Raw genomic sequence first — 70,478 nt, 5'->3', positions numbered from 1 at the left:
GCTCTCTGTCCCCTAGGGACAGTACTTCTGTCTTGTCCTCGATTTGTTAGCCATTTGTCCTCGATTTGTTAGCCACCACCCATCCTCCAACCACCTCCAGACAGTCACACAGGGCATTCATTTCCTTCACTGGTTCCATTTTACAAGAGAGGTATAGCTGGGTATCATCCACATACTGGTGAACACCCAGCCCAAACACCCTGATGATCCCTCCCAGTGGCTTCATATAGATGTTGAAAAGCATTGGGGGGGGGGGATAGTGGTGGCAGGAGCTTTACTGGTTCTGCACCCCCAAAAGCTCCAGGCATAATACTTGCATTAGCTTTGAAGGGGGCACAGGATACTTGGTGGTCTTGTCTTCAAAGGACAAATATTGTGTATACTTTTTCATTGACCAATGATATAAACAGGACTTCTGTTTTATTTACTCCACATCGGAGAGACTTTGATACACAGGTCTGAGTTCATCGCTCTGCCTGAAACTGCTGTGTTAGCAGTACTGCAAGCCTAGACAGTGTGTTTGGGGGTCCTGGGCTGCCTCGACAACAAGACCCCCTCCTCAGCCTAGCTGATATGGTCCCAAGGAGAGCAGAGCAGTAGGTTTGTGACCAGCGTGGCTGCAGGAGTTGCTGGAATGAGATGTGCAGGGCACATTGCAACCGTCTTAGACACTCCACTCTGGATTTCTAGGGAGGTGGAAATGGGGATGAATGGAGGATTATGATGCAGAGGATGGGGAATGTCCAAAGGAAAGATGAACCGGAGAAAGAGAGGGTCTGTCCATGGACAGAGAGCAGCTGCCTTTCCTGTGAGGAAACAATTCATTTGAAAAGGCTGTATTCCCAGATCATGCTGCTTTACTAACGATGATTGAGGATTATGAAAGGTGGCTGGTGTGTTATTTTCATTTGATGACATTGTATCTTCATTTCCTAAAATCTGGGAACATGGGTGGAGAATGTAGGAGACATTGACATAAGAGGAGGTGCTAATGGCGCTTGATGTGTTTTCTTTCTCTTTGTTCTCTTCCTTGAAACCCAAACAGGACTTCTTCTGCGCCCACTCTGAAGAAAGTGACGAAGAAGACAAGCCAGAGTTCCGGGGGAAGAGGCACCTTTCGTTTCATTAGGAATAGACATTAAAATGTGTGAAATGTGGAATATGCTTCACTGAATGAGCACACATAGCTCACAGCAACAAACCCCCAAAAGGGACAAACCATTGAAAAGTATGGAGAGTGGGAAAAGTTTCACTGATAGTGGAGAACATCAGTGGACTGACATGGGCAAAAAAGGATTCCAATGCATGGAGTGTGGGAAGAACTTCAGTCACAGTGGACAGCTCAATATACATCAACGGACTCACACAGGGGAGAAACCATATAAATGTATTGAGTGCGGAAAGACTTTTAGTGAGAATGGAAACCTTAGAAGCCATGAACGGACTCACACAGGGGAGAAACCATTTAAATGTATTGAGTGCGGAAAGAGCTTCAGTCGGAGTGGACACCTTAGAAGACATCAACGGACTCACACCGGTGAAAAACCATATAAATGTCAGGAGTGTGGAAAGAGCTTCAGTCGGAGTGGACACCTTAGAAACCATCAACGGACTCACACCGGTGAAAAACCATATAAATGTATGGAGTGTGGAAAGACTTTCAAGCAGAGCGGACACCTCAGTATACATCAATGGACTCACACAGGGGAGAAACCATTTAAATGTAATGAGTGCGGAAAGAGTTTTAGTGAGAATGCAACCCTTAGAAACCATGAACGGACTCACACAGGAGAGAAACCATTTAAATGTATGGAATGCGGAAAAAGCTTTAGTGATAAAGCAACTCTTAGAAGACACAAATGGGTTCACACAGGGGAGAAACCTTTAAAATGCATGGAGTGTGGAAAGAGTTTTAGTGATTATGCAGCCCTTAGAAGCCATCAACGGACTCACACAGGGGAGAAACCATTTAAATGTATGGAATGCGGAAAGAGTTTTAGTGAGAATGCAAACCTTAGAACGCATCAACGGACTCACACAGGTGAAAAACCATATAAATGTATGGAGTGTGGAAAGAGCTTCAGTGGGAGTGGACACCTCAATATTCATCTACAGACGCACACAGGAAAGAAACATTTTAATTGTATGGAGTACAGAAAGACCTTCAGTTGCAATGCAACCCTTAGAAGCCATCAACGGACTCACACAGGGGAGAAACCCTTCAAATGTCTCGAGTGCGGAAAGAGCTTCAGTCACAATGGTGACCTTAAAGTACACAAGCGGACTCACACGGGTGAAAAACCATTTAAATGTATGGAGTGTGGAAAGAGCTTCAGTCAGAGTGGACACCTCCATCTACATCAACGGACTCACACAGGGGAGAAACCATTTAAGTGTATCGAGTGTGGAATGAGTTTTAGTGATAATGAAATCCTTAGAAAACACCAACAGACTCACACAGGAGAAAAACCATTTAAATGCATGGAGTGTGGAAAGAGCTTCAGTCAGAGTGGACACCTTAGAAGACATCAACAGACTCACACGGGAGAAAAACCATATGAATGTATGGAGTGTGGAAAGAGCTTCAATATGAGTGGACACCTTAGAAGACATCAACAGACTCACACGGGAGAAAAACCATATAAATGTATTGAGTGTGGAAAGAGTTTTAGTGATAATGGAAGCCTTAAAAGACATCAATGGACTCACACAGGAGAGAAACCTTTTAAATGCAAGGAGTGTGGAAAGAGCTTCACTTTCAATGCCTGCCTTAGAAGCCATCAACAAACTCACACAGGGGAGAAACCATATAAATGTCTGGAGTGTGGAAAGAGCTTTAGTCAGAGTGGACACCTTAGAAGACATCAACAGACTCACACAGGGGAGAAACCATTTACATGTCTGGAGTGTGGAAAGAGCTTTAGTCAGAGTGGAAATCTTAGAAGACATCTGCAAACACACTTGGGAGAAACAATTTAAATGTATGGCATGTGGAAGAAACTTCAGTCAGAGTGGAACCTTTGATTTATGTCAACAAACTTACACAAAAGACAAACCATATAACTATCAGGAAAGGCGATAGAGGGTCAGTCCTAGTGGGAGTCCTATATAAACAGACTCATGGACAGGAAGAGCTCTTAAGAGTTTAAACCGTACAAACCCACCAACAATCTCAAAGTGGAGAAGCAGTTTAAGTGGAAAGATCGCAGAAAGTGCTTTAGTTTCAATGGAGTGTTTAAGGAACATCTAGGGAGTCTCACAAGTTGTATGGAGTGTGGAACGTCTTCCTCTCAGAGTCCACTCTTTTCTTCCCAGCAATGACCTCTGCAGGAAATCAGTCTTAAACGTATGATGTGTATTTGAAGTTCTTGTGTTTATATGTAAAACTGAACAGCCATGAAATATTGAAGGCAATGTGAAACTATGAGTATATTCTAAGAGTTAAAGTACCTTTTGATAGAGGAGAGGAATCTGGATTGCTGGTGGTGAGGATTAGGGCTGGGCCATATATTGATATATCGTCCAGTACTGGATTCTAGACGACATCGTGATACCCTTTGAAAAACCATGGATATGGCAACACACCAAGAATCGCAGTGTATTTTTCTGGGATATGTGTTTGCCTGGAAGCAGCCGGTAGAAAGCTTTGCGTTGTCAACAAGCCCCTGCAGATGCCGAGTTGCTGACTTCCCTCCCAGACGACAGGCAGTGAAACACACATCTCCATTGCCCTGTGTCGTTCCAGACTCATTCCTCCCTTGCTCCCTTCTGCTGGTGTGTGTGCCTGACTTTGATATCCTATGTGGTTTATTTTTCTACTGCTGAAACTGGATTTGCTCTCAGGAGCTCAGTTTGGTGCCTCACTGGGGACCCAGTGAGAACTGTATGCTTTGAAAGCTCAATAAACTATTTCTGAAGAATTCCTGCTGCCTCTGTGTGTGTTTTTGACCTCAGTGTGGGAATTGCTCTACACGCGGCCCCTACCCCACTGATACTTAGCTAATGCCCTGGAGTTGTGTTTTACTGGTTTTGCTGTTGTCGTTGCTGCTGCTGCTGCTTTCATGGACTGGCTATGTGAAAGGGGGGAGGCACCAGCTGGAGGACCACCAAGGGAAGAAGAGTCGGAGCACTGGTGTTGTATGCCCCCAAAGGCTATCAAAACTCCAAGGGGGCCATATTGGTTGGGGGCCAGATTGGTTCTTTCTTTTTCACCTCTCCTCTGGAAAAGTTCTCTTTCTTTGGGGCTTTGATCATTTCTGCCTCCTTCAGTGCCCACTGCACCATCAGCCACGTACCATACTGTCCTTTGAATTTCTATAGCCACGTAGGGCTCTCTCAGGACCGCTACCCAGGGGTCTACGTATGCAAACTGCTCCGAACATCCAAGCTGTTTTGTCACGCTTCAAAAGACCTGGTTGGTTAGGTCCAGGTGTTTGCAGGGAGTTCTCAGTCATTTGGGGTTGTAAACAGAGAAATTGGAGGGCTCCCTTGGACGAAAACCAAGGACACCAGCCAGGAATACCTGAGCAAAACAGCAGCCAATAGGCTTGGTCTTTATTGAAGACTGTCACAACAGGTCTCTCTCCTGCTCCAAGGTGAAACAAGATGGAAGCCCCTGGATCCCCCCCCCCACTTCCAGAGGAGGCATTAGCCATGGCAACCAGGGAAATCGTTCATATATATTAGACCAGGGGTAGGCAATCTAAGGCCTGGGGGCCAGATGCGACCCAGTCACCTTCTACCGTAAATCCGGCCCACGGATAGTCTGGGAATCAGCATGTTTTTACATGAGTAGAATGTGTGCTTGTATTTAAAATGCATCTCTGGGTTATTTGTGGGGCATAGGAATTTGGTCATTTGTTTTTCAAAATATACTCCGGCCCACCACATGGTCTGAGGGACGGTGGACCAGCCGACGGCTGAAAAAGGTTGCTGACCCCTGTATTAGACCTTAACATTCTTACAACAATTGCATATGTCTTTTAAGACCTCTCCCCATTTCCCACAATACATTTTTTACAGCATCATCGATATGTCACAAATACGTCACAAAGTAGGAGTGTTTGGAATTTAGAAACAAGAGCCCATCACCTACACCTGTCAATAACCCCAGTTTCCCACACCTTTTAACTACCGTCTTCCCCAAAGAACCATAATAGTATTCACACATTCTCCAGCTGCAAGGCTTTCCTGCGCTTCATCTTGGAAAGTATCAGGATTCAACCCACCATCCCGATGGATTTCTGTCTGGGGCATGTGCTGCCCTTGATCTCCTCCAGCCTCCTAAGGGATCATGGAGTCAGCGGGAGCCCTGGATTCCCCCCCCCCCCACTTCCAGAGGAGGCATTAGCCACGAGAACCAGGGAAATCCGTCAAACCGTTGAATTTTGGTGACTATTTGACATTTCTTCAGTTTTCTATGTTGGATAGTCGGAGGAAACCGTCCAATTCATCGTATCTGCTTATTGCTACAATTTTATAGGTTGCTTTTCTGAGCCTCTATGCTGTTGTGCGTGTGTGGTGCCTGTGTCAACTGTCATTGTCCTGGCCATAGTTAGAGGCTGTGGTGGGGATTTTGGATTTTTCGGGAGTCCTATTACGGCCCCCCATTCCTTGTTTGAAAAGCAGCAATAGCAAAAACACAGAGGGATCTAAGCTCATGGCGTGGGGTGGGGTGGGGTGGGGAGGGTTTTGCAACATAAACATTGTGGGTTGGGGGACCCCACTTTGCAATACGTCTTGCCGAATATACACAATTTTGCAAACCGCTTTTCCGTAATAAAAAGCCTTTGTTGTTTTTGTTACGGAAATTATGGGGGGGGGGGTCACCTAAGCAAAGTCTCCTCCTGAGTAAACTCATTTGGGGTATGGAGTGATGCCCTTAAGGGGACCCATCTCTCTGCCATGATCCAGTAGGCGAGAGACCACATGCACAGGGAAATGCCTCAGCAGGTAATCTCTGGGTGCTTCAGGAAGCCACTGGGCTAATATCCCTCAGCTGGAATCCCATTGTTCTCTCCCAGATAAGAGCTCAAGGTATCTTTGCCAATACTTAACACCCATTCACATTGGCTCAGGGCTATCTCCCTGATCTTGCTCTGTTTCCCCCATATGCTAATCTTGTTTTTCCTGTTTTTCCTATATGCCAATCATGTATGACCCTTCCCTTTCGTGATGTAGTGATGATGTAGTAATGATGTTTTCAAACTGTATTCTGGGATATGATAGGGGTTTTTAAAAGTTCTTGTAACACTGTTCTGGGTGTGCAGTTTGACTGTAACCTATTGCGCAATAAACCCTGTCTTGTCCATCAAATGAATGAATTTTTATGCACATTTTAGCACGTGCACTTTTTGCACAGTTCCCTTGGCTTGAGAATAGCCCTGAAAAAGATCCAGTGAGGTGCAATTTTCAAAGGGTGGGTGTATTTGGGTTTGTGCTCTGTCTGGAGAATGGCAGATTAGGCAGGCTCATATTGAAACAAGAACTGAGTCAAATCATAGAATCATAGAGAGCCCCTTTCCCGGCTCTCCTGATCCACAGAAGGAATAGGGGAAGGAAAAAACCTGCCTCTTGTTACGGAAATTACCGGGTCGAGAAGGCTCAGCTCCCGGTCCTACGGAGGAAGCCCGTGGTTCGCTGCGGAGGCAATGGAGACCAGCCGGAGATTGGAGCAAAAGCAAAGGAGTTTATTGCGCAACAAGGTTCAGGAGGATCCGAACCCCGAACAAAGGGTGTCCTGGACTTTTAAAAGTTCCCGCGATAGCCCAGAATACATAGCGAAATACATCACAGAAACGTCAGAGATGGGAGGGGAGAGAGGAGGTTACAGTAAAATTTACATAGGGGAAAAACAAGTTTTGCATATCAGGAAGGATGGCAGGAACCGGTGAATGGATCCAGGGTGGGTGCAATACACATTGAAGGTTTCTTCTGCGTCGGGACAATAGAAAGCTCCTAGGAGGATGTCTGCTGCCATGGTAGCTGATGGATGGGTGCTTGACTGGATTATCGGGAGGGGGCATCTCCTCCTGCGGACGTGACTCTCTGCTTAGGGGATTATGAAAGCCACTGAGTGGAGAGTCCAAAAATTATGCAGTCTCGAAATAATATACTTCTGATGATCGGAGGATGGCGGGGACCGAGGGGTTGGAAAGGTTATTTTACAAGGAGCAAATAGACACCCGAACCAGGCAAATCGGACACTGCGTTCAGGAGTTGTGGATTTTTACAATAATAAATATTTCGAGCTGTCAAAAGTGGGCCACCCAGCGTCTAAATTGTCCATTTGATACATTGTTGCAAGTTATAATTAATAGTTTCCTCAACTGGTTACATTTTGGTTTCGATTCCATTGTTCTCCCAGCAGGGAGCCTGTCAAAACCCACTTAGTGTTCAGTCAAGCGTGAAGGTGATGATTGAATCATAGTAGCTGACCTGAACGTTCCATTTTGCAGGCTGAGCTGGATGCATGCTCCTGATTGGTGGGTTTCCCGTTCATTGAGAAAATGGAGACCAGCGGAGCGCTGTTTGACAGAAGCGCTTTTCCAGGGGCTTTTCGGAACGCAGATTGGGATTTTGGGGAACCCTTCATCGCGAGGGTTTTATGTGGTGCTTGTGTGACTTGGAAAGTGGAGGGGAATGGCCGGAAAAAGGGGGGAGAAAGAATGCCCGCTCATCGTCGGGCTTTTAGCGATTTTTACGAGTCCCGCACTCGCTACCGGGAAGGCATAGCGGTGGGGGAAGGTGATGGCTGGTAAATTTCCCTATCAGTCCCGCACTTGGAGATAAGATTTGTAATCTGGTTCGCAGAACCACAAATCCTTTTCTCCACACCTACACCTCCGTAACTTGGTACTCACCTTCCCCCAGGTGTCTTAATTGGACGTATTCAGGGAAGGTGGGCTGGCCATGATAGTAAGCCCGGAGGGGAAACATGGAGGAGGAAGGTGGGTTTAAAGGACAGCGGGTCAAAGAACAGCATGGGGTCCAGCAACGAGAGATACAACAAAGCACTAACATGCACAACACTATCACTATGATGACCAGAAAAATACCCTTTAAAAGTTGTTTTGCCCACCCCAGGTTGGGCAACCAGCTCCAAAGATCAAAGTCTGACATTCCTTCATGTTGAATGTCGTGCAAAGTGGAGGTCAGGCGGTGGATGTTGTTCAAATGTCCTGTAATGTTCAGGGTTTGATCTGTCACATATGTGCAACACTCGGAGCCAATCAGAGCACAAGTCCCGCCCTCCGCTGATAATAAAAAGTCCGTAGCAATTCGGTTTTGAATTCCAAGTTGTCTCACCTGTGAGAGTTCGGTGGTCAGTGAATCCGTGATTTGCTCGGCCTCCCGCATGAATTTGAGGAGGACATCGGTGAGCCTCAGGATATCAACGTGGTTTGAACCGGCGCCGTATGCTGGGAATAGGGCCCTTCCCCAGGTCTCCCCATTTGCAGCCACATCAGACAGGTCGGAGAGGGCCTGCTCCTCCCGCTTATTTCGCAGTCTCCCAGTAGGTAGGTCTTGGGTGACGCGTACCCCTGGGACTATGTACCCTAGGTAGCAGGAGCCAGACATGTGGGGGCTTACCCATCGGTAGGCACGGTGGGCACAGATCCACCACAGTCCGGCTAGGTCAGTCCCGAGTCTGCCAGAGGCAAAGCTGTGGAGGAAGGCGATGTTGGGGCGCGAGGTCTGGTCCACTGGATTGGCACCTACTGCCAGCGCCCAGGCTGATGGAAGGTCAGTAGCCAAATGTGATTTTGATTGGGTACTAACAGTCACTTGTCCATTCTCGTGGATTTCCAGAGAGGTGTCGCAGGAACTAGTCCCCACTGAGGCACCACCTCCAGAGAAAACACGGCAGAGGGGTCCGTGGGTAGGACCAGTGAGATACAGATACTGGTGGGTGAGGTTTAAGGCAGTGAGGTTCCACGAAGCCACGTTTCCTAGGCGGAGCTGTTCCAGGGTGACTGCAAAAGGAACCAGGGGAAGTCCTTGCCGGAGGTGGCTTGGGGCATGGGCACAAATCCAGCAGTTCGGGTATTCTGTCTCCTTGGCCACCTTGCCAAGGAGTTGGATGAAGGAGTTTTGATCCCATGATGAGAGGAAGTCTGGCTCAGGGATAGAAGGGTCGGCAGCCAGGCGACGTGGAGCAGTTCCAACAGGGTGAAGGGGGTCAGTGGTGTTCAGCAGGGAGGCTGTCTTGGCAATTCCTCCACATCGCAGGGGTCCGGTGTGATCCCAAACTGGTGGGTCTGAGGGCAGGATGGGGTGATACCAGCCCTCCAGGTAGTCAGAGCCCCTCCAGTCCTCAGTGGGACCCAGGTCCCATAAGCAACAGAAACGTCTCAGGCAGATACCTTGGATCAGGGGTCTGGAAGGCGGTGGTACCAGGCGGGTACATTGAAACCCAAAAATGAGGTTTTTCGTGGGGGAAGAAGAAGTGTCAGTAAAAGTGTGGGAGCCCCCACCTTGCTGCACTTCAGTCCAATTAGGGCTCTTGGATACCTCTCCATGGCTAAAGAGGAGGTATGAGCCATTGACACAGGTAAGGCGATACCTCCCTTGATCTAGGATGACGGAGGCTGAGCCCAGCCTCCTATAGTCCTTGGAGCGTACAAACAGTTCCCACTGCTGTGTCCCATTCATCTTGGGGACCAGTGAGTGGCGTAACAGAGTCCTGCTTTCGGGAAGGCAAAAGTCAAAATCCCCAATCCGGTCCGGATTTTGCTTTCCACCCTGTTCCAAAAGGTGGAAGTCCAGGTATTGGTAGTCAGTCATTATTCCAGGGCAGTGTTCAGAGGTCCAAGCGAGGGGCCTGCCCAGGAAAGGGAAAAGGAAGAGTATCGTGATGGGGTTCATTTTTTTAGGAAAAAGCTGTCGAAGTAAGATGTCCAAGGCAAGCTGTCAAATGACAGCCAGTTCGAAAACACACGGGGAGCTGTCAAATAGCTGTCAGAGGCTTTCAGTAGCGGCAATTCTGAAAAGGCAGAAAACTGTCAAACAGCTGTCAAAAGCTGTCAATGGGGTAAGTCCGAAAACACGGAGAGCTGTCAAACAGCTGTCAAAAGCTGTCAATGGCGGCAAGTCCGAAAACACGGAGAACTGTCAAACAGCTGTCAAAAGCTGTCAATAGCGGCAAGTCCGAAAACACGGAGAACTGTCAAACAGCTGTCAAAAGCTGTCAATAGCGGCAAGTCCGAAAACACGGAGAGCTGTCAAACAGCTGTCAAAAGCTGTCAATGGCGGCAAGTCCGAAAACACGGAGAGCTGTCAAACAGCTGTCAAAAGCTGTCAATGGCGGCAAGTCCGAAAACACGGAGAGCTGTCAAACAGCTGTCAAAAGCTGTCAATAGCGGCAAGTCCGAAAACACGGAGAGCTGTCAAACAGCTGTCAAAAGCTGTCAATGGCGGCAAGTCCGAAAACACGGAGAGTTGTCAAACAGCTGTCAAAAGCTGTCAATAGCGGCAAGTCCGAAAACACGGAGAACTGTCAAACAGCTGTCAAAAGCTGTCAATAGCGGCAAGTCCGAAAACACAGGCGGGAACGATGTCTGGAGACTTGGGAACGGTGGCACAGGGACTGGGGCGCGATGGACAGGAACTGGGGTGCGATGCTGGGGTGCGGTGAACAGGAATTGGGGTACGACGAACAGGAACTGGGGAGCGATGCTGGGGTGCGGTGAACAGGAACTGGGGTACGACGAACAGGAACTGGGGAGCGATGCTGGGGTGCGGTGAACAGGAACTGGGGTACGACGAACAGGAACTGGGGAGCGATGCTGGGGTGCGGTGAACAGGAACTGGGGAGCGATGCTGGGGTGCGTTGATCTATCAATTGCGTTTCAAGCGCAGTCGGATGCCGTCTGGTACGAGCTCTGATGTCCACTCGGTGGCGTCGGGGTCCGGTCCGGTCTGTAGAGCCCGATCCAGTGGCTCCGAAGCAGGTCCGGTCTGTAGAGCCCGATCCTGTGGCTCCGAATCAGGTCCGGTCTGTAGAGCCCGATCCTGTGGCTCCGAATCAGGTCCGGTCTGTAGTTCTTCGGGATCTTGGTCGTCGATGTAGGAGTCTGGAGCAGAAGGGGGTTTATCAAATGTATAGTCCTCCCCCCCACTCTCAAAATTGTCCGGAGGGGGTTGGGTTAGCTTGCATCGAGTATGATGTAGCCAGGAGTTCTTCTCCCCAATTTTAACAGCAGTGGGTGAGACGAGGAGCACTTGAAAGGGGCCCTCCCAGGTGGGTTGCAGGGGCACTTTTGGGTATACCTTGGTGAGGATCCAATCCCCAGGTTGGAAGGAGTGTACTGCCATATCAGCTGGTAAGTTCTGGCCCTCTACAGCCGCGTACTGGTGGAGGCGGCGTAATTGTTGTTGGAATTGAATCACATAAGTGGTAAGTTCCGCTTCCCCCAGGTCAAGTTCGGAGAGGGGAAACTGTGTATTGTACACAGGGGGGGGGTCTACCAAACAATAGTTCGAAAGGAGAGAGCTTTAAGGGTCCTGTAGGGGCACTCCTTATGTTGTGGAGCACTAAGGGCAGCGCATTTACCCATTTGAGTCCAGTACTGTTGCATACCTTTCCAAGCTGTACCTTTACCTCCTGGTTCATGCGCTCCACCTGTCCTGATGACGCTGGATGGTAAGGAGTATGTAGCTCCCACTTGATTCCCAAAGCCTTGGCAATCTGTTGGACTACTTCTGCAGTGAAGTGGGTCCCCCTGTCGCTGTCCAGCCTGCGTGGGACCCCAAACCTCGGGATGATCTCCTGCAAAAGGGCCCTTGCCACGACTGTAGCGGTGGCTCTTCTAGCCGGATACCCTTCTACCCAAGAGGAAAATTGATCTACTACGATGAGGGCATACTTGTACCCCTGGCATGGGGGTAGTTCGATAAAATCGAGCTGCAGACTCTCAAAAGGGACAAAAGCCCATGGTCTAGCCCCTGGTGGACGTTTTGGTTCCCTCTTGGGGTTGAAGGACTGACATGTGAGGCAATTTTTGGTTGCTGCAGTAGCAGCCATGGCAGTTCCCGGGGCATACCAGCACCTTTGGACGTAGTCTATGAGCCTGGTCTTTCCCCAATGGGTTTGTTGATGTAGGATCCTGACAAATTTAGGGGTCCAAGCCTTAGGAATAACGATTCTTCCATCAGGCAGGGACCATACCCCATTGGTTAGCTTTGCCCCGATGGATGCCCACATGTCCTGTTCCTGTTTCCCTGCACCATCGTACATTAGGCTGAAATCAATTTCGGCAGGCAGTTGAATACATTGGAACTGGGTGCTTCCGCTTATGGGCTGAAGGGCAGCTGTCTGGGCGGCCTGATCAGCCCGTCTGTTTCCTTTTGAGACGGGATCCCTTCCTTTAGTGTGTGCCTTGCAATGGACCACGGCTATAGCTTTTGGTAAGTGGATAGCATTTAGGAGTCTCTCCACTAAGGCAGCATGGGAGATTTGGGAGCCTGAGGCGGTGAGAAAGCCTCGCTGAAGCCAAATTTGTCCGGTAGTATGGACTAGACCAAAGCAGTACTTGCTGTCGGTGTAGATTGTCACTCGCTGTCCCTCTGCTAGCTCGCAAGCCCTGATGAGTGCAATTAACTCGGCAGCTTGAGCACTATACTGGGGGTTTACTGGCTCTGCCTCCACCACTTCGAAATCAGACACCACAGAGTACCCTGTCTTCCGTTCCCCTTCTACGATCTTTGAGCTCCCATCGGTATATAGGATGAGGTCTGGGTTTTGCAGGGGTAGATGGTCCAAGTCCTCACGGGGTTTCTCTGCCTGCCGGACTATTTGGGTACAATCGTGATGTGGGGTGCCGTCCTCGGGTAGTGGGAGAAGGGTAGCTGGGTTTAAAGAGTTAACCCTTTTTATGGTTACATTTGACGGGGCTAAAAGGAGAGCTTCGTACCGGTTTTGGCGGGGATTTGAGAAATGATGTGTTCCTTTGAGGGTCAGTAGGGTGGCTACTGCATGTGGGACGTGTACAATGATTTCATGTCCTAGTACAGTATCTTGCGCCTTCTGGAGGAGAATGGCAGCAGCAGCAATTGCCCTTAGACAGCTAATGGATCCCTTTGCAGTGGTGTCCAATTGGAGACTGTAATACGCTATAGGTCTCTGTCGGTCCCGGAACGATTGGGTTAGGACCCCAGAAGCTACTCCCTCTTGCTCATGGACGAATAGATTAAAGGGCAACCGATAGTCTGGTAGCCCTAGAGCAGGGGCGGAGCGGAGCTCTCTTTTCAGCCGTTCAAATTGGGCAAAGGCTTCCTCTGACCATTGCAGTTTATCTGGGTGGTCTTGGCGTGTCATTGCAGAGAGGGGCTTGGTAATTTGGCTGTATCCTACGATGAAATCTCTGCAGAACCCACACATCCCTAGAAACCCCCTCAACTGTCTCTTAGTCTGGGGTAAGGGTATCTTGGCGACAGCTTCCACGCGATCGGTAGCCAGGCTTCTGGTTCCAATCCCAAGGATGTGCCCAAGGTACTTGACTTCCTGTTTGCAGAATTGAAGTTTCTTGGGGGACACCTTATGCCCTTTAAAGGCTAGCTGTATAAGGAGGTATTTAGTGTCTCTCCTACACGCCTCCTCACTATTAGAACAAATGAGTATATCATCTACATATAACAAGTAGGAGGAGCCTGCAGGGAGATTGACATCCTGGAGGTCACGGTGCAAGGTTGCTGAAAAGATGGCCGGTGATTCCACATATCCTTGGGGTAATCTGGTCCAGGTTAATTGGCCAGGTCCCCAAGTAAATGCGAAAAGGAATTGGCTCTCCGGGGCAACAGGTATGCTGAAGAATGCAGAACACAAGTCAGCTACACTGTACCATGTGGTATCTGGTGGAACTGCATTTAGGAGGGAGTTTGGATTTCCCACCACCGGATGCCGGGGTATTACAAATTGGTTTATTAACCGAAGGTCCTGTACAAAGCGGTAGCGCACAGGGGCTCCTTCACCTCCCGATTTTTTAATGGGGAGTATCGGAGAATTGCAAGGGGAGGCACAGGGAACCAATATTCCTTGTTCCAAAAAGTCCTGTATCATAGGTGTCAGTCCTTCAATGGCTTCTGGGGGTATGGGGTATTGTTTTGCGCACGGGTATGGTTGGTCAGCCTTGAAGGAGATTCGCACTGGGGTTGCTGATTTTAAAAGCCCCACAGAGGTAGACTCGGTCCCCCACAACCAGGGTGGCATTTCCTGCTCCAATTCCAAAGGAAGGTCGGGGAATTGGCGCTCCTCTCTAGCCTCTTGCAAGATCCCCTGGAAAGATGCCACTGACTCATCTGGCATATGTAAGTAGATGCCATCAGGGGAACAGGTAATGGTGGCATTTAGTTTGCACAGGAGGTCTCGCCCCAACAGGTTAACTGGGCTAGAGGTAAGGAGGAAAGTATGTTCGGCCAGTAAGGGTCCCAAAGTAACCTTTGCTGGTTGTGACAGAGGGCAGGTGCGGGGTATCCCATCCAAACCCATTACTTTCCTAGTCTCTTCTCCGGGTCTGAGGTGGCTACTGGTTAAAGTTGAATAAGTAGCCCCGGTGTCCAAGAGACAGGTGTAGGGGTGTCCGTCTATCTCAATAGTACAGACGGGATCTTCTGGAGATAGAGCTAACACGGGACAGATGGCTTGGGCTTGGGTGAGATCCCCTGTTGATTGTCAATATGGGTTGGCTGGGTTCCTTCTACCTTCGGAAGCAAGGGTTTGAGCAGATTGGGGTGTTGGTTGGACTGGCAGAGGAGCACTGAAGGGAGCTGATGGTTGTGATCCAGTAGTTGGCTGGACCATTGGGCCCTGGGCACTTTGCGGAGGCCAGTTTCCTGGCGGAGGAGGTTGCACCATCTGTTGGTTGATGTACCCTTGGTGCCTAGGTGGGTGCTGAGGAAAGGCTGCGTAGGGCGGATTTCCTTCAGGGGCTGGGCGAGTGGTGGCTTCAACCCAAGGGCTCCCCGGGTACAAATATGGGCAATTTCGTTTTATGTGCCCTGGCTGGGAGCACAGATAGCAAAGGCCAGTAGAGGGGCCCCAAGGTCGTGGCATTGCTGGGTTCGTGGTTGGCCCCCCTCCTCTTCCTCTTCCTCTTACTCGCCCTCTTGTTGGGAATCCTGGGGTTGGGAAGTAAGGGGGTTCCATGCTGAGAGCAAGTACTGCCTCATCCTCAGCCTTGGTGTCTTTCTTTTTCTTTTCGTCCCGATTATTAAAGACGGACTTGGCGATGGACAGTATTTCGCTAAAAGTTTTCCCGTCGTAGCCAACCAGGAGATTTAAGGCTTTTCTTATATCTGGCGTTGCCTGGTCTTTGAAAAAACCTTTTACTATTATATCATGGTGCGGATTTTCGGGGTCTATTCCGCCCCAGGTTTTAATAGCCGCCACCAGCCTAGAATAATAGTCCGACGGGTGTTCATTGGGACCCTGGATCACAGTCTGAACTTTAGTCCAGTTTATGGAGCGCTGCCCTGAAGCTTTAATACCGTCTAAGATAGCCTTTTTAAACAGGTTCAGACACCAGACGCCATTAGGGGTATTGAAGTCCCAAGCAGGGTTGGGTTCAATACGGAGATCCCTAGGTGTCAGGGCCTCCACCCCTTGGGGTCTTCCTTCCTGGTAGTTTTCCTGATTTAGGGCTTCTTCGGCCTTACTGAGGATGTCAGCCTTCTCAGCTTCATTAAATAGGGCATTTAAGAGTACGTGGACATCCGTCCAAGAAGGGTGATGGGAAGAGAAGATGGTAGCAATTTGCCGGTGGCACTTGTCGGGGTCATCTCTCAAAGAGGGCATCACGTTTGCCCAGTTTACTAAATCTGCAGTCCGAAAGGGCTGGTGGGTGTAAATCATCCGCGGGGCCCCATCCGGAGTTGCAGGAGGGATGGGGAAGGCACGTAGGGGCATCTGGTAGGAGGTCGCCTGGTCTTTGATTCCCCCACTCCCTTTAGCCTTTCCCTTTACTGGCTGCCGGGAAGCAGATGGCGAAAAGGCACCCTGGATGCGGATGGCAAGGTCCTTAGCAGTCTGCACCATAGAGCGGGTGGTCATGCCCTCCACGTTCTCAAGAAGATTGGAGTGGGGCGACAGAGTATAAGCAGTGTGGTCACTGACTGGCGTTAAGACCGGGTCAGGTTCCATTTGGTCGTTGGATACTGTGGCTATCTCTTCCTGGTCCATGGGTTGGACTATTAGCTGCCCGCCTTGAGCTCCTGCCTGATTGTTCGGGTCTGCATCATTTTCAGGTCCCGGGAGATTATTTTGCCCAGGGACATCATTCTGTGCAGGGGGAGCTGTGGGTGCTTGTCTGGGTCTATTATAGTATAGCGCCATGGCCTGATCCATAGAATCATCGTCCGATGGATCCTCATAAGGGGGCGGTGCAGGACCTCCCTTGGGTTTCCTAGAGGCTTTCTTAGGAGGTTTTATCATAGGCATCTGGAGAGCCGGGGAATCCTTCAGAGTAGTGAGGATTTGATATACGACCTCAAAAGCTTTTAGGTAGTCCAATTGGCGGGGTCTTTCCTCTAGTAAGTGCTTCTTTAGAGCATTCAAACGATCCTGGTTGAAGGATCCCTCCGGTGGCCAGCGGAGTTCAGATGTCATTTTATCAGTAAAAGATGGCCAGGTGTTTTCGCAGAGTTCTTGCAACTTCTGCCTGGATAATAATTCTGAGCCCGGAATCTCTTTCCAGTGATCTAGTACAAACTCGAGGGGGGAGTCGGGTTCCGGCTGGGCAAAAGAAGGCTTACAAGAAGCCTTCTTCCCAGCGGAAGTACGACCGGGCTTCGAAGCCTTGGCGCCCATTGTTCCTTGGTTTTTTTTTTTTTTAAGAGGAACCTGGGGTTTTGGAAAGAGGGAGGGGAGAGATATCTCAGTAAAACGGGAATTTCACAAAGGGGAGTGGGACAGAGGGGTTTTCTAACAGCAAATAATACACAACGTTGCAATAATCTAGCCTGGTCCCTTGCGTTCACTAGATCGGCTAGCGGGGCGGCTGACCAGGGGGATCTACACTAAACTACCTCTTTCCTTTCCTCTCTTTTTCTGGAGCTCCCTTCCTCTTCCTTTCTCTTCCGTATTCTTCTTTTCACTATTTCTTCTCACTATTCCTATTTCTCATTTCCCATTTCCACCCGTGCAAAATAACCCCACGCCTGGCAACCTCCTACCTATCATCAACAGCTAAGGAAGGGAGCCCTACTGGACGCCTGCCACTGCAGTGCCAGATCGGGCAGCCCTTTGGATAGAGTTTAAACGGTCCGGAAAACCTCCCTTGCGTTCGGAAGCGGGCTCACGCACGACCAGCGTGTTTTACATGGCCCGACCGGGGCGGCTGAGGTCTGGGATAGTGCAGAGAAGTCCTTTGCCCCTTGGCAGCTGGCAAAGTAGAAAAAGAGCCCAGTCCCTTGCGTTCGTTAGACCAGCTAACGGGGCGGCTGACTGGGTATTGTAGGAAAAGAGATAGAGCTCAGAACTCCCCTTTTCGAGTCGAGCAGTGGTCCACTGGACAGACCAAGAAACAGTCAAGAAGTGATAGGTAAGAAAGCAGAGTTGCGGTTGCCAGGTTTTCCTCCCCCCTTCCCACATGCACCAGTGCACTGGATTTATACTTACGCGTCTTCCACTGCGATCCGCTGGATCGTTGAAGACGAAGCCGGCTGAGCTTTGCCTTTGCTCCCCGGTTGGCTCCCCTTGGGACCTGCAATTACCGCCCGGAGGATGGCCGGAGGTCCGATGGGGTCTCCACGGGAGAAGAGGGTCCCGATGCCGGCTGAAGACTCGATGGGGTCCCCGGCCACCACGGGAGAACGCAGATCCCGGGTTTCGGCACCAAGACTGTTACGGAAATTACCGGGTCGAGAAGGCTCAGCTCCCGGTCCTACGGAGGAAGCCCGTGGTTCGCTGCGGAGGCAATGGAGACCAGCCGGAGATTGGAGCAAAAGCAAAGGAGTTTATTGCGCAACAAGGTTCAGGAGGATCCGAACCCCGAACAAAGGGTGTCCTGGACTTTTAAAAGTTCCCGCGATAGCCCAGAATACATAGCGAAATACATCACAGAAACGTCAGAGATGGGAGGGGAGAGAGGAGGTTACAGTAAAATTTACATAGGGGAAAAACAAGTTTTGCATATCAGGAAGGATGGCAGGAACCGGTGAATGGATCCAGGGTGGGTGCAATACACATTGAAGGTTTCTTCTGCGTCGGGACAATAGAAAGCTCCTAGGAGGATGTCTGCTGCCATGGTAGCTGATGGATGGGTGCTTGACTGGATTATCGGGAGGGGGCATCTCCTCCTGCGGACGTGACTCTCTGCTTAGGGGATTATGAAAGCCACTGAGTGGAGAGTCCAAAAATTATGCAGTCTCGAAATAATATACTTCTGATGATCGGAGGATGGCGGGGACCGAGGGGTTGGAAAGGTTATTTTACAAGGAGCAAATAGACACCCGAACCAGGCAAATCGGACACTGCGTTCAGGAGTTGTGGATTTTTACAATAATAAATATTTCGAGCTGTCAAAAGTGGGCCACCCAGCGTCTAAATTGTCCATTTGATACATTGTTGCAAGTTATAATTAATAGTTTCCTCAACTGGTTACATTTTGGTTTCGATTCCATTGTTCTCCCAGCAGGGAGCCTGTCAAAACCCACTTAGTGTTCAGTCAAGCGTGAAGGTGATGATTGAATCATAGTAGCTGACCTGAACGTTCCATTTTGCAGGCTGAGCTGGATGCATGCTCCTGATTGGTGGGTTTCCCGTTCATTGAGAAAATGGAGACCAGCGGAGCGCTGTTTGACAGAAGCGCTTTTCCAGGGGCTTTTCGGAACGCAGATTGGGATTTTGGGGAACCCTTCATCGCGAGGGTTTTATGTGGTGCTTGTGTGACTTGGAAAGTGGAGGGGAATGGCCGGAAAAAGGGGGGAGAAAGAATGCCCGCTCATCGTCGGGCTTTTAGCGATTTTTACGAGTCCCGCACTCGCTACCGGGAAGGCATAGCGGTGGGGGAAGGTGATGGCTGGTAAATTTCCCTATCACTCTCCTCCCCACCTCCTCAATTCCTTCCCTCACCCCGCCCCTACAACCCCAAATCCCCTCCCCATATGTCGTCCTCCTTCTCGTCATCCGGCTTCTGTTCCGGGAATGGGGGTGTGAGCCCCCTCCCAAACTGCCTGCTGCTCCCGGAAGTGGAGCTTCCACGCCGGATCGCTGCTCTACACCGTAGCTCCAGGGACGCGCACTTTGGGAAAGGGGAGGAGGGGTGGCAGGGAATTCCCCCCCCCGTGGATGTTGCAGGAAAGGAAAGGAGAATCGCGAGCGAGGACAAAGAGGTAAAGGGGTTGGGGGAAGGGGGGGAGGGGAGAGAAGGACCCAGAGACCCCCGCCAGCTCCCCAAAGCACCGTTCGTGGGTCCCGTCCGCATGGCGAAGATCCGTGCACGCGTGCTGCGAAGGAGGCTTTCCCTTGCCCCTTAGGAGCCTTGGCAGCGGCGGACATGGGACCCCCCACCCAGAGGGTCCCCACGCACCGTTTCCCCCACGCAGGGATCCCCGAGACGCTGTGGGTTTCGCGCGGAGTAAGGCGGGTTATGAAAGGGTCAAAGGGCGCAAGAGACGCGTGGATAAAGACCCCCCCCCCGCCGTCTCTTCTCTGCTTGTTTTCGGAAGGGGAGACTGAGGGAAAGAGGGGGGTCGATGAAGTGGGGGGGGAGCATCCCTGGGGCAGGGAAACACAGCATTGGCGGGGGGGGGGGGCGAAGAGAGATAGGAAGACGAGTATTTAGGGAGACGTCTCCATCGTGGCGCCCGCGGGGAATTTCCAGAGGGGCCGCCTGGCTTCTCCCTCCCGCCCAGGAATCGGCCACCCCTTCAAGGCGACCAGAGAGGGATCCCTGTAATGGGGGGGGGGGGTTCCCAGTCCCTCCCACCCCTTCCTTCCTGCAAGCTCCATCCTCTTCCCACCCCATAAGCCCCTGCCCTCCCCAGGCGCTGCAATTCTTCCCAGTCCAACCATTGTTCCCCTGGAGAGGAGAGGAAAGAGAGGAGGGGAGAGGTCTTCCCAGAAGTGGGTCGTTGTTTCTGCAATCCCACCCACAAAGCAGCCAGAAACCTTTTCCTCTCTCTCAGGCTTCCATCTCTAAGTGTCTTTTCCACTGCCTGGTTCATTGAGGAGCAGGATAATGTCCACCTGTCATCAGAAACAGGGGTGCAGAGTCCATGGAAGGCTCTCAGGATTGACATAGAAGTTGCACCTTGAAAGCATTTCTGTTCCTCTTATTTTTGGTATGCAGTGTCAAGCTGAGATTCTTCCCAGTCAAAGGACCCATTTTCATGATAAACAGTGCTTGTGGCTGGAGGCTCTACACACAGGGTGTGCCTATGCAGGCCAAAGAGTGCCAGTATTAGCACAGGTGAGGTGTGTGACCTCCCCAAATTTACAGACTGTGTGTGAATGAGAGTTTTTGGTTGGGATTATAGGTTACGGCAACCCTGTGAGTTGATATTGCAGTATGAATTCCAAAATAACTACAAAAAAATTCACAATATAATAAAAATGATTGTAGTATTTATACCCTGCCCACCTGGCTGCGTTTCCCCAGACACTCTGGACAGCTTACAGTACATATAAAAGACAGTAAAACATCAAACATTAAAAACCTCCCGATACAGTGCTGCCTTCTAAATGTCAGGTAGTTGCCTATTTCCTGGCTCTCTGTCTGCTTCCCTGTAACTTCACTTCTGGGTGGGGGCAGCAGAAGACCCTCGAAGGAGGACCTCAATGTCCAGACTGAGCCATTGGGGTGGAGACGCTCCTTCAGGCCTCCATACCTGAGGCTATTTACGCTTTAGGTTGCAGATCTTGCTCCTTCACTATTATATGCAGAGGAAGTCTGACATACACTTAGCAGAGCAGGAAAAATCACACACAGACAGCAAAAATCCCCCCCCCCAATTGCAGTTTTTGAGCCACCTTCAAAGGTAGCCCCATGTAGAGCACATGGCAATAGTCCTAGCAGGAGATAACCAGAGCATGCACCACTCTGGCGAGACAGTCTGCGGGCAGGGAGGGTCTCAGCCTGCGTACCAGATGGAGCTGTCAGACAGCTGCCCTGGACCCAGAACAGACCTGTGTCCTCCATGGAAAGCTGTGAGTCCAAAATGATGCCCAGGCTGTGCACCTGGTCCTTTTGGGGCACAGTTACCCCATCAGACCCAGGTGGCGCTGTGGGTTAAACCACAGAGTCTAGGGCTTGCTGATCAGAAGGTCGGCAGTTCGAATCCCTGCCACGGGGTGAGCTCCTGTTGCTTGGTCCCAGCTCCTGCCCACCTAGCAGTTCGAAAGCACGTCAAAGTGCAAGTAGATAAATAGGACCGCTCCAATGGGAAGGTAAACGGCGTTTCTGTGCGCTGCTCTGGTTTGCCAGAAGTGGCTTTGTCATGCTGGCCACATGACCCGGAAGCTGTCTGCGGACAAACGCCGGCTCCCTTGGCCTATAGAGCGAGATGAGCATCACAACCCTAGAGTCGGACACGACTGGACCTGATGGTCAGGGGTCCCTTTACCTTTACCTTTACCTTTACCTTACCTTACCCCATCATTTATCTTACCTTACCCCATCAGGTCTAGAGAGTCCCAAACAATTGCCCGCCCCCTGTCCCCCTGGGACAGTATTTCTGTCTTGTCAAGATTCAGACTCAATCTATTAGCTGCCATCCATCCTCCAGCCGCCCCCAGACACACAGGACCTTCATTGGGTCCAATGTAAAAGAGAGGAAGAGCTGGCAATGGTCCACATACTGGGGAACACCGAGCCCAGACCCCCTGATGATCTCTCCCAGCAGCTTCATATAGATATAAAAAGCATGGGGGAGAGGACGGAGCCCTGGGGCACCTCACAAGGGAGCACCCAGGGGTCTGAACCCTCACCCCCCAACACCACTTTCTGGACATGGCCCAGGAGGAAGGAGGGGAACCACTGCATAACAGGGGCCCCATCTTCCCTAGAGGGTCCAGAAGGATACCATGGTCAAAGGTCTCCACAACTGTTGAGAGATCCAGCAGAACCAGGAATCGGGTTTCCACTCGGCCTCCAGCCCATTGGAGATCATCAATCTGCGCAACCAGGGCAGTTTCAGTCCCATTCTGAGGCCTGAATCCCCATTGGAAGGATTATGGTGGCAGAAGCTTTCCTGGTCCTGCAGCCCACAAAAGCTCCATGAACAATACATACGTTCATCAACTTTCAAGGGGCCATCGGTTACTTGGTGATCTTTTCTTCAAAAGACAAATATTTTGAATCCAAGTTTTATAGTGACGTATGATGCAAGTAGCACTTCTGTTTTCCTTATTCCACATCGGACAGACTTTGATACACAGCTCTGAGCTCATCGCTCTGCCTGAAACTGCTGCGTTTAGGGGTCCTGGGCTGCCTAGACTGTAGTAGTGAATTGAGGGAACTGTGTGTGGGTAACATCTTTGGTTCTGAATCGTGAGGTAGGCTGGGATGCAGGGCCGTCTTAACTATATTGGGCGCCCTGGCGCGACGGCGCAGTCACGCTCCACCGGGCAGCCAGAGGGCGCGGCGCGGCCGGCCAAGTATTGCTCCGCCGGGCAATGGTTAAGACGCCCCTGCTGGGATGGGCCAAAAATTGCAGCATTCTGGGATTATGCTGGGGCCCTTTAAGTGGCATGTCTTTCTGCCAGTAAAAGCTGGGAAGGAGTTCGCCAGATTCATATGTTAAACGTGAGATCTGGTTTAGCTGTGTGAAAAGGATGTGTATTGAAAGCCAAAAGGTTATTTAACTTTAGGCTGATTATAAATCCCAGATGTGTTAGAGAGGGTGTGGGGACTGCAAAGAGTCTCCTCCTGCCTCTCGCTTTGAAGTGTAACCAACTAGCAGCTGCCTTGCTGTCTGACAACTGGGAGATGGATGGTCATCACCTTACCATTGGTCAGTTCACAATTAAACCGCTGATTTGATTGGCTTTTCTACAGATTCCACGCGGGGACTTAGGGCATATAGGAGCCCAAAGATCTGTAGCCATTGTCTTGGATCCCCTGTCAGCCACGGACTATTGAGTATTAATGTCAGGAATAACGTAGTCCTGGACACAGCAGAGTGTATGCGATGCGACTGGCTGTAGAGCGTTGACTGGACAAGATGCCGTGGGAACTCACTGCCACTAGTAACTGGATAACTATATACAGCTTTTATGGAAGCAAACAGGATCCACAGGTTACTATGTACAGACTTAGGAAAATAATAAAACCAAAGCAAAACCTTTCCTCTCACTATCTCTCTCTCTGTGACAAGCTTCTCTTACAATCCCAAACTTCATTAACAAGCCTCCAACCCACAGAGCACATGGTCACTCTTATCTTTATGGAACTTCTTGCCCAATCACAAGGTTGTTACCAAGCAGAGAAAGAGCAGATCTTGCCTTTCAGCCAATCCTCAACTGCTGAGGTGGAGAGCTGCATGTAGGCACTTTCAAAGTTTCTAACATGGACTTTCATCGATTTTTTAATACTTGTAACCTTTGCTTGAGAACTGTTTATTACACATTGGTTGTTTATCCTTTTAATAAATCTTGAAAAGACCTTTTCTTGGGGGGGTGGGTTAGTGTTTTGTTCTTTCGACTGCAAAGCTGAACCGGTGCCTAACTGCTTGACCCTACCAGTGGGATTTCTGTCCGTGTCTACAGTAAAGTGGAACGGACTGTGCAGCTCGGCAACGGCAGGCGGTTGCCCTTTTTTGCCTCTCACCCAGGGCTGCCGGTGGATTAAGAAAAAGGGCGGTGGCAGCTTTACTGATGTTTGAGCCTTTTGTGGACAATTGCTGATCCCTCGTGGGATTTCCCCCCTCCCTTCCACTACATAGACAACAAGACCCCCTTCTCAGGCTGGCTGATATAGTCCCAAGGAAAGCAGAGCAGTACGTTTGGCACCAGCTTGGCTGCAGGAGTTGCTGGAAAGAGGTGTGCAGGGTCCCATCCAATGGTCTTAGGTTTTCCACCATAGACTTCCTTCTCCTGAATATGGGTAATGAGGTAGCGAAGGTTTAGGACCAGAGTTTTCCTTCTCAATGGGCTCCTTTCCCCGGTAGATGAGCCCCACCATACTTCACTTTCCTCTGCAACATGAACAGAATCTGCCTTCTTGACTGTGTGATTCACTGTCGGTCTCATCCTCTCCATCCACCAGGGCCTGCCTTCACCTGCAGCAGAATTCCCCAACCCACCAAGGATTGGAGACCCATCAGTTATCCTCAGCTGGTTTAGCCGGCCGGTTGAAGTCGTTCCTAGGATTGCGGCCCCTGTTGCATGCTGATAGCTTCTGGAAGCCACAGGTGAGAGCTGAGTGCAGGGTGGGGATCAAAGTTGGATAGATTACCCCATAAGATGCATGACATCTCCCCCACCAAAGGTACTACTGCTCCTCTAACATCCCAAGACATCCTATAATTATGATATGTGAGACAGAACACGAATAAATTCATGTCTCCAGAGATAACACAACTTCAGGTTATCAATGAATCAATACTCCATGTTCAAGGTTGACGTTTCCACTAAGTGCCGTTATCCATTTACCTTTAATATCCCACTTTTTTGGTGTCACATTAGGATAGTCCAGTGTCATAAGACGGGCACGAGATCAGGCAGCCCATCATTAGTATAAAGAACAATGGGGGTGGGTGTTTCCGTCTGGGATTCCCAAGCGCCAGCTGCTTTCCTTCTGCTTCTCCTGCTCTCTCCATGCAATGTGAGGCATGTAGACGGAGGTCCTTCTCCAGAAACAGGAGCTTCCCTCAGCACCCATTCAGCTGACCCCAAGCATCAAGCCTTGTCACAAGTTCTCTGACTGACCCAGACCACAGTCCCTGGAAAAGATGTACACCTGGGTGTCACAGAATGGTCCACATTGACCTCCTGAGGCCAGTGGGACTGTGCAGGTGATTCATGAAGATCTAGAGGTGGAAACGGGGGTGGATGGAGGATTATGATACAGAGGATGGGAAATGTAATTTTGAAATAAGAGAACGTGCTACTGGCGTTTGATGTGTTTTCTTTCCCTTTGTTCTCTTCCTTGAAACCCAAACAGGACAACTTCACCCCCTACTCTGAAGAAAAGTCAGAATTCCAGGAAGCCGGGGCACCTTTCATTTCACTAGAAACAACCATTATGATGTGTGAAATGTTGAATATGCTTCACTGAATGAGCACACATAGCTCACACCAACTAATTCAAACAGGGAGAAACCCTTTAAGGGTATAGAGTATGGAAAGAATTTCAATGATAGTGGAAAACGTAGAACACATCAGCATACTCACATTGGCTAGAACGGATTCAAATGCAGGGAGTGTGGGAAGAATTTCAGTCAACGTGGACACCTTAGAGGACATCAACGGACTCACACGGGTAAAAAAACCTTTTAAGTGCATGGAGTGCAATAAGAATTTTAGGGATAATGAAAATCTTAGAAGACACCAACGGACTCACACAGGGGAGAAACCATTTAAATGCATGGATTGTGGAAAGAGCTTCAGTCACAGTGGACACCTTAGAGGACATGAACTGACTCACACAGGTGAGAAACCATTTAAATGCATGGATTGTGGAAAGAGCTTCAGTCAGAGTGGACACCTTAGAGGACATCAACGGACTCACACGGGTGATAAACCATACAAATGTATGGAATGTGGAAAAAGCTTCAGTCACAGTGGACAACTCAAGATACATCAACGGACTCACACAGGGGAGAAACCATTTAAATGTACTGAGTGCGGAAAGAGTTTTAGTGAGAATGCAACCCTTAGAAGACACCAACGGACTCACACAGGGGAGAAACCATTTAAATGTATCGAGTGTGGAAAGAGTTTTAATGATCATGGTAGCTTTAGAAGACATCAACAGACTCACACAGGTGATAAACCATATAAATGTATGGAGTGTGGAAAGAGCTTCAGTCAGAGTGGACTCCTTAGAAGACATCAACTGACTCACACAGGGGAGAAAGCATTTAAATGCATGGAGTGTGGAAAGAGTTTTAGTGAGAATGCAGCCCTTAGAAGACACCAACGTGTTCACACAGGGGAGAAACCTTTTAAATGCATGGAGTGTGACAAGAGTTTTATTGATAATGGAAACCTTAAATCACACCAGCGGACTCACACAGGTGAAAAATCATATAAATGTATGGAGTGTGGAAAGAGTTTCAGTGGGAGTGGAAACCTCAATATACATCAACGCACTCACACAGGGGAGAAACCATTTCAATGTATCGAGTGCAGAAAGAGCTTCAGTTGCAACGCAACCCTTAGAAGCCATCAACGGACTCACGCAGGGGAGAAACCATTTACATGTATCGAGTGCGGAAAGAGTTTTAGTAATAGTGGAAACCTTAGAACACATCATCGGACTCACACAGGTGAAAAACCATTTAAATGCATGGAGTGTGGAAAGAGCTTCATGCGGAGTGGACAACTCAATAGACATCAACAGACTCACACAGGGGAGAAACCATTTATATGTATTGAGTGTGGAAAGAGTTTTAGTGATAATGGAAACCTTAGAACACATCAACGGATTCACACAGGTGAAAAACCATTTAAATGCATGGAGTGTGGAAAGAGCTTCATGCGGAGTGGACATCTCAATAGACATCAACAGACTCACACAGGGGAGAAACCATTTAAGTGCATGGAGTGTGGAAAGAGCTTCAGTCTGAGTGGAATTCTTAGAAAACATCAACAGACACACAGTTCAGAAACCATTGAAATGTATAGCATGTGGAAGCAACTTCAGTCAGAGTGGAACCCTTAATTTCCGCCAACAAACTTACACGGGAGACAAACCATGTTGTATGGAGTGCAGAACGTCTTCCACTTTTTTCTTCAATTTAATGAACTCAGCAGGAAATCAGTCTTAAACGTATGACATGTATTTGCAGTTCTGGTGTTTATATGTAAAACTGAACAGCCATGAAATATTGAAGGCAATGTCAAACAATGAGTATATTCTAAGAGTCAAAGTACCTTTTGATAGAGAGGGGGAATCTGGATTGCTGGTGGTGAGTGAGGATTAGGGCTGGGTGATATATTGATATCTCGTCTAATACCGGTTTCTAGACGACATCGCAATACCCTTTGAAAAACCATGGATATGGCAACACACCAAGAATCACAGTGTATGTTTCTGGGATGTGTGTTTGCCTGGAAGCATCCGGCAGATAGCTTTGCTTCGTGAAACCCCTGCAGATGTCGAGTTGCTGACTTCCCTCCCAGATGACAGGAAGCGAAACACACACCTCCATTGCCTTGTGTCGCTCCAGACTCATTCCTCCCTTGCTCCCTTCTGCCGGTGTGTGTGCCTGACTTAGATAGCCTGTGTGGTTTATTTTTCTACTGCTGAAACTGGATTTGCTCTAAGGAGCTAAGTTTGGTGCCTCACTGGGGACCCAGTGAGAACTGTATGCTTTGAAAACTCAATAAACTATTCCTGAATTATTCCTGCTGCCTCTGTGTGTGTTTTTGACCTCAGCGTGGAAATCGCTCTACAAGCGCCCCCTACCCTGCCTCTACTTAGCTCATGCCCCAGAGTTGCTGTACTCAAGCATGCAAGGTGTTTGTGTGTGTGTGTGTGTGTGTGTGACTGCGACTGCTTTTTGCACCAAACTTGTCACCCCCACCACCGCATGATCTCCAAACACTGCTTCTTCAACAGAACTTTATCCCCTTCCGAGAAGGCCTCTCCCCTCCCCTCTTCCTCTCAGGATTTCCTCTCCTCTCCAGGGAGACCAATGGTTGGACTTGGCAGAACCGTGCCGTCTGGACAGGGCAGGGGCTTATCGGGGCGGGAGGAAGATGAAGCTTGCAGGAAGGAAGGAGGGAGGGAGGGAGTGGGGACTGGAAGCCCCCCCCCCATTTTCCAGGGATCGCTCTCTGCTCAACTTGAAGGGGCAGCCGATTCCAGGGTGGGAAGGAGAAGCCAAGGCGGCCGCTCTGGAGAATCCCCGCGGGTGCCACGATGGAGATGTGTCCCCAAAGAGTGGTCCACCTAGCTCCCCCCCCCCCCCGTCTGTGCTGCACTTGGGCAAAAAAAATGAAAGGCACAAATACAGGATGGGTGACACCTGGCTTGAGAGCAGTAAATGTGAAAAGGATCTAGGAGTCTTGGTAGACCACAAACTTGACATGAGTCAACAGTGTGATGCAGCAGCTAAAAAAGCCAATGCACTGGAAACAGAACTGATAGAATCGAACTTTAAGAACCTTTCCAAAATGTACAATCTTTTGCTAGAGTGGCATACGAAAGATGAACTGGTTAAATCGTCAATGATAGATTGGGCGAAAGATGTAGGACATAATATCATGATGGATGACTGGGAGAGATTGTGGCAAAAAGGTATCAAATTCACTGCTTGTCATAGTTTAAGAGAAAATATAATGAAAATGGTTTACAGATGGTATTTGACACCAGTTAAGATAGCTAGGATGAATACCAAAATGTCAGATGTATGTTGGAAATGTAAACATGCGAAAGGTACCTTTTTTCATATGTGGTGGTTGTGCCCAGCGGTAAATGCTTTCTGGGATAAGATTTATAATGAACTCAAGAAGGTAATGAAAGTTACCTTTTGTAAGAAACCAGAGGCATTTCTTCTGAGCATAACAAATGAAGAGATACCCAGTCAGGATAGAGTGTTTTTTATGTATGCCACAACAGCAGCTAGAATCCTATTGGCAAGAACATGGAAAGGTGAAGAGATACCAACGGTGGAAGAATGGCAGATGAAGATGATGGAGTATATGGAACTCGCAGAACTGACCGCCAGAATCCGGGACCAGAGGGAGGAGAAGGTGTCACGGGACTGGAAGAAATTTAAAGACTATTTAGTTAAATCAGTAAAATTGAATATTTGAGCAGAACCAAATAGAACAGCGGCTTTAGCAGGTTTATGTTAGATAAAATTGTTAGGAAGATATTTTTGTGTGAAAGATTTACTTGTTAGAAAATATGTTAAGATTTGGTGTTTAAGTTAAGATTTATATGCGATTAGGAATATGATTAAGTAAAGTAAAGCACATTAAAAATTGAGCAAATGTGAATAGAATAAGATACAAAGCTACCTAGAAGATATATATGATTTTGAAGACAGTGGAGGGAATGGGGGAAGTCCCCTAAAGCAGAGAAGATAGTACCAAGAAAAGTAAGAGGATAAGTGTTAGTTTAAAAGGTTTGTATATGTTTCTTTTTATTGTAACTGTTTGATTGTGTTTTTGTGCTGTGTTTATGTATTGTATTTTTGTATTGTTAATGTTGGTGTTTATGCTATGTTTTTCCTTTGTCTTAATAGAAAATAATAAAATCTTATAAAAAAAAATAAAAAAGCCAATGCAATTCTGGGCTGCATCAATAGGAGTATAGCATCTAGATCAAGGGAAGTAATAGTACCACTGTATTCCGCTCTGGTCAGACCTCACCTGGAATACTGTGTCCAGTTCTGGGCACCACCGTTCAAGAAGGATACTGACAAGCTGGAACGTGTCCAGAGGAGGGCAACCAAAATGGTCCAAGGCCTGGAAACGATGCCTGATGAGGAACAGCTTAGGGAGCTGGGTATGTTTAGCCTGGAGAAGAGAAGGTTAAGGGGTGATATGATAGCCATGTTCAAATATATAAAGGGATGTCATATAGAGGAGGGAGAAAGGTGGTTTTCTGCTGCTCCAGAGAAGCGGACACGGGGCAATGGATTCAAACTACAAGAAAGAAGATTCCACCTAAACATTAGGAATAACTTCCTGACAGTGAGAACTGTTCGGCAGTGGAATTTGCTGCCAAGGAGTGTGGTGGAGTCTCCTTCTTTGGAGGTCTTTAAGCGGAGGCTTGACAGCCACCTGTCAGGAATGCTTTGATGGTGTTTCCTGCTTGGCAGGGGGTTGGACTGGATGGCCCTTGTGGTCTCTTCTAACTCTGTTGTTGTTTAGTCGTTCAGTCGTGTCCGACTCTTCGTGACCCCATGGACCAGAGCACGCCAGGCACGCCTATCCTTCACTGCCTCTCGCAGTTTTGCCAAACTCATGTTAGTAGCTTCGAGAACACTGTCCCACCATCTCATCCTCTGTCGTCCCCTTCTCCTTGTGCCCTCCATCTTTCCCAACATCAGGGTCTTTTCTAGGGAGTCTTCTCTTCTCATGAGGTGGCCAAAGTACTGGAGCCTCAACTTCAGGATCTGTCCTTCTAGTGAGCACTCAGGGCTGATTTTTTAAAGAATGGATAGGTTTGATCAAACCTTCCAACTCTAGGATTCTATGATTCTATGTGTATGTGAAGTTTTTGTGTTTATCTGCAAAATTGTATAGTAATGAAATAATGAAGGCAACATCTCACAATAGTGAGTATAATCTAAGATGTAAAGTACCTTTTGATAGTGAGGGGCGGGAGAGGTGGAATCTGGATTGCTGGTGGTGAGTGAGGATTAGGGCTGGGCGATATATTGATATCTTGTCCAATACCGTTTTCTAGAACACATCGTGCTAATCTTTGAAAAACAACTGATATGGCAATACACCATGAATCACAGTATGTGTTTCTGGGATACACATTTTCTTGGAAGCAGCCGGAAGAAAGCTTTGCTTCCTGAAGCCCCAGCAGATGCCGAGTTGCTGACTTCCCTCCCAGACGGCAGGAAGCGAAACACACGCATCCACTGCCCTGTGTCGTTCCGGACTCTTTCCCCCCTTGCTCCCTTCTGCCGGTGTGTTTGTCTGACTTAGATATCCTGTGGGGTTTATTTTTTTTTTTTACTGCTGTGGGGACCCAACGACAACGTGTTTGCATTAAGTTTTTGTTCAGTCGTTCAGTCGTGTCCGACTCTTCGTGACCCCATGGACCAGAGCACGCCAGGCACGCCTATCTTTCACTGCCTCCCGCAGTTTGGCCAAACTCATGCCAGTCGCTTCGAGAACACTGTCCAACCATCTCATCCTCTGTCGTCCCCTTCTCCTTGTGCCCTCCATCTTTCCCAACACCAGGGTCCTTTCCAAGGAATGGGGGGCTCTTTCCTTGGAGCCAGTGTGGTGTGTAGTGGTTAAGAGCGGTAGACTCATAATCTGGTGAACCGGGTTCGTGTCCCCGCTCCTCCACATGCAGCTGCTGGGTGACCTTGGGCTAGTCCAGGGGTCTGCAACCTTTAAGACAAAAAGAGCCACTTGGACCCATTTCCAAAGGGAAAAAAAAACCTGGGAGCCGCAAAACCATTGCGACATTTAAAACAAATATAACACTGCATATATTGTTTCTTATCTTAATGCTATATATACAGGATCATGCAGTCAGCTGCTATAGCTGCTATATCAATGAAAAATATGAGCATGTCTGATCTGTGACTTTTGATGGCTAGTCCCAGTTATTATTCTCTAATGAGGGGAGAGAGATGCACCCCATATGGTCCCAAATGCATGTATGCTTTGCTGCTTTTGATGCCCCAAATACAAAACCCTCTCGTATTCTGAGCAAGCTTGGGCTTGCTCTCCTGGGTGTTGAATGAAGTCAAGGTGTGCATGTAGGGGTGTGTGTGTGTGTGTTTGTTTTGAATCAAATAAAGGGGGTGTTGAATAAACTCAGGGGGTGTGTATGTGTGTTGAATCAAGTCAAGGTGTGTGCGTGTGTGTACGGGGGTGTATGGGTGTTCTCCCAGGCTCCCTTTAAAAAAACGGGGATAAGCCGCTCTGAAGGGGCACCATGCACCCCTTCACAATGGCTCATCCCCGCTTGCTTTGAATGGAGCTGGGGAGGAGGGGTGAGCTTTCACCCCTGTCCCCAGCTCCCTTCAAAGCAAGCGGGATGAGCACAGAGCGTGGGGTGGTGGAGAAAGCAGCATCCCGGCTGCTTTCTCCACCACCCCGCGCCCAGCCGCCGATCCCAAAAGCCTGCTTTTGAGATCGGCAGGAGGGCGCAGAGTGGAGAAAGCAGCCGGGATGCAGCTCTCTCCACCCTGCGCCCAGCCGCGGATCCCATTTTGGGATCGGCACACAGGGCGAGGGGTGGAGAGAGCTGCATCCCCACTGCTTTCTCCACCCTGCGCTCTGCTGCCGATCCCAAAAGCCTGCTTTTGAGATCGGCAGGAGGGCGCAGAGTGGAGAAAGCAGCCGGGATGCAACTCTCTCCACCCTGCGCCCAGCCGCGGATCCCATTTTGGGATTGGCACACAGGGCGAGGGGTGGAGAGAGCTGCATCCCGGCTGCTTTCTCCACCCTGCGCTCTGCTGCCGATCCCAAATGCCTGCTTTTGAGATCGGCAGGAGGGCGCAGAGTGGAGAAAGCAGCCGGGATGCAGCTCTCTCCACCCTGCGCCCAGCCGCGGATCCCATTTTGGGATTGGCACACAGGGCGAGGGGTGGAGAGAGCTGCATCCCCACTGCTTTCTCCACCCTGCGCTCTGCTGCCGATCCCAAAAGCCTGCTTTTGAGATCGGCAGGAGGGCGCAGAGTGGAGAAAGCAGCCGGGATGCAGCTCTCTCCACCCTGCGCCCAGCCGCGGATCCCATTTTGGGATCGGCACACAGGGCGAGGGGTGGAGAGAGCTGCATCCCCACTGCTTTCTCCACCCTGCGCTCTGCTGCCGATCCCAAAAGCCTGCTTTTGAGATCGGCGGGAGGGCGCGGGGTGGAGAAAGCAGCCGGGATGCAACTCTCTCCACCCTGCGCCCAGCCGCCGATCCCATTTTGGGATCGGCACACAGGGCGAGGGGTGGAGAGAGCTGCATCCCGGCTGCTTTCTCCACCCCGCGCCCTGCTGCCGATCCCAAAAGCCTGCTTTTGAGATCGGCGCGAGGGCGCAGAGTGGAGAAAGCAGCCGGGATGCAGCTCTCTCCCCCTGCGCCCAGCCGCGGATCCCATTTTGGGATCGGCACACAGGGCGAGGGGTGGAGAGAGCTGCATCCCGGCTGCTTTCTCCACCCCGCGCCCTGCTGCCGATCCCAAAAGCCTGCTTTTGAGATCGGCGGGAGGGCGCAGAGTGGAGAAAGCAGCCGGGATGCAGCTCTTTCCACCCTGCGCCCAGCCGCGGATCCCATTTTGGGATCGGCACACAGGGCGAGGGGTGGAGAGAGCTGCATCCCGGCTGCTTTCTCCACCCCGCGCCCTGCTGCCGATCCCAAAAGCCAGGCAGGGGGGCGCAGGCGGGCCACAGGCGCAGCGCCCCCCACCATTTCCCCGCCCCGGAGCCGCGGCAAAGCTCTAAAAGAGCCACATGCGGCTCCGGAGCCGCGCCTTCCCGACCCCCGGGCTAGTCACACTTCTTTGAAGTCTCTCAGCCCCACTCAGCTCACAGAGTGTTTGTTGGGGGGGGGGAGGAGAATGTGAGCCGATTTGAGACTCCTTCGGGTAGTGATAAAGCCGGATATCAAATCCAAACTCCTCCTCCTCCATGCGGTCAGTAAAAGAAGGAAATTCCAACCAAGTAATTTGGAGCAAAACAGCAGTCAGCAGGCTTAGATTCTTTATTCTTGCGCAACAGATTCAAACAGCAGCGAGTAAACCTAGAGTAGGGGTCGGCAAGGTTTACCAGCCACGGGCCGGATTGCTCCCGTGGAGATCATCTGTGGGCTGGACTGGCGCAGCGCGATGCCGGAAATCGTGTCTGCGCATGTCCACGGCGCTGGAAATTGCTTCTGCACATGCCCAGACGCCAAAAATCGCCCCTGCGCAGAAGTGATTTTCAGCATCTGGACATGTGCAGGTGTTATTTATGGTATCTGCACGTGCGCAGATACCATTTCTGGCACCACACGGCGAGTCCCTGGGCTGCGCTGGTTTCGTGCAGCGCGCTGGGGACTCGCCGAGCAAGCAGCTTGGTTTGGGGGCGGCTCGTGGGCCGGTAAAACGGTCTTCGTGGGCCGCATCCGGCCCATGGGCTGCACGTTGCTGACCCCTGACCTAGAGTATTGGGTGACATTGACTTTTAAAACTTTCCCACCACATCCCAGAATACAGTTCACACAGCATTATCAATACATCATTGCTACATCACTAAAACATCAGAAAGGGGAGGGTTACACAAGATTAGCATAGACAGATACGTCTCAGGTACTGTACCCCCCACCCAAAAGTACAACAGAACTTCCTTTGCATGTGTGGATCCTGAGGCAACTCCGGTGGTGAGATTTGGCTTCCCTTGGCTAACAAAGAGCACAGCAATTGTCACCTCTGGGCATTTCCTGGGGTAGGAGGTGGCAGGGGGCACGCTTGGGAAGGTGGCAGGGAACAGAGTCCAGAGTCCTTTTCCCAAGGGCAAAATAGCATTGGAATGGAGGAAACTGGCAAAGGAGTTGATTTTACGTGCATGATTTTTTAAATCTAGGTATCTTCCCTGAGCTGTCAAGTGGAAAGGATACATTCAGAGATAATATTTGTAACATTTAACAACTTTAAAGATGTGTTCCCCCTCCCATAATTTCTGTAACAAATACCTTCCTGAGATTTTTTTTTTTTTTTTCCTTTTGGGGTGTGTGTCACAGTTCAGCTTCGTTCAGAAGAAAACGTTGCTAAAGGAGGGGAAATATAAAATGCACATTGAAAACAGCATAATCAACGAGAGAATAAAATATTATCATAATCCCAGAACACAGAATATATCCTGCTGTTCATCACCCACATCTGGGTCTTAAAGCAGTTTCAGGGCTCCTCATGCCTGAGAATTTAACTCCCTGTGTCCTCTTAGACGTCGCTCCCTTCCTTCTATAGCCCAAAATTATCACATTTAAGAAATGTAGCAAATGGTATATGCAGAAGATAAAGATAAACTCACAGTCTCATTCTTAAATGCCATGCAGCCTTTCACAAAAGTTGAGTGCTCAGCCTGGGAAATTTCTTTGCAGAAAAGGCACACCCAGAGATCAGAAAACATCTCCAGCCACGTTCTTGCTGCCACCTTGAAGAAGTTGATGGATTAACTTCTTTCCCCATCCTAGCTTGTTTATTACGGTTGTTGGAGTTGTTCACCTCTTCTTCGTCACCATCTGGTTTCCTAACAATGTTGGCATGGCTGCTGCTCACACACACACACAAAATTAATCTGATTTTTTTTCATTTTGCCATAGCTATTGGCCCTCCAGCACCGAACCTTCTGGCGGTTCCCTCCCTGCGAGAAGCAAAGCTACAGGGAGCTCCCTCCGCTGGCCACTCCGGGGAACTGCAAGGCTCTCCCGCCGCGCAGGGAGAAGAAGGGCAGAGCCGAGGAGGTGGAGCCGGCGGGACACCCAAGCACGCATGCGCAGAAGCGGCCAGGTCGAGCCCAAGGTGTCCGCCGGCAGGAGAACCCGGAAGTAAGGAGGAAGCACGTGGCTGGAGGGAGCAGATGTGGGGGGGGGGAAAGGGGGCTGCATGAGGGGGGAGGGGGAGGGGCTGCATTGTGTGGGGGGTGGGGGGGATTGGGGGTTGGGAGCCTGCAGGGGGAGGAGATCAGAGGGACCCTCCCCAGGTTTGAGTTGGGAAAAGGAGGGAATGGATCAGAGGCAAAGGAGGAGAGCAGGGATGCCAGCTTTGGTTGGTTGGGCGAAATACGGGACGGGTCAGGGAAAATAAAGGACAGGTTTTTTGGGGGGTGGGGGTGGAACTGTGCCGGGGGACAGGCTGAAATTTACTTCCCCTGGTGCAGAAATGACTTCAAAGCCATCCACTGCGAGGGTCAAATGGAAGCAAACTTTGCAACAGCAGCTGCAATGGAGGCAAATCCTCCCCCACCTGCTGAATTTCTGCCTGCCGAAAGGTTGGCAGGTGGAGAAACCCAGGCGGAAAGAGAAAGGCGGCGAAAGAGAGCGGCAAGTCCCGCTTCTCTTCCTCGCAGGGTTCGCATTAGCCCTCCTCCGGCTTGGCTCTGCCTCTCGCTCCTCAAAGCGTCCCAGGGAAGGGGTTAAATGGGGTGGGGGTGGGGCATTTTCACATTGCACCCCCCGTTCCTTCCTCCAGCAGGATCTGCTCCCTCTCCCAGTCCCCGAAAGACCTTCACAGGCTTCCCAGGGTGGGGAGGGGTCTGCCCTGGGTGGGTTTTGAGTTAGGACCCTGCTTGTAGAGGGGGAGGGTCGCCCCAGAAGGAAGCGAGGAGGGGGGCTTTAGGAAAGAGCATTTATACAAATTTATGGTGTTGGTCTGCCATAGTCAAAACAAAATTAAAAAATTCCTTCCAGTAGCACCTTAGAGACCAACTAAGTTTGTTCTTGGTATCTGAAGAAGTGTGCATGCACACGAAAGCTCATACCAAGAACAAACTTAGTTGGTCTCTAAGGTGCTACTGGAAGGATTTTATTTTTATTTTTTATTTTTTAAATAATATTCAGTTAATATTTACCATACAACAGTTAGTCTTAAACCACACCTAAATATAACATCATCCACTAAACTAAAAATATTATACATATAAATAAATAGCTACGAAAAAAAAGGAAAATAAAGAAATAATAAAAAAAGATTTTATTTTTTATACAAATTTAAATCCTCCTCACTGGATCAGGCTAATGGTCCACCTGGTCCAAGCAAGGATCTGAACAGGAACGATTCCTCCTGCAATTTCCAGGGATTCAGCAGCACTGCAGCCTCCAACTGCAGTGGGCAGAGAGTGGTCTCTGTGGAAAGGAAAGGGGGGTGGGTGGGTTGGGGGCTATGCCTTGGTGGCTCTTGAAGCTGCCCTGAGTGACTGCCCCGGCTGCAAACGTGGAGACATGAGGCCAAGAAATGGGGCTTTCTGAATCCACAGCAGGGGATGGACTTGAACTCGCCACCCACAGGCCAGCTTCAACTACTGCACTGCCTAGGAGCTATTTAAAAATCTCTCTGCTCTGTCTTGCCTTTCTCTCCTGCCCCCTTCCCCACCCAGAGTCCTTTGGGAGAAGAGTGCTCCTTCTCAGTGGTTTCACACTCCATATTCGCAGATGAGTGTCAGGATCCCTGTACCCCTATCTCCCTTAAGAGAAGGCTCCATTCTCGTTAATTATTGCCATTAATTGTATTTATGGCCCACCCTTTTCATCCAGGGAACTCAACTAGGCATGCAATTGTTTTCCCCATTTTTATCCTCAAAACAATCTTGTGAGGTGAGAGGCAGCGGCTCCCCCAGGGAGCTTCACGGCTAAGTGGGGATTCCATAAAAGCTCCTGTCAGTTCCAGTCTAACATCGCTCCATTGCTCAGACACTCTCCTTGCCTTTTTTTGGAACTACTTAGCCTGAGGAAGAATCTGGTGTTTCACAAAAGCTTGCACGCTGCGCCGGTGAGAGCTCCTGCTGGGCTGCGAAGTTTGCTGGGGGACCGGGGACCAGTTGCCGTCGCTCAGTTCAACCTGCAATATAGGCTGGTTGAGGAGAAAACGTGGGTGTGTGGGTGTGTGGGGGGGGAACCCCTGTGCCCCACAAATGCAAGGGCATAAATTGAATTAAGTGCGCAAGGTTTTCTCCTTCCAGATTTGTCCGGGATGCTTCGGCCCTTTGTCAGACTGAGCCTTTGGCATGTGGTGCCAGGCCAGGCCTCCTGCAGGAGCAGCTGCCTTTTGGGGAGAAGATGCCCGTTTCTCTGCAAACAAGACAGGTGCCGCTTCCACAGCCGGCTTGCATCTTTGGTTGGTGGCACAGGCCGGAAAGCTTCTCTGCTGAATGCCTTGGAAAAGGGTGCATCCGACTCCGCAGCCCAGGACACCTGTCTGGGAGCGAGAGGGTCTTCGCACCCCGGCAGGACACAGTGGCACGCGGCCGGCTGGAGGTCTTTCTCCCAGGGGACCCCGCAGAGCCCCTCGTCCAGCCCCCGCCTCCCGTTCAAGACCCGACTGCTCATCACGGTCCTCTTGGGTGGCGGCATCCTGGCCGGCTGGCTGTACCTGCGGGAAGAGAAGCGCCGGCAGGAGAAACTGAGGCGCATTGAGGAGCTGCGGAAGCTGGCTCTTGGGCAGGGGGATTTCCGGCTGCTGGACCACACAGGGCGGCCCCGCTCTAAGGCCGACCTGCGGGGCAGCTGGGTCCTGCTCTACTTTGGCTTCACCCACTGCCCGGACATCTGCCCCGAGGAGCTGGAGAAGATGAGCCGGGTGGTGGAGCTGCTGGACGGCGAATCCCACCTGCCCAGAGTCCAGCCCGTCTTCATCACGGTCGACCCCGAGAGGGACGACGTGCCGGCGGTGGCCAAGTACGTCCGGGATTTCCACCCGCGCCTCCTGGGGTTGACGGGCACCCCCGAGCAGGTGCGGGAAGTGGGCCGGGCGTTCCGGGTCTACGCCAGCGCCGGCCCCCGAGACGAGGACGGCGACTACATTGTGGACCACACCGTTATCATCTACCTGCTCAGCCCAGACGGGCTCTTCCTGGACTATTACAACCGGAACAAGACGGAGGCACAGATTGCCAAGAGCGTGCAGGGACACATGGACACCTACAAGAGCCTCTTTGGCTGAGATGGTGGCCTGGCAGGTGACTCTCTCAACGCCGCTCTTTGGGAGGGAGGGAGGGGGCTGTTTCCACTTACAACCTTGTGGCGGTGAGTTCCGGAGGCTATGTCAAGGGAGAAATTATATTGCTACGCACTGATACTGCGTGCTTGTTCATTTACTGGGTTACCTGGGGGAGAAGAGAGGTTTGCTTTGCTTCCTACAAAATATTTCGGGGTGTTTTTTAACAAACACAAACAGAATCATAGAGTTGGAAGAGACCCCAAGGGCCATCCAGTCCAACCCCCTGCCAAGCAGGAAACACCATCAAAGCATTCCTGACAGATGGCTGTCAAGCCTCTGCTTAAAGACCTCCAAAGAAGGAGACTCCACCACACTCCTGGGCAGCAAATCCCACTGTTGAACAGCTCTTACTGTCAGGAAGTTCTTCCTAATGTTTAGGTGGAATCTTCTTTCTTGTAGTTTGAATCCATTGCTCCGTGTCCGCTTCTCTGGAGCAGCAGGAAACAACCTTTCTCCCTCCTCTATAGGACATCCTTTTATATATTTGAACATGGCTCTCATATCACCCCTTAACCTTCTCTTCTCCAGGCTAAACATACCCAGCTCCCTAAGCCGTTCCTCCTAAGGCATCGTTTCCAGGCTTTTGACCATTTTGGTTGCCCTCCTCTGGACACATTCCAGCTTGTCAGTATCTTTCTTGAACTGTGGTGCCCAGAACTGGACACAGTATTCCAGGTGAGGTCTGACCAGAGCGGAATACAGTGGTACTATTACTTCCCTTGATCTAGATGCTATACTCCTATTGATGCAGCCCAGAATTGCATTGGCTTTTTTAGCTGCTGCTGCATCACACTGTTGACTCATGTCAAGTTTATGGTCTACCAAGACTCCTAGATCCTTGTACTGCTCTCAAGCCAGGTGTTTGTCTGCTGTGGTTTCCGAGAGCTGCAGCACAGGCTTTCCAGATTGCTTTCCAAAGAGCTACTGTTTGTGGCAGCATGCATTGTGGAAGCCTCTCCACAGAGGTTTGCTGGGTACATGCAAACATCATTTCATTTGTATGCTGTCTTTCCACAGTTCAAACCACGCTGAAGGCGGCTTACAACATGGAAACCCCCCCCCCCCAATAACTACAACAAAAGTAGTCATAAACAGTAAGCAAAATATATATATAATCAAACTGAACAGTTTCCACATAAGTCATAACAGGTACAAAAAAACCGACAGCAGCTCCCCAGGCCAAGAGTCTATTCAGCAGCTTCAGCTTTTGCAGCTGGAGTCAGTCCAGGCTCTGCCCTCCCAGGCGAGGTGGGGAAAGGCCTTCCAGGACTCTCAGCCAAGGTGGGTCCCTTACTGCCTGTCACCCTTGCGATTTAGTAGCTTTGGGGTCCTTACTGTATTTCCTTTTTTTAATTATTTCTGTAGGCTTCCCTGACAGTGTAACAATAGATTTCCCGGTACACCTGGTATCTTGCGGGAAGCTTGTGAAATTCTGTAGCCTCGAGTTTACGGCTGAAATGGTTGTAACTCCGGGACTGTTGCCCGCTCTTTCCATTTCCAAGAGCAGGACTTATGTGTCTGGCAAAGGTGGAGGCAATCCTGGAGCATGAACCCTCTATCTTGCTTTCCTAGATCAGGAGTGATCAAATGCTGCTGCTGCTGTTACTTCTGCGGCCAGAAGAAAGATACAGCAGACAACCTCCTCTGCGGACAAATACTTTGGCTGCACAGAAGCCTTTAATCTCATGTGCAGTAAAGCTTAACCACTGCAGAGCTGCCCTTCCTCAAACTGCGCTGCAAGGAATAAAACTCAACGAGTGCAGCTCTTGTTCCAGCCGTCCTCCAGGTTCCAAACAGCCTCTCTGCCGCCAGCAGAGGAAGGTTAGGCCTAAGGGCCGCAGGGACCACACAGAGCGGGACCCCTCGGCTTGCGCATCTTGACACACACACACACACACCCGGCCCCATGCTCCCAACGGAAACGGAATCCCGGAAGAGACAGATCCCGAGTTTTGTCCTTGCGGTCGGTGCCCGGCGCTCAGAAAGGAAATGCAGGAATGACTCCAGTGCCCAAGTTTATTGTGGCAAAGAGAGAAGGGTCAAAGCAAAAGCTGTACAAAGATACATATACATATATACACACACGCGCGCACGTGGGCAGGAGGAGAGGCATCACTGCTGGCCGAGCGAGGGAGCTGTGTAGGTGCGGAAACGCTCGTGTGCCTTCTCCTGGGTCAGCAGGCGCAGAGCCATAGTATCCATGCTCTCCTCCAGGCCAGGCTCCTGGGAGATTTCCACCGTGTAGTCGTTGGCCTAGAGGAAGACGTGGAATCACAGAATTGTAGAGCAGGAAGGGACCCCCGAGGGTCTCAGTACGTTTCCGAGCACAATTCAAAGTGTTGGTGCTGACCTTGAAAGCCCTAAACGGCCTCGGTCCTGTATACCTGAAGGAGCGTCTCCACCCCCATCGCTCAGCCCGGACACTGAGGTCCAGCTCCGAGGGCCTTCTGGCGGTTCCCTCCCTGCGAGAAGCGAGGTTACACAGAACCAGGCAGAGGGCCTTCTGGGTGGTGGCACCCGCCCTGGGGAATGCCCTCCCATCAGATGTCAAGGAAACAAACAACTACTGTATCTGACTCTTAGAAGACATCTGAAGGCAGCCCTGTTTAGGGAGATTTTTAATGTCTGAAGTTTTATTCTGTTTTTAATGTTATGTTGGGAGCCGCCCAGAGTGACTGGGGAGACCCGGTCAGATGGGTGGGATATAAGTAATAAATAATAATAATTATTAGAATTATTATTACTAGTATTACCATCATCCAAGTCCAACCCCCTGCCATGCAGGAATCCATTTGCCCAACGTGGGGCTCAAACCCGCGGCGCTGAGATTTAAGAGTCCCATGCTCTACCAGCTGAGCTAACCCACAGGCTACATGTGGAACACGGGAAGCTGCCTTAACACCAAGCGAGTCCCTGGGGTCAGTCTGACTCAGTATTGGCCACACTGGCTGGCAGCAACACTCGGGGATCCAGATGTCTCTCTCCCTGCCCTACCTGGAGATGTCACCGGGGAATGAATCACAGAATCTTAGAGCTGGAAGGGACCCCTAAGGGTCATCCATCCCAGCCCCCACCATTGCAGGAATCCCAGCGAAGGCATCCCTGGCAGATGGTCATGCAACCTCTGCTTAAGTACCTCCCATGAGCCTGGGACCCTTGGCCTGCAAGGCAGATGCTCTAGCCACCGAGCTGCAGCCCTTTCCCCCAAGGCTGGAAGAGAATCCGGCTACGATAGGAGAAGGGGAAAGGGGCAGGGAACCTGTAACCCCCACCCACAAAGGGCCCCCCCCCACCCTCCAGCCTTTGGCATGCCGTACTTACCAGCTGCAAGGAGGCCAGCAAACAGCGGCACACTTCGAAAGGCGGCTGCCCCGCCACCAGGCTGGCGAAGGAGTGCCACTCGCCCACGGTGCCCAGTTTGGAGACCAGCATGTCCCCATAGCTGTGGATGTCCAAGGCTTCGTGCGATTCCTACATAGAGAGCAAGGTTAGGGGGGCTGCATCTCCAGGGCACCCCACCCTATCTCAGGGTGGGTGGGGGCCTATTTCCGCTCAAGGGCCACGCTTCTGTCACATGCAAGGTGGATAAAAATCAGTTGCTTTTAAAAAAATAATAATAATCTGATTTTAAAAAAAAAATTTAAATCAGATTTTAAAAATAAAATGCTTTCGGAGGAAAAAAATCTTTCCAAAGAGAGTTTCCTATTTAAGTTACATTATAGTCCAAAGGCTATTCATCAGGAAATAAGATTTGTTTCAAGTTCTTCATGTGTGCTAAAACTCAGTCGTAAGTTTTTTAAAAATAAAGAAATTAAAAACTTTTTAAAAAAAGTTAACAAACATGGATACATATGCTATGTTATTAGTTTAGTTAAATAAATTGTTTAAATAGTTATTGAGGAAATGGTTAGTTTTCTCCTTCCGATAAAGTTGTCCAAATATAAACGGTTAACTTACTAAACCTCACAGTGATTCCATAATTACCAGTCCATGTATTTCTAATAGTAGATCCAAATCAGTAATTTTTGATATAACTGTAAAAGCTACTCTGAAAATTTATTATTCCAGAAACGAAACTTTCATCTGGTTGTAAATATTAAGGTGATACCAGCAAGAATGAGTCTTTTGGTAAAAAAGAGAGAGATTTAAATCAAGTCTTACTGGCTAGTGATTTAAATCAATTTAAATCAAATCCACCCTGATCACATGCAACCATCTCAGGGGAAAAGGAGGCAACAAGGAAGTTGTCCTTTTTGAAGTTGGCTACAGTTATTTATTTAGATTTTAAAATATCTGTATGCCGCTGTGTCATTAAAGAAATGCATCTGAGTTTTTCACAGAATCGCAGAGCTGGAAGGGACCCCAAGGGTCATCCAGCCCAACCCCCTGCAATGCAGGAATCTCGGATAAAACATCCCTGACAGATGGCCATTCAAGCTTTGCTTGAAAACCTGCGAGGAAGGAGAGGCCATCACCTCCCGAGGGAATCCATTCAACAGCAACGCATCTATAAAAAAAACACCCGTATTTTGAAAAAATAAAATAAAATTAGAAACCGGCTGTTGTGGGAAAATGTCCCCTTAATTGCCTGCGCAGGCATGGCGAGACGGAAAAGTTTTCTCATCAGCCGTCTGAAAGTTGGCACGTCTGGTCAATCTCCAGTGGCAGAGAGTTCCACAGAGCCCATGACACTAAAGGCTTCCTGTCGTTTACCAACGAGCCTCGCCAAGTTGGGGTGCAGCCCAACGAGACCCCTGCAGATGATTCCAGCCGTACAGCAGCTAAAGGTTTCTACAGAAACTCCCCATTCCCCCCCCAAAAAAAATATCCAGGCAAGGTAAACTTGTCCTGAACACCTTAAAGGTAAAGGGACCCCTGACCATTAGGTCCAGTCGTGGACAACTCTGGGGTTGCGGCGCTCATCTCGCGTTACTGGCCAAGGGAGCCGGCCTACAGCTTCCGGGTCATGTGGCCAGCAGGACTAAGCCGCTTCTGGCGAACCAGAGCAACGCACGGAAACGCCGTTTACTTTCCTGCCAGAGTGGTACCTATTTATCTACTTGCACCTTGACATGCTTTCGAACTGCTAGGTGGGCAGGAGCAGGGACCGAACAACGGGAGCTCACCCCGTCACTGCGGGGATTCAAACCGCCAACCTTCTGATCGGCAAGCCCTAGGCTCTGTGGTTTAACCCACAGCGCCACCTTACAGCTACACAAAAGCACTTAGAATCATAGAATCCTAGAGTTGGAAGAGACCCCAAGGGCCATCCAGTCCAACCCCCTGCCAAGCAGGAAACACCATCAAAGCATTCCTGACAGATGGCTGTCAAGCCTCCGCTTAAAGACCTCCAAAGAAGGAGACTCCACCACACTCCTTGGCAGCAAATCCCATTGTCAAACAGCTCTTACTTGAGGGTGTTGTTGCTGGGAGATGGCAAGAGGTGTGGGGCCTGGGAAACAGGCGGAGTCCGGCAGGCCTGGAGGGACACAGTTGCTCCCCCCCCCCCGCTGAGCCTTACCTGCTCCTCCAGCTTCGGAACCACCATCTCCTCCCAGTCCCGAATGCGCCGGGACAGGACGGTCTCTCGGGCGTATTTCTGGGAGTGCAACATGAACACTTCCTGGGGAGAGAAAAAGAGGCGTGTGTGTGTGTGTAACGTCTTGCGCGCAAGGTGGGGCTCCGATCTTGCTCCGGAGGAGCGCTTTGGTCGCAAAGGCCAACTGCTCAGAGCTGGGAGGGCTAGTGCAAGGCAGGCAATTTTTTATCCAACCGCTCTGGTTGTGTTTTTTTTAAAAATCCTAAACTGCTACTGCATAATAAGCCAGCAGAACACAACATGCTTAGTAAGCCCTCTCTTCTTCCTGGAGAGGCAAAGTAAATGGGAGGCAGAAAGCAGGGCAGTATCACCCTCTCCCCCTGCCCCCCCAAAAAAGAGGCTGTTTCCAGATACTTTGTCCTGTCCTCAGGGGTAGACTGCGCCTGAACATGGAGGGCTCATTAAACTATCGTGGCCAATTGCCACGGCTAGGCCCTCTCACCCAAGACTCTATCTTGGGCAATATTATATCGTTCAACCTTACGCTGCTTTTCAACCTTCCGTAACGTTCCAAGTAAGTATTTATTCAAATTCTTTATCTTTGCTTTATTGTATTAGTAAGTAAGTTTTGAATTTAAAAAACAACAACCAGGGGAAGCAACAAGACACGCTAGTGTGGCACAGCTGGAGTCTAGGACCAGGGCTCGAGTCAGCTGTGAAGTTCACTGGGTGACTTGGGCCAGCCATCATCTCTCCCAGCCTGGCCTCCCTCACAGGATTGTTGTACGGATAAAATGGAGACCACGAAGAAGCTCCTTTGAGCTCCTTGGAGGAAAAGGCGGGATATAAATTCGGTAGCAAGTGGTAGGAGACACAGCAAGGCCGAGCGGCCCCAGGGCATGGCTCTGAAAGCAGGCAAGACTACCGCCTCACTAAGTAAGAGAAGCAGGTGTGAGTCTGGCCAGTGTTTCGTTGGGCGGCTGCCTGGGACCCACCTAAATGCCACGCAAGAAACACACACATTATACGCACCACATTTCTTTGCACGTATTCCTCGTAGTTGAGGGCGGAGGGGACGTCACCGAGATCTGTAAGCAAATGTAGAAATTAAAGCGGTTCTCCTACAAGTCTCAGATTAGCCGTGGGCAACTGCCCTGCCTGCATCCCACACCAAAAGCACCTGGGAAACGGCTGCAGGGGCCAGAGGCGGGAATCCCTTGCAGACGACCACTGTGCCTGCAGACAGGCATCATCATCATAATTGTTATTATTACAGTGGTACCTCTGGTTGCGAACAGGATCCGTTCCGGAGCCCCGTTCGCAACATGAGCAGAACGCAACATGAAGCGCCGCATCTGCACATGTGCGCTGCGCGATTCGGGGCTTCTGCACACGCGCAAAGTGCGATTCGGCACATCTGCGCATGCGCGAACTGCCAAACCCGGAAGTAACCCCTTCAGGGTTTGGCGTGTTCGTATCCCGTGATGAACGCAACCCACAGCTATCGTAACTAGAGTTATGACTGTATTCATACCCTGCCCATCTGACACAGACATGGATTATGGATTCTCTGTATACAGAATGTAAATAAACGTAGTTTAGATCTACGGGTGTTTCCTTCTTCTTGCTGCATGATGCTAGAAGACTTGTGTGCTCTTCTCATAAGAGAAGGGTTGCAGAAGGGACAGGCCAGCCAGAGAGGGCCTCCTGGGAGGCGCTCAGGGGTCTTGGAGTTTGCAGTCTCCGAGCGAGCGCCACTCCCAACACTAACCATGCTGCCTGCCAACTGTTACCTATCAGGCCAACTGGTGCTTCCTCCGGGGCTTCTACCTGGGGGGCGTCTTCGTGGTCCAGAAAGTCATCTGTGTAAAGAGAAAGATGGCGGTCGAGGCAAGTGTGACGCGGGGAGCATTTGGGAAAAGGCTTGAGCACAACGGCTGTGGGCAAACGGGCACCGAGATTGCCAAGGCGGCATGTTGGATGAATTGGCATCCAGAAATGTGGCTCCTTTGCCCCGCTGGTTCCTTTAAACTGGGGGACGGGAAACCAGTGTGGAAGGAGCATTGTGTGGCCCCTGCTGCAACAGCCCATCCTGGGCTGAAAAGGGAGGCCCTGGTTTTTTTTTGGGGGGGAGGCCCGAGAGATTCCCAGCGCTCAGCCCAGAAACTGTGGACAGACCTGCCCCTCCGACATCCATATCGCCCAAGGCGTCATTGTCGTCGTCCTCCTCTTCCTCCTCCAGGGCTTCGGGCTCCTCTAACCGATTGGCCAGCCGCGGATCTTGCTTCAGGGGGAAAGGGATAAACAAAAACCAGGTCCATTTTTGCCATCCCGTTCTCACTCAGGGTCAGTCACTTTTCATTAGGTTTTGAGCAAAGCCTGCCTTCCCAGGTGGGAGCAGCCTTATTCTAGTCATTCATTTGTTTGCGGTTATTTGGCACACACGGTTGCCCCCCCCCCCCATTTAATCCCCAACATCAACCTTGTGAGCTAAGTTAGGTTGATAGAGGCAGTGATTGGTCCCAAATCACCCAGTGGGTTTCATGGCTGAGTTGAGGATTTGAACACGGGTCTCCTGGGTCCTAGTCCGACACACTAACCGTTTCCACCACCACTGGAAATGAACTCATTGCTCCCAAATATTAGACAAGGGACAGTAGCTCTTCTTCCCAGCCTGGGTCTTAAGAGGGCTCTGGCAAGCCTCACAAGCACCCCCAGAACCCGGGGCGAGGGGGGGGGCACTGGGCACAGATTCCTCTTGCCAGGGCACAGCACCAGGACTCCTCTTGCAAGAAGAGCACCAAGTTTCTTGCATCAAATTTATGCACTACAGCAGCGCTGGTGTAGTGGTTAGTGTCAGGCTGGGACCTGGGTTCAACCCCCCCCCCCGGCTGTGAAGCTCACTGAGTGTGACCCCGGGGGCCTGTCCCTGCCTTCTCTCAGCCTAACCTACCTCACAGGGTTGTTGTGGGGATTGAATATTGTATTATTTATGATTTTAGTTGCTCTGAGCCCGGTTCCGGCCGGGGTACAAATAAGTTATTATTAAATGAGGAGGGCAAGAACAATGCATGTCCCACCTTGAGGGAAAACACACTAAATAAACTTGATTGTGCAGAGATGCTAACAAACTGGACCACTTCTACCAGACAACGCTCCCAGATGCCATCCTTTTCTCCCTGCAAGTCGTGTGGCTATAAGATTGCGTTTCATTAGATTGCAAACTGCCTTGTCTGCACTGGCAGGAAATCAGGGGCGGCGAAGTTAAGCAAAAGCGAATGAACAAACAAACAAACAAACAAACAAACAAGCTGCCCGCCCAGTCTCTCTCCTCACCATCCTCATCCTCTGCAGCTTCTTCTGGGCAGCCAAGCGCTCCTTTGCATGCTTCAAGTAGAGGACTTCGAGATCTGTCCAGAAATGACAGGATCAGGAACAGGGTCTTCTACAAAGCCCAGCTCCAGCTTCTCCCCCCCCCCTCCCCTCGGTCCTGCTCCCAGGCTCTGGGAAGCAGCTTTGCTAAGGAGCAGCAAAAAGCCACTCTCCAGCCCTCCTTCTGTGGGTCTCCCCCTGCCCCGGATTCTTACGTACAAATGCTTAAGCCAAGAAAGAACTTAGCATATGAAGTGTAAGTATTGATCCTTGCACTTATCTTTTCAGAAACTGTTTAGAAATCTTAATTATCTACATAATGAATGTCTAAATATTAATTAGATTTGGTTTACGTCACCAGTGAATGTATATAAATATACCTAAACCTAGAGGGAGAATACTCCAAAGAAGAAAATTAAATGTTGTAGCTTAAGCCAAGAAGAGTTGTAACATATGAATTGTTAAGTATCACCTTTTGTATGTCTGTCCAGATATTACTTAGAAATCTTGATACCTTACGTAATGGATGTTCAAATACTAATAAGGTTTGGCTTATACCACCAGTGAATGGATGTAAATACATTAATACTTTGAGAGGGAATTTACTGAAGAAGCCCGAAAACTCTTCATGGGCAAAACAGGTGACAGACGCCGGCACCCTGTCTAACATTTGGGCGTAACATCTTCGACACTTCATCTGATTGGACTTACCTTCGTTGATACCCACAGCCGCCTAGCAAAAGCAACTTTAAACACCGAAATTTCCCTTTTGTACACATGTGAATGAGTTTTCTGTTTGTGGCTTCTGTATTAGACTTTGCACATTGTTCTCTCAATTCTTGGATTACTTTGTTGTTGTTGTTCAGTCGTTCAGTCGTTTCCGACTCTTCGTGACCCCATGGACCAGAGCACGCCAGGCACGCCTATCCTTCACTGCCTCCCGCAGTTTGGCCAAACTCATGCCAGTCACTTCGAGAACACTGTCCAACCATCTCATCCTGTCGTCCCCTTCTCCTTGCGTCCTCCATCTTTCCCAACATCAGGGTCTTTTCCAGGGAGTCTTCTCTTCTCATGAGGTGGCCAAAGTACTGGAGCCTCAGCTTCAGGATCTGTCCTTCCAGTGAGCACTCAGGGCTGATTTCCTTAAGAATTGATAAGTTTGATCTTCTTGCAGTCCATGGGACTCTTAAGAGTCTCCTCCAGCACCAGAATTCAAAAGCATCAATTCTTCGGCGATCAGCCTTCTTTATGGTCCGGCTCTCACTTCCGTACATTACTACTGGGGAAACCATAGCTTTAACTATACAGAACTTTGTCGGCAAGGTGATGTCTCTGCTTTTTAAGATGCTGTCTAGGTTTGTCATTGCTTTCCTCCCAAGAAGCAGGCGTCTTTTAATTTCGTGACTGCTGTCACCATCTGCAGTGATCATGGAGCCCAAGAAAGTAAAATCTCTCCCTGCCTCCATTTCTTCCCCTTCTATTTGCCAGGAGGTGATGGGACCAGTGGCCATGATCTTAGTTTTTTTTGATGTTGAGCTTCAGACCATATTTTGCGCTCTCCTCTTTCACCCTCATTAAAAGGTTCTTTAATTCCTCCTCACTTGGATTACTAATGTAAGATTTAGAACGTGGAATGTTTTGGTAGATTCTTACTGCATACCGGATTCTTATGTGGCTGGACACCCAAATCCCTTCTCAAATCCTCCCCAACCCATCTTGGCCTCAGCTTAGCTCTCTTCTCAACTGTCTATACCTGCCGACACCCAACCATCTCCCACTGCCCTCGACAGAGAAGCGGGGATTCCTGCCCCAGATGTTGTGGGGCTCAAACTCCCAGCAGGCTGCATGGCCAACAGTCAAGGAGGATGGAAGTTTGTAGTCGCATCTATTTTCAAGCTCTCTGGAGAGGGGCTCCATTGCCGCTTCTACATTTTGTGCACATTTTGGTGCCGAAAAGATGCTCAGCGGCTGTGGCAGGGTCCCGAGACGCCTGTACACCCATGTGGGAACATGTGCAGGGTTTAATTAGCATGAATGGGCAGTTGGTGCCCCACAGGCTGCAAGGCAGCAGCTGGGATCTGACTAACCCTCAGCTACCGTGTGCGCGCGCATGTGAGCGCAAGGAAATGATGCACCCACCCCAAGGAGAGTTTAATACTCAGGTCTCAAGAGAGCTGCAGAGGGGAGGACCCAAACCAATGGAGTCACATGACAAGAAACCAATGGAGTCACATGACGAGAAACTTCAGGAAGAATTTTCTGACGGTGAGAGCCATTTGACAGAGGAATGGAAAAGCTCTGAGGGTGATGGACTCTCCTTCGTTGGAGGCTTTTAAGCAGAGGTCAGGGGGCCACCTGTCAGGGATCCTTTAGCTGCGATTCCTGCGTTGCGGGGGGTTGGACTAGATGACCCCTGGGGGTCCTTCCTAACCCTAGGATTGCATGAGCAATGCCCAAAGACTGTAAAGAGGACTGCCTGAAGTAGAGGAGTCTGGAAGATGCCCAGAGCGAGGCCAAAAGAAATGCAGAGACTTTGTTTGTTTCTTATTAAACGCAAAGTCAGGCATAAGCAAACTAACGAAGAGGGGAAGGCAAACCGACAAAGGACCCAGGATAGTGACCTTCCCACCCACCCACCCACAAGTTGCACCCACTCACCAGGGAACACTGGGCCTTTCTTCCTGCTTCTCTGGTTGCCAGCTCTGTTGTGCTCTGGGAAGAGAAGAAGCACATGCTCAGGGGGAGACGGCAGAGGTTCTCTGGCTCAGCGGCCCTCCTTGCTCCCTCCCTCCCTCTTCAAAATGGCACAGAGGCACTTCCAAGGCCAGGCAATGCGTCAGGTCAAAGGGCAAGACGGTGCTATGCAAGAACATGCCTTATTTAACAGAATCTGTATGTCGCTCAGTTGTGATTAAGCTTCCAAGTAGTTACACCAAGCCCAACCCTTGGTCCACCTCTCTTGGTGTTGCTGACACAGGCGACGGCTCTTTAGGGCTCCAGGAAAGGAGCTCCTCCTAGTCCTACCTTGGGATTGAACCTGAGATGTTCTGCTTGCAAAGCGACTGCCTTTCCCTATGAGCTTCAACAGCGGTGAATACTAAGACAGGCGAACTAATGCCAATGTAGTGGAAGAAGCAAAGATCACCAGTGTTGAAGCAATGATTCTTCAACATCAACTTCGTTGGACTGCTCATGTTGTGTGGATGCCTGATGATCGTCTTCCAAAGCAACTACTCTATTCCGAACTTAAAAATGGAAAGCGTAATGCTGGTGGTCAACAAAAGAGGTTTAAAGACTCTCAAGGCAAATCTTTAAAAAAAACGTAGTATAAACACCGACAACTGGGAAACACTGGCCTGCGAGCGCTCCAGGTGGAGAACAGCCTTGACCAAAGGTGTCATGGGCTTTGAAGACACTCGAACTCAGGACGCAAGGGAGAAAAGTGCTAAGAGAAAGGCAAGCTTGGCAAACCCTCAACTCCCGCCCGGAAACCTATGTCCCCACTGTGGAAGGACGTGTGGATCCAGAATTGGCCTCCACAGTCACTTACGGACTCACTGTAAAGATCGTGCTCATGGAAGACAATCTTACTCGGCTACAAGGGATCGCCAAAGACGACTAAGAAGAGCTAGAACAGGATGCAACTAACCCTGGCAGAGACTCTGTTCCGCCTCCACATTCGGAGGCAGCAAAGCTTCTGAGTACCTGTTGCTGGAAGTCACACGAAAGAGCTCTTGTGCTCAGGTTCTGTTTGCAGATTTCCCACAGGCGCCTGGCTGGCCACTGTGAGAACAGGAACTGGACTGATCAAGCAAGCTCCTCTTTGGTTCTTAGGCCTCACCAGAAGCATCCTCCTCTAACCTACATGGTGGGGGCCACAGGGGGCGGAACAAGCGCATCCACAACAGAGGACAAGCTGCGTTCATGAAACAGAGGCTTCTTGGATACAGCAAGCTAAGGGCTCCCTCAGCCTTGAGGTGGCAAGGCCAAGTCCCACAGCAGCCCCACACTCGCGCCCCATTGTACTCACCTGTGGCTGAAAACCAGGCCGTGAACTCCTGCAGCTTGCTGGACAGCTTCCTCTTCCGCTTGGTGCCAGGCAAGTTCTCCAGGCCATGTGGCACCGTGAACGGCTTGCCTAAAGAGAAACGGAAGGGGAATGGAAGGGGCTGCCCTCCTACATCGGGTCACAGTGGCAGAAACGGAGGTCCCCCCCCCCAGTCCCCAAAAGAAACCCCAGCAGTCAACAGCCAAGACTCCTCGCTTACCATTACGTTCCACGCTTTATAGGCTTCTAACACCTTCTCTGTTTCCCCTCCCTTTCTGGTATCTGTTGCGTCCCACAAAGGGACCAAGATAACAGCCAAGGGCTATCATGTGCCACCAGCGTTCAAAATTTGCCAGGCACATTTTGCACTCAGCTGTTGGCCTTTGTGACCAAGTGAAGATGCCCGGGTGCCAGGACGGTGCCCGACGTCTCCACCATCTGGAGGGGCATGCCTGGAGATCCTTGGATCTGGACTGTTTTCACACACTAATACCGCATCCTCTCAAATTCTATCCGTTTTACTTTATCTGCAAAATCAGAATTTCAGAAATCAAAAAGTTTTGTTGAAAAATCGACTTTCGAGCTGTCCGGCTAAATGGCAACGAGGCATTCTGTTTTGGTGATGGGAACCTTGGTTTAAGGAGCCATTTGGAGCATACAGTCGTACCTTGGTTTGCAAACGACTTGGGAGTCAAATGTTTTGGCTCCCGAACGATCGAAAACCGTGAGCGATTGTTCTGGTTTTCAAACTTTCTTTGGCACCCGAACGTCCGACGGAACTTCCGCAGCTTCTGATTGGCTGCGGGAAGCTCCTGCAGCCAATCGGAAAGCCGTGCCTTGGCAGCCCTGTTTAGGGAAGTTTTAAAACTGTGATATTTTAAATGTATTTTAATGTTTGGTGGAAGCCGCCCAGAGTGGCTGGAGAGACGCAGCCAGATGGGCGGGGTACAAATAATAAATTATTATTATTATTATTATTATTATTATTATTATTATTATTATTCTCAAACGTTTTGGAAGTCGAATAGACTTCTGGAACGGATTCCGTTTGACTTCCAAGGTGCCACTGTATATCTGAATTTCTAGCACTTCCTGCCACAAACGGTGGACTCTCCTTCATTGAAGGTTTATAAGCAGCAGTTAGATGGCCCTCTGTCAGGGATTCTTGAGTTGAGACTCCTGCATTGCAGGGGGTTGGGCTAGATGACCCCCGGGGTTCCTCCCAACTCAATGATTCTATGAAATAAGTTTTCCTGAGGAAAGCTCATGGGGCAAATCTCTCCTCACAGCCCATATAGGGTCTAACTCAGGGGTTCCCAAACTAAGGCCCGGGGGCCGGATGCGGCCCAATCACCTTCTAAATGTGGTCCGCAGACGGTCTGGGAATCAGCGTGTTTTTAGATGAGTAGAATGTGTCCTTTTATTTAAAATGCATCTCTGGGTTATTTGTGGGGCATAGGAATTCGTTCATTTTTTTCCTTCAAAATATAGTCTGACCCCCCAGAAGGTCTAAGGGACAGTGGACTGGCCCCCTGCTGAAAAAGTTTGCTGACCCCTGGTCTAACTGATTGTTTTTCGGGATGTGGGTTACCAGGGAGGGTTCTGCAGCAGCCAGCCAGCCAGGGTGGATAAAAATCAATGATTTAAAATTATTATAATAACAATAATAAATCATATTTTTAAATTAAAATTGGATTTTTAAAATAATATGCTTTTGGAGGAAAAATCTTTCTAAAGATAGTTTTCTATTTAATTTACATTATAGTCGAAAGGCTATAATCAGGAAATAAGAATTTGTTTTAAGTTTTTCATGTGTGCTAAAACTCAGTCTAAGTTATTTTTATTAAAAATATTGTTTAACCACATCAGCTAACAAACATGGATGCATATGCTATAATGTTATTGTTTTAGTTCAATAAATTGTTAAAATTGTTAAGGAAATGATTATTTTTCTCCTTCCGATCAAGTACAGCAGAAAAGTTGTCCAAATATAAACAATAATTTCATAATTATCTGTCTATGTTTTTCTGTTACCATAACCAAATCAGTAATTTGTGAAAATCTATTATTCCAAAAATGAAACCTTCCTCTGGTTGTCAATATTAAGATGATACCAGCAAGAATGAGTCTTTCTGTAAAAAAATGATTTAAATCAAGTTTTACTGACTAGTGATTTAAATCGTGATTTAAATCAAACCCACCCTGCGGCCAGCCAACCCACCCAGCCTCCCTCCCTCCCTCTCTCCAGATACCTTTCCTCATGGGTTTATCATCGGAGGAGCAGAAGGGGTCAAGGTTGCGCCAGGGGTCCAGCATCTCCTGGAAGAGAAACAAAGGCACCTGGTAGGTGTTGTGTACCAAGAGATGGGTCTTGGGCCAGGGCTCAATGGCTGGGTTTGTTTTAGGAGGCCACAGCTTGGCCTTGTAACGTAGGACAAGAAGTTGGAACGAGATTCAGGCTGTCCCACTGCACACACACACACACAAAGGAGAGAAGACAAGGATAGCCAACTCTGGAGCAGACCAAAGGCCCATCTTATCTTGCACCCACATATGCCGTGCCTCGCTGCTTGTCCCCAGCATCAGGTATTCAGGGGTATACTTCCACTGCGCCTGGAGGCTCCACTTAGCTGCCATAGCTCATAGCTACTGATAGACTCCTCCTCCATTAATCTGTTTAGTGTTTTGTTCGCCCCATTGAAGCCACCAGGCCGTCAAAACATCTAGCAGTTAAAGCTCTAACATACCAATTTGAAGCATCAGGGATCCCCCTCCAATATGTGTGTGTGTATATATATTCCTGGGAACTGTAGTTTGTTCAGGGTGCTGAGAGCTGTTAGGAGACTCCTTATTCCCCTCCCACAGCTACAGTTCCCTGTGAAGAAGGATGGATCGATCGATTGATGAACCACTCTGGGAACTGTAGCAGGGAGAGGGGGAAAAGGGAGGGATCTCCGAATGACTTTCAGCACCCTTAACACACTACAGTTCCCAGTATTATTTGAGTGGGGGAGAGTCATGGCTGCTGCATCACAGCACTCGTAATGTTTGTGCGATGCCGGCAGGCGCAAAACAATTGTGCCTAAGCCCACGTTCCGATTTCCTCTGGCACACGCAGGACGTTGGACGAATTCTCAATTTAACGTACGAGGGAACCCAGCTATAAACACGGAGGGTTTTTTCCCCGCAAAGACAGCCCTCTGCCCAAGTTGGTTTGCTTATATTATTGCATTTCTATCCCACCACGTCTCCAAGGAGCTCAAGGCAGCAGGCAGGGTTCTCCCCCATTTTATCCTCAAAACAATCTGGCCTGAGAGTCAGCGACTGGCCCAGGGTCACCCACATCACGGGGACTAGAGCTGTGGTCTCCCAGGCCGCAGGAGAACCCTGTAGCCACAACCCCACAGTGGCTCTCATGATGCAAGGCTGGAGCTTTTCGTTCCCCTGACCTTGACGCAGGCATCCGGGGCAGGGCCTCTCTCCCGCAGCATGTAGCCTCTCCTCTGAGGGATGCTCTAGAAGGCAGAGGAAGAAGACTGTCAAGGGCTTGTCAGGGGCTAGGCAGCCTCTCGCTCTTCTCCTCCTCCTCCTCCTCCTCCCCTCATCCTGCCAAATACCATCTGATGCTCAACATGCTCCTCCTCCACCCGAACTGGGGAGCCACCCAGGACCTCTTCGGGAAGCGCTGGCAGGGAGTTGTCGCAGTCGTCGTTATCGTCACACATGGGCGCTGCTGCGCCTGCTTCAGGGAGGAGAAAAGAAGAAGGGGGAGGTGATCTTCCGGCCCTGCGGAACAGCAGCAGCAGCCATGAAGCTCTCTATGCCAGCTACTTGGAAAAGGAAGTTAAACGGTGGAACTCCCTCCCCCATGATGGCCAACAACCTGGATGGATTCAGAAGAGGATTGGAGAAATTAATGGAGGAGGGAAGGGGTGGCTACTAGCTATTATGGCTATGCCCTGCAGGTTTCCCTTGGGGGCACCCGGTTCGCCACTGTGAGAACAGGATGCTGGCCTGATCCAGCAGGTGTTGGGGGGAAATAATCTATATATATATAAATGTTCCCATTGTGTGTGCGGCGGACACCAATGTTCTCCGTAACCGCTGGACCAAAGCGCATCAAATTAGTACAAAGCATAACATGACCATCAAGGAAGGATCTGGCATCATAAAAATTAAAAAAAACCACACCTGTCATGCCTAAAATATAGAATAAAGGCAAAAAAATAGGCGCACACATTAGACATCACCAGAAAAACAGTGCCCTCTAGCGACGGCTATACTGGTACTGCAGGTACAAAAGCTAGACCTTGCCTCCACAATTTGATGCCATACCTGCTACTGCAGCTAATACAGCTTCCCCCTGGCAGAGCTCCGTCGGCCATTTGCAATATCACAAACTGGTAATTGAAAACGGGGGGGGGGGGGGAGGGGCTGAAAATAGGGTAATTGAAAATGGGGAGGTGCCGCAAACTAAATCAATACAATCATTAAAAAAAAAAGATTAAAAAAACCCACAGCAACGCATGGCCGTGTCAGCTAGTAATTTCATAAAACTGCATTTTGATTTTTCCGTTTTGAGTCTATGGCCTCGCTAAACTGCAAAGGCCTGCACCTCTCTTTTACACTACAGAACTAGCTGCTTTTAGGGACTGTACGTGGTACCTATGAAAGAGTAAACTGTTGGAATCCGTCGTGGCCATTGCATATGCATGAAAAGAGAATCAGCTAGGCATGGCAATTGCAATTAATCTTCAATTGTTTTGTAGACAGATGAAAGGGGACATTGCGAGACTTAATGCACAGGAAAATCTGTCGAAGTCTTAATAAGGAAAGACGGCAGAAAATGGTTATATGCAATCACATGATATTATGATGAGGGCTGATCTGAAGAGCCAAACGATTTAGATTGGTTCAGGATGATGGCTTTGGGTTGCAACTAATAAGATTGCTGTGCTTCTTTGATTGGTGAGAGGAAATGACACCTGTAATCTGGAAGTGTATAAAAAAACATGGCTTTGGATGCGGTACCCTGCAGCCGCCTCCTTATTTTTGAGGCTGTCCCTTTGAGCATTTGTATTTCAATCAAGGCCTCTCGCTTGGAGCCTACGTCCTTTTCTTTGGGGCTTCTGGGAGGGATAGCTCCAGCCCAGGAACCTCTTTTTAAGTGTCTCCAATACGGGTTCTTATTTTTCAGATGCCCTCAACCGCCTGCAGAAAGCCAGGCACAACTCACCGCTTTCTCCGGAAAAGTTTAGCGCAGCCACAGGCGTCCGGAGCCCGCAGACCTCCATGGGCGTGGAGCCTGCTGGAGGAAGGCCCTGCGCACCTATAGGGGAAGGAGAGGGGACTGAGAGGGCCACCCAAGAGCACGGCACCAACTTCCCCCTCACGGCACCAGCGCATGTGGCCCCTTCTCCCCTACAAGGGAGCAAGAGGGGAGAGAGAGAAGAAGCGCTGTGCGCCGGCCCCTACCTATGGAGCCGATCCCCCGGTCCCAGTTCCTGCCCTGTATCGGCGAGAGCCCCGCCAGCTCCAGCATGAAGATGCCGGTGGTTTGAGGAGTGCAGATGTTCATGTGAAAATCCTTCCGGCTCGCCAACTTCTCCCCCTTCCGGCTGCAAGGAAACACATTGACCCCTTCAGTCTGTGGGCCAGCCCTAGAGAGCTGGGCGGCATGAGAAGGCACGCCTCCCCCAGAGGGCATCGATAATCCCCTCCGAATAGGAAAATTAAAAGGCTGGGGGGCGGGGAATCCTTACCTGAAGAGGGGATTGCTCTTCTTTTCCACGTCCTCTGGTGGAACCAGGGCCATCGGAGTCAAGGGGACAATGCTGACCGCCTGGAAAGATAAGGAAGTGAGTTCCAACGTGTTTAGGGAGAGCGGCGGTGGGGGTCGTCCTCTGGGGCAGGACTCGCATAGCTGTCAACTTTCGGATTTGAAAATAAGGGATCAGCAGCCTCACCTATGACAGTCACATGGCAATGGTGGGCGGAGCCAGAAGCAAAAGGGGGCGGAGCAGCTATTAATATTGTATGCCATAACAAGCAATTGCACAGAGCCAAAGGTGAAAAGGCAGGCAAAACCTGAGCGCTAGCAAATCCTTAAATTTATGGAGCCTATTTCTTGGAAGGGGGGGGGGGAGGCAAGCAAAGGGCTGTCTGGGAATCTTGCTTATATCCAATTCCTCATCTTTTGAGTGCTCTTACATACACCACCTGCAAACAAACGGGTGTGCGGTTTCACCTGCCCACGAGTCCCTCGGGCGCGGGCAACCCATATAAAAGCAACCCTGGTGTGTGTGGCGGGGGGGGGGGGGGAAAACCTACGAAGATGTCCAAGCCCCCCGGCTGAGTTACCTGTGGGCAGGAGACCAGGCCCCGAGGCGCCTGCAGAGGCAGCAGCATCAGCTGGAGGAGGCGGAGTAGCAGGGGCTTGGCTGACGGGGATGAAGGGAACAGTGAAATTGAACTCGGTGGCCGACGAGAAGAGGAAGTTCGTGCCGCCGCCAGCCGAGGAGGAGCCGCCAGCCGCCACGGAGGCTTTCGGGGTAGCCATGGCTGTGGCGCTTCCATGTCTCAGGGCTGCCTCTCGGGTTCCTCTGGCGGCCGCGCCGGCCCCTTCCGCCCGCCTCTAAGATGCCGGCGCCACCCCCTCGTCTCCCGCCAACCCGAGCCCGCGCTGAGGGGAAGGGGGAAGTGAGGCGGAGAGGAGGAGAGTCAGCTCGGCCTCAGGCACGCTGCTATCGACGACGACAACACCTCTTGGCCATCTTTGCACATCACGTTTCTCGGGTCGGGGCGACCCACACAACCCGGGAATATACGGGTTTTTGAGTCATCCGGGACAGCAGCGGGAAACGCCTTTAAAAACGGGGGAATCCCAGCGGATATGGGATACTTGACACCACTGGGCAGGAGGGGTGCTGAGCACCTACGGCAGGGGTAGGCAACCTAAGGCCCGGGGGCCGGATGCGGCCCAATCGCCTTCTCAATCCGGCCCACGGACGGTCCGGGAATCAGCATGTTTTTACATGAGTATGTGGGTTTTTTAAAATTTTAAATGCCTCTCTGGGTTATTTGTGGGGCCTGCCTGGTGTTTTTACATGAGTAGAATGTGTCCTTTTATTTAAAATGCATCTCTGGCTTATTTGTGGGGCCTGCCTGGTGTTTTTACATGAGTAGAATGTGTCATTTTATTTCAAATGCATCTCTGGGTTATTTGTGGGGCCTGCCTGGTGTTTTTACATGAGTAGAATGTGTCCTTTTATTTAAAATGCATCTCTGGCTTATTTGTGGGGCCTGCCTGGTGTTTTTACATGAGTAGAATGTGTGTTTTTATTTAAAATGCATCTCTGGGTTATTTGTGGGGCCTGCCTGGGGTTTTTACATGAGTAGAATGTGTCCTTTTATTTAAAATGCATCTCTGGCTTATTTGTGGGGCCTGCCTGGTGTTTTTACATGAGTAGAATGTGTCATTTTATTTCAAATGCATCTCTGGGTTATTTGTGGGGCCTGCCTGGGGTTTTTACATGAGTAGAATGTGTCCTTTTATTTAAAATGCATCTCTGGCTTATTTGTGGGGCCTGCCTGGTGTTTTTACATGAGTAGAATGTGTCCCTTTATTTAAAATGCCTCTCTGGGTTATTTGTGGGGCATAGGAATTCATTCATCCCCCCTCCACCAAATATAGTCTGGCCCGCCACATGGGTCTGAGGGACGGTGGACCGGCCCATGGCTGAAAAAGGTTGCTGATGCCTGACCTATGGCCTCCTGGAGACTCCGCCATCTCAGGCTAGAGAGCTGTTGAGCTTCCCTTCAGCTGAGTGCTCCTCTTCAGCTGCTGACGGTGCCTTATTTTTCTAGCTGGGAGCTGGGAGCAACTCAGCCTTGTGCTGAGCTAGATCACTGGGGCCCCTCTAGCGCAGTTTTGCTCACACAGGCAGGAAGCAGCAATCCAGTGGTACCTTGCTTCTCAAACGGCAAAAACCTGGAAGTAAGTGTTCCGGTTTTCGGAATCTGAATGTCCGATCCGGCAGTCAGCTATAGTTTCCAGGGCACCTGCACCAATCAGAAGCTGCGCCTTGGCTTTTGAACATTTCGGAAGACAAATGGAGTCCCAGAACAGATTAAGTGTGGCGCTTCTGTTTTTGGTATTTATTTTGCATTTTTGTTTTTGAGGCTTTTTCGTTTAATTTATTTTTGTGACTGTGTGGAGCCCAGTTCAGCTACTGATTTGATACAATTGTGTGACTGCGGAAATGGATAAAAGTCCCCCATCCAAACAACGATCATCATCAGTGCACGTAAGGAAAAAATAATAATTTTAATTTTTATCATCTAGAATACTGTCTTATTCATTCTATAGTACAGAACATTGATTACTGCTTTCATTTTATGGATCAATGGTCTCGTTAGTAAAATTCATCTTAAATTGCTGTTTTAGGGGTTGTCTTTAAAAATCTGGAACGGATTAATCCGTTTTGCATTACTTTCTATGGGAAAGTGTGTCTTTGTTTTGGAACGCTTTGGTTTTGGAATGGACTTTTGGAAAGGAATAAGTTTGAGAACCAAGGGACCACTGTACAGAGTTTCAGAGTCCTACCCCGCCCTACTAGCAAAATAGATGCTCTGCTGTTTTTTTAAATAATCCTTTCCATTAAAAGTTTTCAACATAGAGTACAATAAAAGCAAAATGGAGTGGGAAGATAGAAATGGAAGAGCATAAAAAAGAAAAGGAATAAAATGAAGAAAGGAAAGTATAAAACCTTCTGTCTCTAAGTTATATCTTTACCCTTAATCCACATAAAAAGAGATGTTCTGCTATTGAGCCACAGCCCTTCCCATGCAGGGTGGATAAAAATCAATGATTTAAAAAAAAAAAAAAAAAAAAAAATCGGATTTTATTTAAATCCGATTTTTTTTATTTAAATCGGATTTTTTAAAATAAAATGCTTTTTAGTGAAAATATATTACCATCCAAAGGTTATTCAATCATGAAATAAAGATTAGTTTTTTTAATTATGTAGAATAAGGCTGTATATGTTTAATTTTTTGGGTAAATAAATTCCATTAATCCATTCACAATGTCATTTATGCTCTTCCAGAGGTTTTTGTATGATTATTGGGCAGTTTCTCTGCCTACAAGATATTATCACAGATGCTTGGTTTACTTTTGCAGTTCTCAAAACTGAATTTGACTCAGGAGAGATCACATGCCTCTTCTTCACAGCAAAAATGTTCTAACATGGAGAGTTGACAAAAAGACCTTAATCCTATTGTTCTACAAACCTATGAATACAGAATCAACCCCTTCAGTGTTAAGTTTCAAGATGTTCATTGAACATAATAGAAACAATATTTTTTCTGATTGTTTGGAATGGAATGGATCTAATAAATCTATTTAAATTGTTATTATTAAGGTAATGATTATTTTTCTCCTTCCTAAGTACAATCTATGTGGGACAAGAAGCTACAGTTAGAACTGGATATGGAACAACTGATTGGTTCAAAATTGGGAAAGGAGTACGACAAGGCTGCATATCGTCTCCCTGCTTATTTAACTTATATGCAGAATTCATCATGCGAAAGGCTGGGCTGGATGAATCCCAAACCGGAATTAAGATTGCCGGAAAAAATATCAACAACCTCAGATATGCTGATGATACAACCTTGATGGCAGAAAGTGAGGAGGAATTAAAGAACCTTTTAATGAGGGTGAAAGAGGAGAGTGCAAAATATGGTCTGAAGCTCAACATAAAAAAAACTAAGATCATGGCCACTGGTCCCATCACCTCCTGGCAAATAGAAGGGGAAGAAATGGAGGCAGTGAGAGATTTCACTTTCTTGGTCTCCATGATCACTGCAGATGGTGATCACTGCAGATGGTGCAGATGGAGCAGTCACAAAATTAGAAGATGCCTCCTTCTTGGGAGAAAAGCGATGGCAAACCTACACAGCATCTTAAAAAGCAGAGACATCACCTTGCCGACAAAGGTCCGTATAGTTAAAGCTATGGTTTTCCCAGTAGTGATGTATGGAAGTGAGAGCTCGACCATCAAGAAGGCCGATCGCGAAAAATTGATGCTTTTGAATTATGGTGCTGGAGGAGACTCTTGAGAGTCCCATGGACTGCAAGAAGATCAAACCTATCCATTCTCAAGGAAATCGGCCCTGAGTGCTCACTAGAAGGACAGATCCTGAAGTTGAGGCTCCAATACTTTGGCCACCTCATGAGAAGAGAAGACTCCCTGGAAAAGACCCTGATGTTGGAAAAGATGGAGGGCACAAGGAGAAGGGGATGACAGAGGATGAGATGGTTGGACAGTGTTCTCAAAGCTACTAACATGAGTTTGGCCAAATTGCGAGAGGCAGTGAAGGATAGGCGTGCCTGGCGTGCTCTGGTCCATGGGCTCACGAAGAGTCGGACACGACTGAACGACTGAACAACAACAAAGTACAACAGAAAAGTTGTCCAAATATGAATGATTAACCTATTAAACTGGGGATAAAAAAAACTAATATGAAAAGTTGTTATTCTAAAAATCTTAATCTACTTGCATATTAAAGTTATACCAGCAAGAATTAGTCTTTAGGTAGAAAACTGTGATTTAAATCAAGCCTTACTGACTAGTGATTTAAATCGTGGTTTAAATCAAATCCACCCTGTTCCCATGCATCTCGAACAAGCACAAGCAGTGCCGTTGGAGAGCTTCCAGGAAAGGGGAAATTGGATGGGTCCGCTTGCTGATTAAAGGAGGCATAAACACGCAGGGCTTTCTGGCTTGGGGGAACAGGAGGGTGACGACAGAGCTGGACTCGGAAGGTCAAAAGCACAAGAGCGTAGGAAGTCTGCTGTTTCCAACAGCGGCTGACCTGACGCCTCGTGCCAACCGCGGAAGCAACAGTTCTCAGTATGGAACTCACAGCAATGTGATATTTCAGTGGCCACAGACATCTATGAGCAAGGGACTTGGGGTGGGGCTAAAGGTTGTAGGCCATGCCTTGCATGCAACAGGTCCTAGGTTCAATCTACAGCATCTCCTAGCAGGGCCGGGAATGTTCCTGGTCTGAACCCTGGAGGATCACTGTCTGTCAGCGCAGACTGTTACGGAAATTATGGGGGGGGGGTCATCCAAGCAAAGTCTCCTCCCGAGCAAACTCATTGGGGTATGGAGTGATGCCCTTAAGGGAACCCATCTCTCCGCCATGATCCAGTAGGTGAGCAGTAGGTGAGAGACCACATGCACAGGGAAATGCCTCAGCAGGTAATCTCTGGGTGCTTCAGGAAGCCACTGGGCTAATATCCCTCAGCTGGAATCCCATTGTTCTCTCCCAGATAAGTGCTCAATATATCCTTGTCAATACTTAACACCAATTCACATTGGCCCAGGGCTATCTCCCTGATATTGCTCCGTTTTCCCCATATGTTAATCTTGTTTTTCCTATATGTTAATCATGTATAACCCTTCCCTTTCGTGATATAGTAATGATGTTTCCAAACTGTATTCTGGGATATGATAGGAGTTTTTAAAAGTTCTTGTAACGCTGCTCTGGGTGTGCAGTTTTGACTGTAACCTATTGCGCAATAAACCCTGTCTTGTCCTTGCTCCAGGGGCTGGACTTCTTTTATTTAACTCCGCAGAAACCAGTGGGCTTATCCCTAAGGGCCAGGTGCCTGGGCAGTTCTACACCTGGGATTTTCCGTTTACAAGACAAAATTCTCTTAAATGCACCCAAGGCCTGACTCAGTGTAAGCCAGCTTCCCATTGCTTCAGTACAATCACCTTGGCTGGGAGCCCTGGAAGATCTGCTCCCTGCCCTGCAGGCTTCCTTCCATCTGGCCTGGGGAAGGTGGGGCCCGGACTGACTCCAGCTACACAAAGTCAATGCTGCTAAAGATGCCAGAGACCAGCTTGGCTGCCTCTTGGCGCAGACCCAGGTCATCGAATCTGAGCTTCCACAGCTGCCCCCGGCCATGTACCACCATTGGCAGAACAGGCGGCGACAGCAGCAATTATGCTCTATGCTTATAATATTTTATTCTCTTGATAATTATGCCATTTGAAATGTGTACTTAGTATTTGACTTTTTAAGAAAGTAATGTTTTCCTTTGAAATATTCAGGCAGTTACTTCTTTAACTTGGCTGCGCTCAAGGTGCATTCTGCAGTTGACCTTCTTTGCAACGCTGTACTTTGAAACCTTTTAAGATAATATTTCAATTTCCTGTTAATTAATCTGACTTTCTTCGGTAATGTCTTGTTCTGGATTGTTTTATTTGATGTTTGAATGTGTGGTAAATAGCTTTGAGATTTCCCACCCACCCACCCAAAGCTGGCTTTAAGAAGGGATGTTGGGATAAGGTGGAGTTCCTTCCAGCCTCTCCCTCTCTTAATTAATCATTACATCTTCCAATACCCAAACCACCGTTGCCTATGTTAAACTTAGATGTGTTATGACCCACACTGAGCTACTCACAATTTCAGCAGCGGGGCAAAGGAGGGTCAAACTTGTATGAAGCTCAACATACCCCCCCTCCCAGAAAATGCTGCGCTACAAGAGCCTTGGGTATGTGGTGGGAGGGGGGCAATGAGCACCCCTGAATTCCTGACCCCCTCCCATTCCATTCCTCTTCAGACATCAAGAATGGGAACAGTAGAAGCTACTCACGTTGTGCCTCTGGTTTCCCCTCAAGTCTTTGCTTGCTCTGCTGGTATCTTGGATGTCGTCCAAGGAGAGGAACTACAGAGAAACAGAGAAAATCCATCAACGGCACACATTGCCTAGGCAAGCGAGGAGCAGGAGGGGAAAAGAAGAAGAAAAGGGAGCATGCCCAAAGCGACATACTAAATTGCTTTTAAGGCAAGGAGTCACGGCTGCCATTTATAAAGAAAGATACAAATCTAGCCTGCCCCATCCCTAGTCCTCAAGGCAGGCTACAAGTTTGAAATGACATTGAGTGTATCTAGGCAACAGAAGAAGAAGAAGAGGAGTTTGGTTTTGATATCCTGCTTTCTCACTACCCAAAGGAGTCTCAAAGCGGCTGACATTCTCCTTTCCCTTCCTCCCCCACAACAAACACTCTGAGAGACTTCAGAGAAGTGGGACTAGCCCAAGGTCACCCAGCAGCTGCATGTGGAGGAGGGGAGACGCAAACCCGGTTCACCAGATTACGAGTCTACCACTCTTAACCACTGCACCACACTGGCTCTCACTACAGCACACTGGCTCTCAAGACAGAACTTGTGGGCTGCTGCAATTGGCACATTTCTGAGAGGATGCCACTCACATATTCAGCTGATGCGAACCCGGTTCACCAGATTACGAGTCTACCACTCTTAACCACTACACCACACTGGTGCATCTGACAAAGTAGACTTTCATCCATATAACCTTATGCTATAAAGCATTCATTAGGTCAGCAGTGCTTGAGACTCTTAACCTCAGGGTCAAGAATCCTGCATTGCAGGGAGTTGGACTACATGATCCTTGTGGTCCCTTCCAACGCTAATAATAATAATAAATAATATTTTTTTATTTCTACCCCACCCATCTGGCTGGGTTTCCCTAGCCACTGGGCAGCTTCCAACAAAAGGTTAAAAATACATTAAAACAGCAGTCATTAAAAACTTCCCTAAACAGGGCTTCCTTCAGATGTCTTCTAAATGTCAGATAGATGTTTTCTTCCTTGACATCTGACGGGAGGGCGTTCCACAGGGCGGGCGCCACTACCGAGAAGGCCCTCTGCCTGGTTCCCTGTAACCTCACTTCTTGCAGGGAGGGAACCACCAGAAGGCCCTCGGAGCTGGACCTCAGTGTCCGGGTTGAATGATAGGGGTGGAGACGCTCCTTCAGGTATACAGGATTGAAACCAAATCTACAATTCTATAATTCTATGAGGTTTGAAGGAGCTGCAGGACTCCCATGTTGCTTCTGCTAGAGCAGGCAAGCCCAGCCGCCCCTCTGGAATTTATACAAAGAGATTGCTGGCAGCATTCTCCTGTACATTTCTGCAACCAGAAGAAGCCTGCAGTCATCATCAAGAGCAGAAATTAAAGCTTTTGCCAACCTGGTGCCCCCCAGTTAAACTAGGAGATCCCCTCAGCTGATGGGAGGCTATAGCCCAGCATCTGAAGGCTGCCATGTTAGATGAAGCACAACGGCCACAGACAAGAGCTGCTTTGACGCTGCTCAGACAGACTCCATCTGCAGCCAGTTTCTCTTACTGCCTTTGGCCCCATCAAGAGAACAGGCTTTGCCTGCAGAGGCAGAGAGAGAATATGAACCCATTCTCTTGCCCATGACAATGGACCTCACCTCTTCCTCTTCTTCTGCTGGTCCATTGCTGACATCTCTGTCGACTCCGTCCTCTCCTACTGATGCAACCTGCTTCTCGCGCCTAATTGGTGGGAGTGTAAAGAGTCATGAGAAAAGGAAAATCAAATCGCTGTTTTTTAAATTTTAATCCCTCTCTTTTCCAAGCAAATGGAAGTCCCCCTGAAGAGTGCAATTTCAGAATCCAGGTTACAGTCAAGGTTCACTGGCTATAGGGCAGTCAGGCTGTACGATGGTCAACGGGATGCCAGATACAGTGACACCATGACAAACACACCACCCCGGGAGACCTCAGGACCACGCCAGCCAAACATGACCCACAACAAAGCTCACCAGGGCAACAGGGACAGGATCCTGGGTGATCTGAAAATGACCTTCTGCTTTTTCACACGGAGAAGCAATTTCCTGAACCTGCTCTGTGTAATAAGGTTGTGAGCCGTGGAGAAAATGGTTGGAGTGGGGGGCGGGAGAGGCACCATTTAATGGGAAATTTTCCCACTTTAAAAATAGCTGTGACTCAGCCTTTCAACTTCATTTGTTGTTGTTGTTGTTGTTGTTGTTATTATTATTATTATTATTTATTCAACTTATACACCGCTCTATACCCAGAGGCCTCAGGGCAGTTCACAACAAGACCACAACATATAAAATCAAAGCAAAAGCAGTAACCCAATAACCCCCCCCCCAAGCCACATTCTAAAAGGGTGTTGAATGTCAGTAAGACAGGGGGTTGGATTGGATGGCCCTTGTGGTCTCTTCCAACTCTATGATTCTATGATTCTATAAGATCCACCAAAGGCCTGGTTTAAAAGGAAACTTTTTGCCTGGCACCTCAAGGTGTATAATGAAGGCGCCAGGCGAACTTCCCTGGGGAGAGCATCCCACAGATGGGGAGCCACTGCAGAGAAGGCCCCGTTCTTGTGTTGCCACCATCTGGACCTCTCAAGGAGGAGGCACACAAAGGAAGGCCTCAGAAGATGATCTCAGGGACCGGGAAGAGGCGGTTCTTGAGGTATTGCGGCCGTGAGTCTTTGGCACCTCAGAACTTTCTGCCTACTTACTGCTATAGTAATGACTGGTTGGATGCAGTCAGAAAAATAAGCCAGTGTAATATTCTTTGCACTGATCATTTCTATCTACAAATGGTCAGGGTGGGTGGGTTTGGAAGTACATAGACAAACGTGGTTTTATGTCAAAACAACAACACCCGTCCTTGCAAGCAAGGAAGCTACCACGTCAGGGGAGCCGTGTTTTTGGAATTGTTCTTATAAAGCACGCAGAGAGGAATGGTGGAAACACCTAGCTAGTCATAACACGAGACAGCAGGAAATGAGCAGGCGAAAGACACAGCAACTTAAGACAACTGAAGCAAACATTTGGAAGCAGCAGAACAAAATTGCTCCTTCACGATTTGAGGACATAAACCTAGAACACTCTCAATGCCAGAAAACTTCCAGAAAAGGAAGCTATTCATCTCCACTAACCAAATTTTTGCTGCCACTATTGGACAGAAGTACTCCTGACAACTTAAAAGATTTGTTTAAAGTAAAAAACAACAACAATGGAGAGAGACAAAGCCATCTTGGCAATATAATCAAACCACGGATCCCGAACGCCTCCGTTTTGGAACGTTTTGGCTCCCGAACATCAAAAACCTGGAAGTAAATGCCCCGGTTTTTGAACATTTTTCGGAAGCCGAACGTCCGACGCAGCTTCTGCATGAGTGCAGGAAGCTCCTGCAACCAATCGGAAGCCGCGCCTTAGTTGTCGAACATTTCGGAAGCCGAACAGGCTTCCGGAATGGATTACGTTTGACGACCGAGGTTTGACTGTAACTAAGTCAGAGAAGAAAAGGCAGCACAATGGGCAGAGGAAGGTGAGGGATTCCAGGACAGAAATATGAAGAGCTCTAGCCGACTCCGGAAGTGAAGATCTCTCCCCCCCCCCCCCCCGCTCAAAAAAAGTTCAACTAACTTCTTATTGGAAATGAAATCGAGTGCCTGGTAGACCAGTGAGTAGAGGGATTCCACCTGAAAAAAAAGAGAGAAAAGGCAACAGGTTTAGTGGCAAGAATGGACAATGGTCAAATTGGACTCTCAGGGTCCCTTCCAGTCCTACAATTCAATGGATGAGGTTTGCTAAGCCAAACTATTTCGCTGCGGTTCCATGGTCCATCTAGTTTGAGCATTCTTGACAGCCACCTCACCTTCTTGCTGTAGATGCAGGCAGAACCTTGGATCAGCATTGCTGCTTCTGTAAAGTTCATGGTGGTTCTGCCATTATCAAATGAAATGCAGATCTGCGCCAGCTGCAGGATTAAAAAGAGAAATAAATACATGAGGTCACAAAATAGATTGTTTCGACAAACTATAATCCTAACAGACAGCAAGAGCTTTCTTTGATTTTGTTCTTCAATCATATCACCATCGAAAAGCAACTAAGGGTACTGCTTACATCCCAATTTAACAGGGAACAGACGGAGACATGTTGCGTCTCCCATAGCAGGAAAGGTGTGGCTCAGACTTTGTGCAACTCCTTGTAATAATCATAATTTTAAACAATAATTTATTACTTATACCCTGCCCATCTGGCTGGGTTTCCCCAAACTCTTTGGGCGGATTCCAACACGAGATTAAAAATACATTAAAACATCAGTCGTTTTTAAAAAAACTTCCCTAAACAGGGCTGCCTTCAGGTGTCTTCTAAAAGTCAGGTAGTTGTTTATTCCTTTGACACCCGATGGGAGGGCATTCCACAGGGTGGGTGCCACTATCAAGAAGGCCCTTTGCCTGGTTCCCTGTAACTTCGCTTCTCACAGGGAAGGAACCACCAGAGGGCCCTCGGAGCTGGACCTCAGTGTCCAGGCTGAACGATGGGGGTGGAGACGCCCCTTCAGGTATACTGGGCTGAGGCCATTTAGGGCTTGAAAGGTCAGCACCAACACTTTGAATTGTGCCTGGAAACGTACTGGGAGCCAAAGTAGGTCTTTCAAGACCAGTGTTATGTGGTCTCGGCAGCCACTCCCAGAGCTGTCAATGTTCCTTTTTTTTGCATTGGGAAACGGCACTGGAATAATGGAATTTCCCGCAAAAAAGGGAAAGTTGACAGCTATGTACTCCCAGTCACCAGTCTGGCTGCCGCATTCTGGATTAGTTGTGGTTTCCGGGTCACCTTCAAAGGTAGCCCCATGTAGAGCGCATTGCAGTAGTCCAAGCGGGAGATAACCAGAGCATGCACCACTCTGGCGAGACAGTCCATGGGCAGGTAGGGTCTCATCCTGCATACCAGATGGAGCTGGCAGACAGCTGCCCTGGACACAGAAGACAGGCGCTACTCCTCCTTTGAAGCCCCGTCCGCAGCTAGAAGGAGACTTTCACTCTGCAGAGGCAGAACCATCGTGGGTAGAATGAGATTCCCGTGCCAAAGTAGCTCCCTGCACACATGCTCTCCTCCAAAGCAGGAGCATAGAATCCTAGAGTTGGAAGAGACGACAAGGGCCATCCAGTCCAACCCCCTGCCAAGCAGGAAACACCATCAAAGCATTCCTGACAGATGGCTGTCAAGCCTCCGCTTAAAGACCTCCAAAGAAGGAGACTCCACCACACTCCTTGGCAGCAAATCCCACTGTCCAACAGCTCTCACTGTCAGGAAGTTCTTCCTAAAGTTTAGGTGGAATCTTTTTTCTTGTAGTTTGACTCACTTACCTCCTCCAGGTACTCTCCCAGCTGAGCTGCCACATCCACCGCCCAGTTCGCAGTGAGGTCCCTTATCGGCTTGAGGAAGTGCACCAAACGAGACTCCACGTCCTCCATGGCAGCAAATCCCATCCAGTACAGACCCACACTCCAGGGGTTTAATGCATTTTAGGCATGAAGGTTCAGACTCTGTCCGCTGTTCAAAGTTTTAGCCTGCTGTTCAGATAACAAATAACCAAAATAAAGGAGTGAGCGACTTGCATAATCCCCCCCATTAAGAACTGGAGGCAGTGTGGTACAGTGGTTAGAGCAGGGCTTTCCAAACTTCTCATGTTGGCGACATGCTTTTTAGATACATGTCATTTCACAACAAAGCAATTCAGTTTTACTAGTAAACCAGAGTTTGGGCTAACCCCTTTCCCTCTCCAAGAGGAGTGGCAGGGAGTGTTTGAGCAACACACCAACACACAGTTTGGAAAGCTCTGGGTTAGAGTGTAGGGACTATGACCTGGAACACCAGGGTTCAAACACGCCCCCCCCCAGCTATGAAACTCACTGGGTACCCTTGGGCCAGTCACTGCCTCTCCGCCTAACCTACCTACCCCACAGGGTTGTTGTGAGGATTGAATGAGGGAGAGAAATTAGTTCTGCCACCTTGAGCTCCTTGTAGAAAAAGGCGGTGTACAAATGCAATAAATAGACCACCAATTCTCCAATATAGGAGGGTGTAACACAGCCTAAGTTCTCCCTCTCCACAGTGATGCTGCCAGGACAACGGGTTGGTGCAAAAGGTCTGGGTCCAAACTCAGCATAATGAACAGAAGATTCCCCCCCCCAAAAAATGCAGGAGATTTAGCAGATTTTAAGTGGGAGATCCCATAAGATTATTAAATCCAGCATCTCAATTGAGCTAAATGCATTAGTGGGTATGCCGGCAATCTGCCCCTGCAAGGCACCCACTAATTTTGCAGAGCTCAGAGGGCAAAGAGGTGAGGGGGAA

The 70,478-nt window shown here is 49.2% G+C and overlaps 3 protein-coding genes across 3 annotated transcripts in view; 2 read left to right on the top strand and 1 right to left on the bottom strand.

Annotated features, from left to right (window-relative positions):
- The window catches only part of LOC117054063 (oocyte zinc finger protein XlCOF6-like), a 14,790-nt gene extending 11,446 nt beyond the window's left edge, over positions 1–3,344 (top strand). The window contains exons 2-4 of the mRNA XM_033162518.1: positions 1,370–2,041; positions 2,462–2,671; positions 3,316–3,344. Coding sequence (XP_033018409.1) covers positions 1,370–2,041; positions 2,462–2,671; positions 3,316–3,344 — 911 coding nt within the window. The remainder of the gene's footprint in view (positions 1–1,369; positions 2,042–2,461; positions 2,672–3,315) is intronic.
- A 31,892-nt stretch (positions 3,345–35,236) lies between these two features.
- Positions 35,237–38,460, top strand: LOC117054401 (protein SCO2 homolog, mitochondrial). The gene is made up of 2 exons (XM_033163193.1): positions 35,237–35,323; positions 37,453–38,460. The coding sequence occupies exon 2, from the start codon at positions 37,464–37,466 to the stop codon at positions 38,430–38,432; it is 969 nt and encodes a 322-aa protein (XP_033019084.1). The 5' UTR covers positions 35,237–35,323; positions 37,453–37,463; the 3' UTR covers positions 38,433–38,460.
- Positions 38,461–40,572: 2,112 nt separating this feature from the next.
- On the bottom strand, positions 40,573–69,694 carry NCAPH2 (non-SMC condensin II complex subunit H2). The gene is made up of 20 exons (XM_033163088.1): positions 69,488–69,694; positions 67,990–68,091; positions 67,758–67,813; positions 65,766–65,847; positions 64,119–64,190; positions 57,211–57,290; positions 56,924–57,066; positions 56,685–56,777; positions 55,066–55,190; positions 54,898–54,963; positions 53,701–53,767; positions 51,431–51,538; positions 50,059–50,112; positions 47,365–47,438; positions 46,207–46,312; positions 45,822–45,890; positions 45,061–45,116; positions 44,011–44,112; positions 41,811–41,960; positions 40,573–40,742 (listed from the first exon to the last, which is right to left on the bottom strand). Exons 1-20 carry the CDS (start codon positions 69,608–69,610, stop codon positions 40,602–40,604), a joined length of 1,869 nt encoding a protein of 622 aa, XP_033018979.1. The 5' UTR covers positions 69,611–69,694; the 3' UTR covers positions 40,573–40,601.
- Between the last annotated feature and the right edge of the window lie 784 nt (positions 69,695–70,478).

This window comes from Lacerta agilis, chromosome 10 (genome assembly GCF_009819535.1).
Source record: "Lacerta agilis isolate rLacAgi1 chromosome 10, rLacAgi1.pri, whole genome shotgun sequence".
In the NCBI taxonomy this organism is placed as follows: Eukaryota; Metazoa; Chordata; class Lepidosauria; order Squamata; family Lacertidae; genus Lacerta; species Lacerta agilis.
This window is presented reverse-complemented; position numbering and strand designations above follow the sequence as displayed.

Coding starts and splice junctions, on each gene's coding strand:
- LOC117054401 (XM_033163193.1), top strand. CDS start 37,464: ATGCTTCGGCCCTTTGTCAGACTGAGCCTTTGGCATGTGGTGCCAGGC.
- NCAPH2 (XM_033163088.1), bottom strand. CDS start 69,610: ATGGGATTTGCTGCCATGGAGGACGTGGAGTCTCGTTTGGTGCACTTC. Junction 68,092..69,487: donor TGGGAGAGTACCTGGAGGAG/GTAAGTGAGTCA, acceptor TTAATCCTGCAG/CTGGCGCAGATCTGCATTTC. Junction 54,964..55,065: donor AGCATGTTGAGCATCAGATG/GTATTTGGCAGG, acceptor TCTGCCTTCTAG/AGCATCCCTCAGAGGAGAGG.